Source organism: Gracilinanus agilis, chromosome 4 (assembly GCF_016433145.1).
Source record: "Gracilinanus agilis isolate LMUSP501 chromosome 4, AgileGrace, whole genome shotgun sequence".
Classification (NCBI taxonomy): domain Eukaryota; kingdom Metazoa; phylum Chordata; class Mammalia; order Didelphimorphia; family Didelphidae; genus Gracilinanus; species Gracilinanus agilis.
Genome location: NC_058133.1, coordinates 190,107,101 through 190,161,914, shown reverse-complemented (window position 1 = coordinate 190,161,914; position 54,814 = coordinate 190,107,101). Strand labels below are relative to the sequence as shown.

General features: G+C 41.8%; 1 protein-coding gene across 2 annotated transcripts; it reads right to left on the bottom strand.

The window, feature by feature from the left end:
• Positions 1-5,377: 5,377 nt before the first annotated feature.
• On the bottom strand, positions 5,378-50,153 carry ACLY (ATP citrate lyase). Of its 2 annotated transcripts, XM_044677102.1 has the most exons (28): positions 49,992-50,153; positions 48,980-49,102; positions 47,298-47,360; positions 46,458-46,648; positions 45,672-45,751; positions 43,615-43,745; positions 42,352-42,470; positions 40,426-40,562; positions 39,875-39,936; positions 38,181-38,298; positions 36,923-37,077; positions 36,587-36,677; positions 35,650-35,679; positions 31,416-31,557; positions 29,065-29,233; positions 27,998-28,102; positions 26,051-26,247; positions 24,578-24,659; positions 23,017-23,127; positions 17,890-18,017; positions 16,667-16,760; positions 15,252-15,406; positions 11,008-11,158; positions 10,110-10,253; positions 9,827-9,940; positions 8,103-8,185; positions 7,763-7,839; positions 5,378-6,404 (listed from the first exon to the last, which is right to left on the bottom strand). In XM_044677102.1, exons 1-28 carry the CDS (start codon positions 50,148-50,150, stop codon positions 6,310-6,312), a joined length of 3,306 nt encoding a protein of 1,101 aa, XP_044533037.1. In that variant the 5' UTR covers positions 50,151-50,153; the 3' UTR covers positions 5,378-6,309. The 2 variants fall into 2 exon arrangements, with proteins under 2 accessions (XP_044533037.1, XP_044533038.1); XM_044677103.1 differs by lacking the exon at positions 35,650-35,679.
• Between the last annotated feature and the right edge of the window lie 4,661 nt (positions 50,154-54,814).

Sequence of the window (54,814 nt, the reverse complement as noted above, 5' to 3'; positions counted from 1 at the left end):
CCTGTGTCCACTACATCATATCTGATCCTCCCATTTTGCAGGGGGAGGAAACTGAATCTGGGCGAAAAAGTGGCTTGGCCAAAGTTGTATATCATAGGATGCCCATAATAAACTCAGGAATCCAGAGAAGGGCCCAGGTAGTCTGAGTCCATATATCTAAGCCACTTTCCCTGGAACACATTAACTTCTCATGAGCTGGTACAGCCTTGAGCTCCAATCCTCTCCCCTATTTCAACTGCCTCCCCCCTCCAAAGAAGGGAAGAAAGCTTTGGGAAGGTTGGCCTTGAGGCAAAGTATCTCCTTAAAGAAGTCTTGTCATCCTAGCAGTGGGATAAATTTAGAAGATGAAGTTCCAACTTAAGAAAGAATCCTTTGCTTTCTCCTAATTGTTGCAATTAACAGCCATCTCAGCCTGGATCCCCCATCCTGTCATATGGACACGGATCTACAATGCTAGGTAGGGTCTTGGGGCAGTCATCACTTTTCCACTTGAACAGTTGGAGTTTTGACGAACCCTGGACTTGCAATGCTGAAAGTGCTAGTCTCTTCATTTTTAGTGCCTTCCCTCTGTTGATTGGTTCCAATTTATCCCATACTTAGTTTTGTTTGTACATAGTATATATATATATATTTGTTGTCTCCCCCACTCATCCATTAGAATATGAGCTCCTTGAAGAGCAAAGATTTTGCTTTCCTTGTATGGCCAGATCTTAACACTGTACTTAGAACATAGATTTCACATTTAGAGCTGGAAAGAACCTTAGAGGCCATCTAGTCCCACTCCTTTCATTTTATAGATGAAGAAACCAAGGCTCAGAAAAATTAAGTGTTTTACCCAGGGTTATACAGCTAATAAATGTCACCAGTGGGATTTGAATCCAGGTCCTCCTGACTCCAAATTCAATACAGGTATCCCTTCCACATTGTAGGGATTATGGGTTCAGCATCCTCTCAATCTGGAAAATCCACATGAAATTTCTTTGACCCTCCCTTTGTACCAGAAAAGACATCTGATTTTTTTTTTCTTTTATGGTGTGTTTACACTCAAAGAAATTGTATTTACAGGATTTAAAGTTAAAAGATGTTTATACCATTCGATACTATATGTATATTTTATGCATTTCTGAGTTTCTCATCTTTTTGTCATTTGCTGGCCTTCACATGTCCATAAAACTCCCCCAAAATTCCCATGTAATTTCTGATCTGCAATATATCAAAACCTTGAGGGGGCAAATCATGATGTGGAAGAGGTCTATAATCCAATATGCCACATTGCTTCAATGTACCCTTATAAGTATATGCAAAATGAATTTGAGGTAATTTTTCAGGATAGCAGCTAAAGGAATCAGGAAAGGCCTCAGGTAGGCAGTCAGCTCAGAGCTGAGAAAAGAGATAGAATGTTGTGTTCAGAGAAGTTAAGGAAGCCAATTTAACTGGACATAATATAGATGAAGAATAGATAATAAGGTTGAAGATACATTGGGACTAGTTTGTGAAGGACTTTAAATGTCAAACAGAAGAGACTGAACTTTATTGCCAAATCTTATTTCCTCAGGCTTCATTCTTCTTGATCTCGGAAGTAAATGCTGGCACTCTTAATCACCCTCTCCTCCAGGATACTCTGCTCTCTGGGTTTTCATGACAGTTCTTTCTAATAACCTTCTAATTAGCAACTCTGACTCAAACCTCTCCTAGCTCCAAATTTCCATTCACACAGCTACCAAAGGGATACTACTGAAGTAAAATGTCATTCCTCAAGAATCCCCAGTCGTTTCCTGTTCTAGGATAAAGAGATCATTGTCAACTTTGGAGAAAGCACTTTCAGTCAGGTGACCAAGAAACCAGTGCATCAGAGGATAAAAAGTAAATTGAGAAAAAGAGGAAGTGTACACGATGCCCTTTCCTAATCCATCTCTCCAATGTAATGAACAAAAGATGAAATAACTGAGGAAACAAAAGTTTGATCTTCTGAGCATATGGATTTATTAAGCAATGTATTAATTAATTAATGCAATTGTCTAACAAAACCAGACTCAGTTTAGGGCTAGACTCTGGATGCAGGGGGAAACAAATTTTTATTCCTTAAAAACAATCAAATAAGGCCTATTAATTAAAAGAAAATAATACATTAATCGGATTTCTAATTGGATGAAAGATTAGGGACTTTCCAGATTGGGAGTGGGAAGAGTGAATCAAACTCTCTTTGTCTATCAATCAGCAACTTTTAAGTTAATGATCAAAAACTTAAGTACCTTAGCAGTCACTAAGTATGAGAGTTCACAAGTCACTTGCTAGACTAGGTGACAACTCCAGAGACCACTGCCCCACCCCTGAGCAGTGTTAGGCAAATTGAAAGGCTGCAATTGGTTCTTGTAAAGTGGAGAAGAGATAGAAGTGACATGGAAAAAAGGACTGTAAAAAGTACTTAACTTCCTGTCCAAGGGACTTCTCCTTTGGACTTCTCCTTTGGAGTCTCTGGGTTGGTGAGCCAACCTGGAGGAGGAAACTCTCCTGGAGGAGGATTCTGCTGAGCTGGAGCTTTCTGCCCTGGAGGCCTGCTGGGTGAGTGACTGGAGCCCTAGGAAGATACCACTCTTGGCTTAAGAGATTACCAAGACTCCATGTGGAGATAGGGACTGGAAGGGAGCCCTTGCTGGATGGTTTCACAGCTACTTAGAGCTAGCTTCATTCAATGCAGTAAGGTTTTCTCCTGGCTTCCATAATTGAATTAAGTTTTCTCACAAGATAGAATTTGGACTGGGCCCATAACTAAATAGAAAGGGAACTGAGCTAGCTCCAAAACTGAGTTACAAGATGGAGTCAGTGTGATTTACTCAATTCACTCAATTAACCACTTGCTATCCTAATCCCCTCAATTCTCTCATCCTATTTAGTACATCTTCATTCCCTGTCCCCTATGCCCTAAATCCTTTCCCTCCTCATCCCTCCATCCCACCTTCCCTGGGCCTAGCTAAAATCTCACCTTCTACAAGAAATCTTTCTCAAATCCTCCTTAATGCTAGTGATTTATCTCTAGTGGTTATCTCCGATTTATCCTGATTTTAACTTGTTTGTTCTTAGTTATCTGCATGTTGTCTCCCTTATCAGACTGTGAAGCTTCTTAAAAGTAGGACCTGACATTTGTCTTTGTGTCCTCAGTTTAGAACAGTGCCTGGTACATAGTAGGAGCTTAATAAATGCTAGTTGACTGGCAATGTGAACAAATTTGGTTGTCAAGAGAAGACCTATAGGTTAATAATGCAAAGGAAGGGATAGTAGAGTCAAATGAGGCTTAATGGTGTCCTGATATATTTGGAAGTGGCATACCATGAGCTACTAGAGAGGGGAATATTAAAGATTAGAGAAAGAGGTGATGCTGGGGTAGGGGGGCAATCTGTGGATGAGATCAAGGGTGGATTAGAGAAAGGGGATTAGAGGGGCAATCTGCTGAATGGGAAAAGGGTACCAGCAAAGGATAAGGCTCAAGGAATCCCTCTCCATGATCCAGGAAAAAGGAAGTAATGCTTCAAGAAAAACCAAACGAGATCAAAACAGATAGCCTTAGGTGTGAAAATGGAGAAGAAAAAGGACCTGAAGAGGCAGAGGAGAATCTTAGAGAGTAAGAAGATGCTAACATGAGAAGTGAAGGATCATTCTACTGCACTCTGAAGCTAGGAAACAAATCTGAGAATAAGCATGGCATCACATAACTGTCATCCATGCTGTTAGGGAAGGCTAAGGCTGGCGGATCTCGAGTTCAGTTCTGAGTGGTAGCCCATTCCACTTTCTAATAGTTTTAAAGTTGCTTGTTTTTTCCCCTATTTATATCAAACTTAAATTTATCTCTCTGCAAAGTCTATCCATTTCTCAAAGTTCTTCCTTCTGGAGTTAAGGAGAATAAGTCAAATCTCTCAAGAAAGGTTTGGCCTATCAAAAACAGCTACCATATCCAAAGTCTTTTCTAGACTTAAAAATCCCACATTTTTGGCATAGACCAAGTATTCTTAATCTTTTTCATCATGGATCTCTCTCACAATCTACTGAAGCTATCAGATTCTTTCTCAAAATGTTTTAAAATGCATAATATGAAATACACACCATAATGGAACATAGATTGAGATAGTTATTAAAAGAATTTCAGAAAAAGCTGGAAAGACCTACATGAACTTTTGCAAAGTGAAATAAGCAGAATTGGGAGAAAATTGCACACAGTAACTGCAATACTGTGGGATGATCAATTGAGAAAGACAATTGAGAAAGATAGCTACTATCAGCAACACAATGACCCAGGAAATCCTGAAGGACCTAGGACAAAGAATGCTCTCCACCTCCAGAGAGAGAACTGTTGGGAGTTGGAAGGCATGCAGTTTTTCACCTAAGTTTACTTGAGTTTTTGTTTTTCGATTAGTCTCTTATAAAAAATGAACAATATGGAAATGTTTTGCATGGTAATATATGTAAAACTCAGCTTGCCAACTCCAGCAGGAAGGAGGGAAAGAATTTGGAGCATAACTACGGAAAACTTATGTAAAAATTTATTACATGTAATTGGCAAAAATAAAATATCATTATTAAAAAAATACTTTAAAAAGTTTACCAACCAACTCTAGATAAGGAACCTTTGCCAATGACTCAGGCCCTTCTTCATCCTGGTGCCCTCTTCTGGACACTGAGTGTGTCACATCCTTTCTAAACAGCCACAACTGACAGAGGCCCTTAATTCTGCAACTATGATGGATCCCTTAGACGGGAACTCGGACCAAAGTACATTGAACCCCTCCACACCTAAGTTTCTTTTTTTTTTTTTTTTTTTTAACCCTTGTACTTCGGTGTATTGTCTCATAGGTGGAAGAGTGGTAAGGGTGGGCAATGAGGGTCAAGTGACTTGCCCAGGGTCACACAGCTGGGAAGTGTCTGAGGCCGGGTTTGAACCTAGGACCTCCTGTCTCTCACTCCATTGAGCTACCCAGCTGCCCCCCACACCTAAGTTTCTTGAATCATTCTCTCTAGAGTTCATCATGTCATGGCCAACCTTTTGGTTATCTTCTCCTCATGCAGCGAGGAGAAGCAGCATTGGGGAATGGAAAGAATAGAGTTCAAATCCTGCCCTTGCTACTTATCCGTTTTAGTATGGGCAAGTCTGTGATCCTTAAAAGTCTTCTTCATCTATAAAATAAGGTTCCTAACAGACTGAACATTTGCAGGCCCTGCCAGAGCTTGTATTCGGCTCCATGGCACGTCATCCTCGAATGCCATATACATATGTAGGCATACACACACGCACACAGAACACACAGGGGCACACATGCAATCTTTATGAAGGGAGATGCTGAAGTGAATAACTGATTTAGATAAAATGACGAGCTGAGAAGAGTGCTTTTGTTGTTATTATATTGTTTATTTAAATGGGACTATGATAATACAGAGAAGGGGCGGAGAGGATAGTAGGCTATCCAGAATCTTTTGCATTTTACATATGCAGATGGCGAAGCCAGGAGTTAAACAACCCATGGAACAATAACTCAGTCATAGCTGCATAAATACAAAGCGTGTAAGATACTGGTCATTTCACAGTTTTGTACGTGACAACTTTACATTTTCAACCACTACATGACGTGTTTTGGCATGGCACTGGCTGAGGAGGCCACAGTCCCCGGTCCCTGCGACACGCACGAGCAGACTTGGAAATGCAGTACTGAACACACAGACAGGACATAGCGATAAAACCTTTTACACACAGCGTATCAAAATAAACAGAAGGTCCCCTAAATCAGAGATGAACACAATGCTCTTCATGTTCTAGGAGGAGGAGGACAAGGCATGTGTGGAGAAAAGGAGATTGTAAGTTCTTTTCATGTTAATATAGCCGTCCAGTTTTAAGCAGAATTCCTTTGCCTCCTCCAAGGCAAGGATAAAGCTAAGTTATCTATTTTTTTAATGGACAAAAATAAAAATAAGCCCACACGATCACACATAAACACACACTCTATGTTGAAAAAACAAAACTTACAGACAGTGCTCAGTTGCTTCCATGTAATAAATACAGCAGGTAGCATATGAAACAACACAAGTATTTGCTTTATTTGCTTCCATTTCTATGCTCATAAAAAAAATATTAAGCTTCTCTGTGTGAATTTAACTGGGTTAGCTTATAGAGAATAGATACATGTTGGTCTCTAATTTCTGTACACCAATGGCTCCTTTAAACTCCAGTCCCATCTGGTAGCAGTCTCCAGTGCAAGGCATGTACACTGTGTATCTTGGGGAGAGGTTTTCTTTTCACCTCTTGGAAAGGTGCTCCTTGGCCTGTTACATGCTCATGTGTTCTGGGAGAACATAGGAAATATCATCCCATGGATGCCGATACAGACCCTGTTTCAGCCTCTTCTGATCTAGATAATGACCTAAAAATGGAGCAAAAACATGTCTTCTTTTTAAAAAATTACAGTAAAGTTGGGGACGGGGAAGGAAAAAAATATCAAACATAAGACGGAAATTCAGTTCCATTCAATAAGTCTCCTTAATGGAGCAGACAGCCTAGACAGGTGACAAAATTATAGACTAAATGAATTGGACTTTACATAATCTGGGGCAGTAATATTGGAAATCTAGGTTTTTTTCTAAACCACCAGAGCTGAAGGACCCTGGAGAAAAATCTAGTCTGATCCACCCTTTGTATTCCCCCTACCCCCAACCCCTTACTTTCTGTCTTACTAAGAACTCTAAGACAGAAGTGGGGCAAGGGCTAGGCAAGCATGGATAAGTGACTTGCCCAGGGTCACAGAGCTGGGAAACGTCTGAGGCCAAATTTGAACCTAGATCCTCCCAACTCCAGGCCTGGCACTCTATGCATGATGCTACCAAGCTGCACCCCCAATCACCATTTATTTTTTAATTTTTTTTAGCCTATACCTTCCACCTTGGAGTCAATATTGTGTATTGGCTCCAAGGCAGAAGAGTGGTAAGGGTAGGCAATGGGGGTCAAGTGACTTGCCCAGGGTCACACAGCTGGGAAGTATCTCAGGCCAGATTTGAACCTAGCACCTCTTGTCTCTAGGCCTGGCTCTCAATCCACTGAGTTACCCAGCTGCCCCATACCATTTATTTTATGCCCTTTTATTTTTTTTTTAAACCCTTAACTTCTGTGTATTGGCTCCTTGGTGGAAGAGTGGTAAGGGTGGGCAATGGGGGTTAAGTGACTTGCCCAGGGTCACACAGCTGGGAAGTGTCTTGAGGCCGGATTTGAACCTAGGACCTCCTGTCTCTAGGCCTGATTCTCAATCCACTGAGCTACCCAGCTGCCCCCCTCACCATTTATTTTAAAAAGAAATAAAAAGGGACTTATTCAGAATGACACAGAAGCAACTTAGCCCAAGTTTTTTGAATACCAGGCAGATCCTCTTTCCACTATATTCTAAGTTGTTTTTTGATCCAGATTTTTTAATTTTGTCAGTGTGTAGAACTCCAACTATGTTTTGAAAATTCCCTCCACTTATTCAGACTAGTCAACTCTTCAATCACAAAGTCTTAAAAAGTCCAGATACACATCTGAGTGACTTGCTAGCATGCATCAGTCACGGGCAAGAGCTGAACTTTCTGACCTTGGGGGCTGCCTTTCCATAATGCATGGAGAAAATAAAAGGGGAGGAAGTGTCAAAAATCACTTGGATTGTGATAACTTTTCTGTTACAGAAAAACCAGTCTACAGAATATGTAAGGAGGCATCAGAATGACAAAAACCTTACAAAAAGCAAAAACTCACCAATGAAACCCATACTTCTTCCTAGTACAAAAATACCATTGAGAGCTCCGATATCAATATACTCATCAGCTTCTTCCCTGTAACACAAACACACATAACCAATTTTGATTTTTTTAGAAAAGCTTTCTTATCTCAATAGAGCTCCCAAGCTAAAGCAGCAGTCTCTGGCCCCAACTAAAATACTAAAAGGCCAGTGATCATTTTATTTGTATTAGTCTCAAAGGCAACCATCCTGGATTCTGAGAAGCCTTTTATTCCCTTGAAAAATATAGCAGCCTCTCTCTACCTGTCAAGATGAATAGAACCAGGATGAAAGGCAGAAAAGGTCTACATCACTTACCTGGTAAAAGAGCCACAATTCCTGAGCATATCCACAAATGCAGCTCCAATAAAACCATCTACATTCAGGATAAGATTTGGCTTCTGAGAATGTAAAAAACAAACAACAAAAAGACTTTTCATTAGTCCTTCAGTTATCTAGTGCGAGTTCTTTTTGGTTCTATTTTTTAAAAAAAGAAGTACTTGGTATTGAATATTAAACCTGGGGATGTCTCTGATTATGAGGGCTTATTTGACTGATAAAAATTTCCCTGTTCTCTAAAACAGAAACAAACCTATTTTTTTCATTGATCATCGATCGAGTTTGTTTATTGTGGCATATGGATTCAAACCCACCCCCTCATTTTCCTAGTTATTAAATTGAATCCTATTTACAGAAACATAGATTTAGGGTTAGCAGGGCCCTTTGGGCTCTTCTAGATCAATTCCCTCATTTTACAGAAGAAGAAAGGGAGTAAGTGGTAAAGCAGAAATTTGAACTCATTCTGAAAACTTACTCTTAATTTCACCACTGTTTTTAAAGCACCGTTGCTATCCAGTGTCTAAGTGTGGGTTTGTTACACATTAATCTTTAATATATATTAGATTCTATTTGAGTTTTTATTCTAGGTGGTGCAGTGGACAGTGCTGAACCTAGAGTCAGGAAGACCCAAGTTCAAATCCTGACTCAGATAACTTTACTGGTTCTGGGACCCTAGACAAGTCATTTACCTTCTCTGTGCCTCAGTTTCCTCATCTATAAATAATGATACCTACCTTTCATGGTTACTGTGAGGATGAAACCACGATAATATTTACAAAGTGCTTTATAAACCTAATAAACCTTATAATAAAAGCATTAAGTAAATGCTAGCTATTATTAAACTAACTATTCAATCCTTTTTCTAGTGCCCCTACAATTGTTTATGAATATTGTTTTAAAATACATTTGAGAATTGGTAATGCTAGTCCCCTAAAATGGAGACATATGTTACTATAGGGATTGACCATCTCATAAAATAGTATTATCATTAAAAAAAAAAAAAACACCCTTCTGTTTTAGAATCTATACTATTGATTCCAAGACAGAAGATTGGTAAGGGTTAGTCACCTGGGGTTGGTTAAGTGATTTGCCCAGGGTCACACAGCTAGGAAGTATCTGAGACCAGATTTGAATCCAGATCGTCCTGACTTCAGGTCCAAAGCTTTATGCATTGTGCTACTTAGTTACCTCTAAAATAGTGTTACTATTGCTGCCTTTTGTTTGGACAATATATTCATTTCCACATATATTCCTCTTCCTTTCCTTACCTAACAAGCCCTCTCTTATAACACTGAAATCAAGATAAAAAAAATATGCCACTGGCTCCCCTTGAAGTGAAGGAAGAGACATCATCTCCTCGACTCTTCTCCAACTATCATTTTTTTTTAAACCCTTACCTTCTGTCTTAGAGTCAATACTGTGTATTGGTTCCAAGGCAGAAGAGTGGTTAAGTGACTTGCCCAGGGTCACACAGTTAGGAAATGTCTGAGGCCATATTTGAACCCAGGACCTCCCGTCTCTAGGCCTGGCTCTCCATCCACTGAGCCACCCAGCTGTCACTTAAAAAGCAACCACAATGCATGTGGTCAACAGAACAGCACAATGCAACCAGGTGGCCAATTTTGGCTGTACGTCCTCTCTTCTCAAATTGAGCCCTGGAAGTAGCTGGCCCGAGTCTGATCTTGCCCATACTGTATTTTTACCTTGGAGGTGGTGATCTTCTCAACTTCGAGTGCATAATCCAGAAGCGGAGTGGCAGGGAAGTGTTGTTTGACATAATCTTTAAGGATCTGAACCCTCATGTCTGGGTTGTTTATCTGAAAGGCAACAACACGAGGCCCAGTGAGGCCGACTCAGAAGAGAGCTTCGGAGGGCTCCAGGAACACAGCACAGAGCTACAAGGACCGCCCCGGCGCAGTGGGCCTCGGCTCCAACCCCCACCCCATCCTAGAGACGGCGTGCCAGCAGCAGACCGAGGCCACTTACAGATTTGACTCGGTGACCAATCCCCATAATCAGTCTGCCTTCTTTCTTCATCTTGTTCACAAACTCCATGGGGATGATGCCACTGTCAAAGGCTTTGCTGAACATCTTGGCAGCTGCATCTAAAGCACCCCCAAAGCGGTCTCCCTGCAAGAGGCAAACCCTTATGTCAGCCTTGGGGTGAAGGAATTCCTCCCTGCCCCATCCCAAGTCACAGTTTAAAACAGCACAACACTGAGAGGTGGCAACAGACAGGATTTCCAAGAAGGGAGGGATGTTTCTATCATACCTAGTAAAGGATTTCATACATAGGAAGAGCAAATGTTAGCAGGCCAGAAGCTGCCATTCTCGGAATCTTGTACCTTAGCTGATTAGTGTCATCCATGCCATCCTTTAAGGAATAGCTCAAATGCTCTCTTCCATAAAGTCTTTGCTGATCCTTCAACTAGAAGTGCTCTTTGCTTCCTCATGGCACTTTTCCTCATTTTATATATATATTTTAGGCCCTTACCTTTTGCCTTAGAATCAATTAATCAATATGTATTGGTTCAAAAGCAGAAGTGGTAAGGGCTAGGCAATGGGGTTGAAATGACTTGTCCAGGGTCACACAGCTGGGAAGTGTCTGAAGCCACATTTGAACCTAGGACCTCCCGTCTCTAGGCCTGGCTCTCAATCCACTGAGCTACTCAGCTGCCCCCACTACATATATTTATACTGTAATTTTTATTTTATCTGGGCATATGTCTTATCCCTAAGGCCAAACTAAGTCCCTTTAGGACAGAGAACAGATTTTCTTTCCCTTTGTAAATCCCTTAGAACTTATCAAAGATCCTTGAATATAGCAGGGACTTGGGTCTTTAGATTTTTTAGGTTCATAACTTAATCAGATAACGATACTTACGATTGTGAGCAGCCCTGACGTAAGGCTAGAGACTAAATCTTTCCCAGCCCGGGCGCAGATAATGGTATTGTGGGCCCCTGACACAGCAGGTCCATGATCAGCTGTCACCATCAGGCACATCTCAATGAACTGGCAAGAATATTTAGGTAACCTAGAGAGTATTGAAAACACTGGGGATAAGTGGTCAAAAGACATTACAGTTCTCCAAATTAAATCTATAAACTATATAAATTATATATAAACTATATAAAATTAACAACCATGTGAAAGAATGTGATAATGAAATTAAATATACCCTGCCCATCACCACTTAATTCACAAGTGGAGTAGTCTATAACCTATGTGTGCAAAAGTGGGTGACAAATCAGAATTGACTGATTGCCCCCTGGGCAGTCCTAAGCAAAGTGTCTGTTGTGACTGGACATGTAAACTAAGAGGAAGGCACAGGAAGTGACACAAAAGAAGCGCCTTTTAAAAGGGAGGGACAACTTCCTGTAGCTCTTCTGGTTTGTGACTTGGAACTGAAGGAGTTCTGGCTGGGACTTTAGCCGTGGTGAGACTGCTCTCTCCCTTAGAACTATACGCGTGGTGAGCGAAAAAGGCTGACTACCTTAGCTTCTCTGGAGGTACTAGCCTCCTGGAGGCTCCCTTGATTGGGAAGAGCCCTCGTGGCTAAAACCCTTGTTTAACTGACTTTTAGGCTCTCTGGCTGGGCCTCTGGAACCCTGCTGGAGTAAAGCCCAGACTTGATTATAAATCTAGTTCTTTAAGCTAGATCTCTTACTCTACCCTCTTCTTATCTCTCTACTTCTACTCTCTCCTATATTTTATAAATAAACTACTAAAAATCATTTTAGAAGTGATAATTATTCAATTCTTGGTGACCACTTTAAATATTATATCCAACCCTTCAACCCTCTTTTTCTCTTTTTCCAAGATGGAAATAGTCAATGTCAGAGGGAAATTCCTAGGAAATTCCTAATATGTTATTGGTGGAACTATGACTTGGTCTAGACAGTCTAGAAAGCAATGGATTGTGTAAAAATAGTGACTTAAAATATGTATATATCCTTTGGCTCAGAGAATTCACTGTTAGGCACATACCCTAAAGTAGGGTACCACATGTGTCCCAAAATATTTATAGCAGGACTACTTTGTGGTAGCAAAAAACTAGAAACAAAGTTATCAGAAAGTGGCTGAACAAATTATGGCATAGTAATGTAGTGAAATATTACTATTATTTAAGAAATGATGATGAAGAAGTATGGAAAGATTTATATGAACTCATACAAAGTCAAATAAGCAGAACCAGGAAAACAATATGTAACACAGAAAGGCCCAAACCCAAAACTAAACAGCATGAAAGTTTAAATTTTATATCCATAGAAGAAAAATGAACAGCTGCCTCCCACCTTCTTTGTGGAGGTGAGGGAATATGGGTGTGGAACACTGCATATAACATGACTTTTTCAATGCTGAATAATTTTGCTGAATGATTTTTCCCCCCATATTCTTTTTTTTTTAAAACCCTTACCTTCCACCTTAGAATCAATACTGTGTATTTAATTCCAAGGCAGAAGAGCAGTAAGGGCTAGGCAATGGGGGTTAACTGACTTGCCCAGGGTCACACAGGAAATATCTGAGGCTAGATTTGAACCTAGGACCTCCCCTCTCTAGGCCTGACTCTCAATCCACTGAGTCACCAAGCTGCCCCCTTCTTCTTCTTCTTTTTTTTTTTAAATAAAAGTATGGCTGGAAAAAGTTGGGATGGGATTACAGTGAAAAATGGGATGTGACAAAAAGCCAAAAGGGATTCATAAAATGTATTTAAAAAATAAATATTTTTAAAAGATAACTTTTTTTTAAACATTGGAGACAAGAAAAAAAAGTCAGAGCAAAGGAAAGAAGATAGATAAGTAAATTTTCTATTTTGTCCAGAATGATGATTTCATTAATGTTGGATCTTAACTCTACACCAAGGCATATCATTTGTTAACTGGCCTGGTAAATTTACAGTCTTAGGAGAACACTGAGAAGTCAAGTGATCATGGGACCATTATTACCTAACTAGAATGTTTTAGAGGCAAAGGCCTGGAATCCAGGACCTTTATCATCCACTGTGCCATGCTGTCTTACTGAATCGTTGAAGAATGAAAATATATCATGCACTTCTCTGGCTTTCCTTCACTACTCTGAAAAAGGCATCAAAATTCAAGAAGGCTCTGGGCATCCCAATCTAGGTCCAGTACTGCAACAAAATTCTGAGTCGAGTCAACACCTAATTCTTTTGTAGTATCAGAATTTGTTTGAATTGAATATTGGTCTGTTCAAAAGAGATAGCAATCAGTTGAAGGTTGGGAATCTTTGGGTTATGTAGAAATTTTAATTATGCTACCATTCATTGGGAGCTACATTCAGGTTATTTTCTTTTGTCCTGATGAAAAAGGGCCTTTCCCCAGACAGCTAAGTGGCTTAGTGGATAGAGTGCTAGGACTCATCATCCTGAGTTTGAATCTGACCTCAGACATGTAACAGCCATGTGATCCTGAGCAAGTCACTTAACCTTGTCTGTGGCTCAATTCTTCATTTGTAAAAGGGGGACACAATAGCAAAGGAAATGACAAACCACTTCGGGGTCACAAAGAGTCAGACATGACTGAAACCACTGAAATATAACAAAATCCCTTTCCTCACTTTTCAACATGACTCTTCTGTAAGACTCACTCCCTGATAACACATGTATAACCCAGTAGAATTGCTTGTCAACTTAGGGGTGGGGAGAAGAGGGGAAGGAGACAACACGAATCATAACTTTGGAAAACCTATGTGTAAATTTGTTACTGGAATAAAACAAAGAAAAGAAAAAGAAAATTTAAAAAAGAAGAAAAAAAAGAGACTCCCACTCCAATGATTAAGGGGAAAAAAAACAAAACAACTAATGACCAAAATGGAATATTAAAAGGACACCATTCAAAGCTGTTACGGTGTAACCCTTCACATTCTTTCAGGGGAGGCAATAAAGGAAAACGTGGTGAAGTGACAAAACAATAAGACCTCAAAACGGTACCCAATGCCACTTTGCCCAGTTTCTCTGGGTCACATACTGGACAAGCCAGTCCTGAGCTGTCGATTCCTAGGAAAGGATTCAGCTAGTCTTCTGAGCTGCAGGGAAGAGTCTGATCTAACAGGAGACTGCTATAACACAGTGACACAGATGCTCACAAATACACAATGTGTTTGCAGCCCCATCCCTGACTCTTTAGGCACCTCACTGGGGAGACGATCTTTAAAAAAAACAATTGAGCTACTGTATCACCGGAGTCCTTTCTACTGGCTCTAGGAAGGACTGTGCCCACACATACAGGGACCCAGAGACACCCGCCTTTGGCAAAGTCTCTGAGAGTTCCTGATCTCTAGTTCTAGCTTCAGGATATCAATGGGGAATGTGCTGGTAGAGTGTGAATACTTGGGACCCTACCAAGCAGGCAAGGCAGGGAATATGGTGCCTTTTAGGAATTGGGATCATGAATATACTTTTTAAAGCCTTTCCTTCTGTCTTAGAATTGATACTAAGTGTCAGTAAGGACTAGGCAATTGGGGTTAAATGACTTGCCCAGGGTCATACAGCTAAGAAGTGCCTGAGGATAGATTTGAACCCAGGATTTTCCATCTCCAAGCCTGGCTCTCCATCACCAAGCCACCTAACTGTCCTTGATCATGGATCTTTTGAAAGAATGAATTGAAGTTATTTTTTAAAACCTCTAGACTTGGTAGTCAGGAGGACCTGGGTTCAAATCCAGCCAAAAACACTTCCTAGCTATGTGACCCTGGGCAAGTCACTGAACCCCCCAATTGCCTAGTGCAGTTGCTGGTCTTCTGTCTTAGAGTTGTTACTAAGACAGAAAGTAGGGGTTTAAATAAAAGACCTCTAGAGATCAAGAGATTCCAAGAACACAGTAGGCACTTAATGAGTGCTTGTTAAACTGAGTTAGTTCCCCATCAAGGTTCTTGCTTTAAAATTTTTTTCTCCTATGGTTAGTTCTCCATTATTCTTCTTGTAAGGGGTGAGCCTCTTGGTTCTCAGTTGAGAGAAAATAGCTTGTATCTCTTCCCAGCTGCTCAACTAACATTTTATAGGAATGAAAGCCTATTTCCAAGTTCTATTTAATTCCCTGACCCCCTACCTACCTGCCTTCCAGGCTAAATAACCAACATTTCACTTCCTTTCTTTGGTCATCCCTCACCTTCTCTGGAACCACAGCAGTCCCAGGACCCCTCCAATGCCCATCTCCTCCTTGAAGACCTCAGTGATAGGCATGCCTGCATAGATGAGCTCTTGCCCTCGTTCATCGCAGATGCTGGTCATGAAGGAAGCAGGCTTCCGGATTAAGCCCAGCTCCTAGAGACCAGGAGAGAGAAAAATGGGTAAGCAGAGGCACCCAGGCTGTGTGCCATGCCCCCTGCCCCTTCCCTCCCACTAAGAAAACTGTCCCAAAGGGCAATTGGGCTTAGATCTGAGACCTCCCAGGGTAATCTACACTATTTACCTTTCTTTAAGGGTTAGGAAGCAATGGGACCTGAGTCCCACTGGATTTTCGGAAAGATATCTGACATGTCTTCCCTGTTCTGAGAAGGTTGCCTTCTCTTCCTTCCTATATACTTCTTAGGAAAAAAAATCTTACCTTCTTAGAATCAATATTAAGTATCAGGACTAGGCATTTGGGGCTAAGTGACTTGACCATGGTCACATAGCTAGGATATGTCTACAGTAGGATTTGAATCCAGGACCTCCAGGCCTGGTTCTCTATTCACTAAGCCACCTTGCTTCCCTGTCACATATATTCTTTACTATCTTTCTTTTGTACTTTTAAAACACTTGACAGAGATATATTTGTATTATCTGGGGAAATCCCATAGTTGTTTTTTTTTTTATTTTTTTTATTTCAAACCCTTAACTTCTGTGTATTGACTTATAGGTGGAAGAGTGGCAAGGGTAGGCAATGGGGGTCAAGTGACTTGCCCAGGGTCACACAGCTGGGAAGTGTCTGAGGCCGGATCTGAACCTAGGACCTCCAGTCTCTAGGCCTGGCTCTCAATCCACCGAGCTACCCAGCTGCCCCCTAAATCCCATAGTTTTGAGAACATTATTCCTTAATATCAACCTGCCTCTCCACTTCTAAAGCCCAAATGGCTTGCATGGGGTTGCCCCAATTTCAGAACTACCTTGATGCTCTGTCATCTTTATGTCCATTCTGAATCAGAACCTTCTGGGTCAACCATACACAGATGCCGTTTACACAAGTCATTTAAGTGAAAGCATTCCTGAAATTTATTCTATCCTTTGAATTTTCATCCTAGACTCCAGACCCTATCACAAAGTAAATAAAAGTGGTCCTAGGTCAATAGTCCCAAACCCTAAGTCATTCCTTGGTGAGACCTCTAAATACATTTATCATGACTGAGTAGGAAGACAGCCAAATGACCCTTTGGTTCATGCTACAAATTCTAAAGATACACCTTGTGTGAAAAGAAAGGATGAAAAAGCAACCTGTAACCACTTCTAAGGGTTTAAGCAGAACTGTGCATTCGAACCAAGGGCCCTTGGCTTTTCCCAAACCTTTGGTTTTCTGGTGACCCCAGGGGTACCTCAGTCACCTACCCGGGCCCAGGAGTAATCCATGGGTACGGTGGGTGGGGGAACTTCTTGAGCAGGTACAATGACTCCTTTGGCAACAAGATCTTCATACACATTCCTGAGGGGAAGGGGAGAAGAAGGTTAAGAAACAGAAATGACATGCTTTTCATTAATAGGGAATATTCTAGCAGTTCAAATAATGACCCTCTTTTCCCCAGATCTCATGGCTTATTATTTTACTCTTCCCTGGCCTATTCCTATCAATCATCACTGACCTAAAACCTAAATATAAGCAGATAGAGAGCCTGCTCAAATGTAAACAACAAAAAACCCCAACAACCCTTTGTCTCTAGATTAGGTTTTCCTGGGACCTCAAACCTATTCCCTAAGCCTCAGTGATTTTAAAGAAGAGGCATAAAGATGGGCTGGTTTAAGGGAAGAAAGAAAGAAATAGCATTGAGAACTAAAGTCAGACCTTAGCTGTGAACGAATTACATGCACCAGAGCCCATCCTCCCCTTAGCCAGAGTCCTCATCTGATATATACACTTGGGAAACAGTCATTTTAATATCAACCAGACCACAAGCTGGAAGATAAGTCTTGATGCATGTGCTTTTGGAAAAGCCCCAACAATGAGTTTCAGAAAAACTTGGGAAGACTTAAATGAACTGAAACAAAGTGAAGTAAGGAGAACCAGGAGCACTGCAATAGTGAACAACAAAGAAAAATATAATGATTCAGGACAATTTCATTTTCATGATGAAAAATACTATCTCCTTCCAAAGAGAACTGAAAGACTCTTGAATGCAGTTTGAAACATTCTTTTTCCCCCCCTTTTTTCACCCTTGCAATGTGGCTAATGTGGAAATGTTTTGCATGATTTCATATGTATAATGAGCATTATATTTCCTGCCACCCAGATAGGTGAGGGAAAAGTGAAGGGAGAAAAAAAAATTTAAGTTAAAAATTTTTAACCATGAAAACTCTTCAAGTAACATGGTTAAGTTAAATGAGCATGTAAGATTATGCCTGCCACTATTCTAAACATCAAAAACAGTGTTTGTAGGACATCTAGGTATTTGTAAAATGTGAATATTCATGCCAACCCTCACCCTTAACTGAGAGAGAGGGAGGGAGAGAGAGAGGAGGGAGAGAGAGGGATCGGAGGAGTGGGGGAGGGGAGGGAGAGGGGGGGGAGGGAGAGGGGGAGAGAGAAAGAGAGGGAGAGGGAAAAAGCGCCAGCTTACTGAATGATTTCGCCTAGCTCATCAAAGCTCCAGGGCACAAAGACTCCTGCCTCCTTCAAGGCCTGGTTTTTGGCCACTGCTGTTTCTGAGGCCTGGTTGGCACAAGCGCCTGCGTGGCCAAATTGTACCTGGAAAGTGAAACAAAAAGATCAGCCTTACTTTGCCTCATCAACCCCTTCCCACCCTCACTCCTCAACAAACAAAGGGATAAAAGAAATCATAGGAGCAAAAAGAAATGTGAGTTTGGATCAGATCACTACATCCTGCAGCACAAGAATCTGAATAGACCCAAGTCTGATGTCACTGAGGGACATTCTCTGGGAGGACATGCTAATAGCTGGCTTCTAGGAGAACAAGTCTAATAAAGAACTCTCTGGATAATCCCTGTGGATAGTTTTGCCTTGTACAGTCTTTCAGGGTTGCACGTGGGCTCCTACTGCATGACTAGGGCTCTTTTCTTTGTCTCTTTTCACCCTAACCAAATGAAAAAAAGGAAAAATCAGTCTGGGTGTAGGAAGAGCTCGTTATTAAATCAGGGATGGCAAATTCCTGTAGACACTAAACTGTACATAAGAATCCATTAAGCCATACGGTGACTTAGAAAGCCACCTTTCAATATTATCTATATTCTATTTAATTCTTATTTATGTCATTAAATATTTCTCAATTACATTTTAATCTGGCAGGCTTCATGCATGATACCTCTGAATTAAGTAATCAGTAAGAACTTACTAGGTGCCAGGCACTGTGCTGGATACTGGAGGGGTACAAATGCAAAAGTGAAACAGTGCCTGCCCACAAAGGGTTTCCATTCTATTAGAATGAAACAGTAGTTCTACTTGGAGAGTCCACCTTAAAATGATCTATATTTCCTTCTCTAAAAATTCAGCTCATAACTCTCAGAGGCCCTTCCAAATTAGCTTGACTCCACTCTGATCATTCCTCAATTACATACCCCTTTGGGACTTATATATTCAACTTGTTCTATATTTACATAGACTCAGCAATCCCTTATTTTCAAACAGTGCCATTGTGGGTTGTTTCTTTTATGTAAGACTTGTAGGCCTCATTCGATAGTTCTAGTTTTTGTTTTGTTTTGTTAAACCCTATACTATGTATTGGTTCCAAGGCAGAAGAGTGGTAAGGGTAGACAATGGGGGTCAAGTGACTTGCCCAGGGACACACAACTGGGAAGTATCTGAGGCCAGATTTGAACCTAGGACCTCCCGTCTCTAGGCCTAGCTCTCAATCCACTGAACTACCCAGCTGCCCCCAACAATTCAATTTTTAAAAAAAGTATTATGTGGTGGCATCAAGGTGGGTCAGAACATAGAGAGCCAGACCTGGAGAGAAGATGTCCTAGGTTCAGATCTGACCTCAGACACTTCCTAGGTGTGTGACCCTGGGCAAGTCACTTAACTCCAATTGCCTAGACCTTACAGCTCTTCAATCTAAAAACCAATACGTGGTATCAATTCTAAGACAAAAGATAAGGTTTAAAAAATATATATATATGTATATGTATATACCTATTAAGGGCAAAGGAATATGACTAGGTATTGATGACCCAAATATGAAATAAGGCAGGGTGAAATTTAGCCCCTTTCTTTAAGGAGTTTACAATCTAGTGTGAATCAAATTTTTTTTGTCTATCAATCAGCAAATCTTAATTTAATCAACCAAAAATTGAAAACCCCATACTTAATACTAAGTAAGGGAGTTCACAGACACTTACTTGGAGAGAGTAGGAGTCAAGTAGGGGTGTTTTAAGTTTTTGGTTGATTAAAAGTTGCTGATTGACAGACAAAGAAAGTTTGGTTCACTCTTATCTGTACTTCAATATAATTGGTTTTCCTTGTAATCCTATGTATTTTATTTCACACATTTAAAAATGTTTTTTCTGAGAAGGGCTCACCACCAGAATGTGCCTGAGGGCCAAGGCACAAAAAAGGTGGAAAAAGATTCAAGCACTATGCACCCCCCCACACTTTGAAGTTGAAGATCCCATACCCATGGTGGATATACAATATTGACCAACTAATCTTCTTTAATCCTACAATCACTAATCACTGATATCATAACCCTTGCCATTACAGAGATAGATACATCTGGAATTAATAAGCCCAGAGTTCATCAAATTAGGAAAGAATTTCCATGACAGACTGATTGCCTATGAACTTGATCATAAACTACTCTAACATCACTTCTTGCTTTAAATAAGTTTTGTCAGATGATTAGAAAACAGATGTTGCAAACCCAGATAATATATTATCTACCTTTCACTGGGATTAATCCCCCAAGGTTGTTTTTTTTTGAGGGGGCAGCAGTTTAAGTGCCTCACAGACAAACTGTGTTGTATATACCTTTCCAAGACTGAAGAAGAGGAGAATGGTGGCCTAGGAATGTATTGCATAAATTATAGCTATAAACTTAAGTAGGAGTACTGAACTTTTTGGTGAGCCCTATGAATTCCTCTGAATAACATGTTTAAATGCATTATATAAACATTTTTTATATGCTTTTTTCTTTCTTTTTCAATGTTGGAAGAAGGAAAGGGAGGAAGAGAAGGAAGTTTTTGGTCAATTTTTTAAAATTTAACTTATAAAATAAAATACATAAGATTCTGAATTAAACCAATTATACTGAAATAATTCAAAAATATATATCTTAAATTAATTGAACCTTGGGTTAAGAACCCATAGCCAAGACACTCTCAGAAGTCAAGAAACCCAATGTGAAAAGAATGAGTTGCATCTTAGCTATACTACTCATTTGGAATCAAGCAGTTTCCTGTAAGAGATATTTCTAAGGCTCCACCGCTTACTGTGGAGAGTAGAAATGTCCCCTCCTCTACTTTGGGGACATAAGCAACAGACCAGCCATTTCTTTCTTCCCCAAGGCCCATGATGACAAACCTATGGCATGTGTACCAGAGGGGGCTGCTCCCCTCCCCCTCATCATCCAGCCCTCTGCCCCCACAGCCAATGGGAATGCTTCCTCCCTTCCCTGAATGGGGTAGGGGGGGCTGGGAGGATGGGAGCTCACATGCCAAGTGAGGGTTGCAGTTTGGACATTCAGTCTCTAAAAGGTTCACCATCACTGCCCTAAGCTTATCGTACTCTAAGGAATCTTTCATTATCACCTGAAACTCTCAACCTTTCTGCTTACATAATCCCCCAAACTTCAGGAGTACTTCCTATAGCTTGCCCCAAACTGAAGAGTTTTACATAAATTAAATTTTCAAAACTATGTCATGTCTAGATAGCTTCCGAGAAAGCCTCCAGGAGGTAAATAATCAAAGGAGTCATCTCTAAGTGGGGACCTAGGGAATAACAGCTGGAGGATAATACAAGAGGCTATGTAATCAAGTGCTAAGTGTATCTTCAAGACTTAAAGTAATTATTGAGCCCTTATTACATTGTGCAAAGGGCAAACAGGCATTCAGAGAATAAAAAGGCAGGAAAGGTTTCACAGGCCCCTGAAGCCTCTCCCCCTGCCCTCAAGCAATTGAGACAAAGGCTCTGGGAATTTCTTTGAAGCTAGGAATTTAATCAGTTATTTTTTATTATAATTTCTAAAAGAATCTTTTCTTCATAAAAGAAAATGTCAATGTGACTTAAACCCCGGTATTTTTAGAAAGGAGGGACAGTTCTCTGAGTCCAGAGAAAAGATCAAGTCTGATAAGCAGCCAACTGAAAGAGAGTGCATCTCCTCTGGCAGGAGGTCATTTGTTTATTAGATTATCATAGCCTGAGGAGATTATCTCTTAGAACACCCATCTATTATTATAAGCAACCCTTCCATTTTAATTCTGTTTCATACATAGTTCCATACATTATCCAGATGCCTTGAGGATTCAAGGTTCAGCCTTCCTTCCAATTAAACAGACCTTCTGGTACACTTATCTCTTCTGTGTAAGAGTCGTAGGAGGGAGTCATAGTGCCCAGATTCAAATGATTTCTGGATAAGCAGCAATAGGGAGGCTGTCCCTGGCTGGCCTAGAACAATGCCAACAGCGGTGGTGTGCCCACATCCGGAGGAGCTCATTAAGAACATTCTGACCAGGAGAGGGGAGATACAGTGAACAGTGGGTAGGCCCCAAAGCTCAGTTTTCTCACTTGACCTCATCATCTCTCCTGGTTTAATTATAACCTCTATACAGAGGACTTATAGATCTATATAACCAAGCCTCATCTCTCTCCTGACCCATACCATCAACTACTTATTAGATATTTCAAGCCAGAGGATCTATAAACAGCTCCAACTCATTGTCTTTCCCCCCAAACTTTCCCTATTTCTATTGAGGGTACCACTATTTTTCCAGTCTCTCAGGTTCATATCTTCAGCAACTCTCCCTCTTATCCAAATGATACACAATCAATTGTCCAATTCTTACCATTTCTGCCTCCATAAAGTCTCTGCTACCCAGGCTGCCATCCTAATTCAGGCCCATGGTATCTAGGATTACTGCAATGGATTCCTAAGTAGTCTTCTTGCCTCAAAATCTCTCCTCACTTCAATCCATCTCCATACAGTTTCCAAAGTGCTTTCTTTTATGGGTAGACTAGTCACTCCTCAAACTCAATAAATTCCAGTGGCTTCCTATTGCCTCTAGGTTCAAATACTTTTTTTTTAAATAATTTTTTATTTTTAGAAAAATTTTCCATGGTTACATAAGTCATGTTTTCATTAGGCTTTTAAAGACTTCAACAACCTGGCCCTAATCTCTTTCCAGCCTCATTATACTTTTAACCCACACTCTTCAGGTCCTTGTACTGGCCTTTTCCTAGGTCCAAAAAATGCATTCCACTCTCTTTTTACACAATTTCTCTCTTCTGTCAGGATACAGTTTAAGTACCACTTTCTACTACTACCCATCCCTCACCCAATCTGCTAGGGTCTTCCCTAACTATCTTATCTTTGGTTTCCTATTCATTCTGTATATACTTATATATGTAGACATCTCTCAGGTTGGACTATAAGCTCTATGAGGCTAGAGACTGTCATTTTTTGACTGTCAAATAGCAGGTGCTTAATAAATGCTTGCTGATGGCTTCTAAGGACAGAGTATGAGTTCAAAGAGGACCAAAGAAGTAGGAGGAGGAGAGATGCATTGCTAACACATACCTCAGAAGAGAACATGGTGGCACAGGTACCAATACACCAGCAGACCACAGGCTTTGTGATCCGGCCTTCCTTGACACTCTGACAGATCTTGTACTCCTCAGTGCCCCCGATCTACAAAGAGGGTGGAAAGAAGTAGGACACAAATGTCCATGTGCTACGAAACAATCACACTTACCATTTCTGAAGTAAGAGATAACTTGGCTCCAAAACCCTCTTAGACAATGCAGGACCCTGAAGAGACCACTCTCCCCCAAGCTCCCCTGCCGCTCTCCTCCCCCCCAAACACATGGATCTGAACACCAGGTGGCCAACACAGAATTGGACTATAACTTATTTTAAAGGCCCCTACAGGTCTAATGCTAGTCTCTACTAAATCAGGTAAGAAGAAAGAGACCTTAAGTTGCCTGATGGAGAACACAAATTAGATCTGAAGATGCTACTGAAAGCTGGGGCAATGGAAAAGTAGTTTAAGGGGACAGCTAGGTGACTCAGAGACTGGGTTCAAATCTGGCCTCAGATGCTTCCCAGCTGTGTGACCCTGGGGGCAAGTCCCTTAACCCCCACTGCCTAGCCCTTACTGCTCTTCTGCCTTGGAATACACAATATTGATTCTAAACTGAAAGTACAAGGGTTAAAAATAAAAATTCTAAGGAAGGTACTAAGAGAGGTTTAAAAATAGAAGGAAGATTCTTGGCTCTCCTCTTGAATAGAGGAAACTCTTTAGGCCAATGCAGGAATCTGTTTTGCTCCACTGCATTCCTGTCTCTAAAGTTTTTCCTTTTTTTGCATGATATCACATGTGTAACCTATATCAAACCTATATGTTTACCATCTGGGAAGGAAGAAGAGGAAGAAGAGAATTTGGAATTCAATATTTTATAAAACTAATATTAAAAATTGTCTTCACATTTAACTGGGAAAAAATAAAATACTGAAAAGAAAAAAATAGAGCTTTTTCCTTTTTTTTTAAAGGAGAGAAAAATGGATTTTTTTTCATTAAAAAAAATTTTCTTATATCATGGGATGATTTAGAAATAGATGTACTACTTAAGAGACATGAAGCAGAATGGGATGATGTTTCCAACCCTAGAATAATCAGACTCTAAATCCACTCACTGCTAGGAAGACATCAGACAGCCAGAACTGTTGTCGCCTGCCCAGAGGAAAAGTGGGACTGCCTTCTTTTAACACTGTTGGAATGCTCTCATTTTTTAAAAACTGGATCTATGACTTAAGTCACCCAGTATCAGTTGATAGAAGTAGATCTTATGGGGCAGCTAGGTTCAAATCTGGCCTCAAAAACTTCCTGGCTATGTGATCCTGGGCCAGTCACTTAAGCCCAATTGCTTAACCATTATACTTTTCTGTCCTAGAGTTGATACTAAGACAGAAGGTAAGGGTTAAAAAAAAAAAAAAAAAAGAGGTCCTAAATCCAGGTCATCTTCCTGAATTCAAGGTGGTCACTCTCTCTAGATTACCCCCTGCTGCCTCTCATTCTTCTGAAATTCCTGAATCTCTAAGTCCCCTTGGCTCTGGATCCGGGTCAGAACTAATAACTTACCTCCCCAAGCACCACAATCATCTTCACTCCTGGAGTGTCTTGATAACGCAAGACATGATCCATGAATGTTGAGCCTGGGTATCTGAAAGTAAGAGATAATAAAAGTGGGTCAGGATAAAATATTTGGGTTTTTTTTAAAGCATATACATTGAAACATTGGCTTTTGTTGGCTACCACTGTTTATAATGAATGAAAATGAAATTTTATAAACCATACTAGAGGTACAAGTCTAAATGTAAGTTTCCTGATAGAAATGTATATCTGTCTATGGAAGGTCTGGAAGTGGCTTACAATTAACTCTGATTTTCTCTCTTTTCCCAGTCAGACAATTACAATTTAAGCTATTCTTCTCTTAAGAGAAGATCATATCAATCAATCGATCAAACAAAGAGCTTAATTCAGAAACTCCCCAATTATCCATTTCTCCAGTAAGGTAAGACGGTAAAGCACTTACAATGCCCAGTACATAGGAACTATATAAATGTTAGTTATTATCGTTATTATCTTAAGGCAGCATCAATATGGGCTATCTGGAGGAAGGGACTCCTGGAGGGAGCCTAAAATCAGTATCATTGGGCAAGCCAAGGGGTCTTAGGGATTCAGTAACGTTACCTAACGATACTGATTTTAGGCTCCCTTGTTTTGTTACCTTGGTGGAACATTTATGTTTCACAAAATACTTTCCCTGTCTCATTTTATTTTCAGATGCTTCACTGATATGAGCCTAAGTGCTAGAAAACTATGAAACAGGGAGAACCAAGAGAACGTGATATATAACAACAGAAATATTGTTTGAAGAATGGCTTGTGTAGGTCCACCTCCGGAGAAAGGACAGTCAACAGAAATAAGACATGGTTTCATATATACACAGATCTTTTTGTCAAATGATGCCATCTCTAATGGGGGGAGGGGAAAGGGGAGAAGGAGGGAGGGAGTTAACTGAGTATTTTAATATGACAAACAAATAAAAGTAAATTTAAAAAAATATTTCAGACCAATAAGAGCTCTGATAAATCCTTAGAGGGTGGGAAGACCAGGTCATCATGGACTGTGTGTCAACTGTCCAAGGCTCAGCCTTGCTCAATTTGAAGAGGCCCATCACTAGAAAGTTGGTTACCCCAGGTAATGACCAATGACAATTTTTTTTTTTTTGCCACAACCATTCATTAAGGCCATGTAATAAGCCAGGAATGAGGTTCTGATCATAAGAGTGGTAGAAATACTCACACTGATGACGTCACCCATCTTTTTAAATATCTGATTTTATGTTTATGAAGTAAACATGGAGACTCATGTTCCAGACTGTCAAACTGAGGTCTAGAGAAATTCAGTGACTTGTCATAGGAGTCAGATATAGAATTAAGCCTGCAGGACTCAGGCATCTTGCCCCTAACCTACAATTCATTCCCCCAGTGAATTTAAAACCTAGAGTCGTCAAGGTTATGGAATTTCTCTGGTCCTCCTGATAGTTACCTATCCCCACCAATGGCCACACCCTCGTAGACACCATCTGTGGTCCTGGAGATGATGTTGTTGAGCTCATTGGACATGCCCCCAGAGCGTGAAACGTAGGCCACACTGCCAGGCCGGTACAGTTTAGATGCCAAAATATTGTCCAGCATGCCACCAGTGTTCCCAATTTTAAAGCACCCAGGCTTGATCCCGCCAACCTACAGGGCAGAAGAGACAGATGTCAGAAGAGTAGGAAGAACACCTGGGAAATTCAAACAGTTGCAACACCATCAGTCTTGCTCCAACAGGATCTTGCTCAGAAGTGAATGGATTAGATAGCAAGAATCATCCACCTAAGTTACATGGAATCCTAGATAAGACAACATTTAAGAAGGAGAATAGAGAAATAGAGGAAAATCCTATCATTACACAAATGAATACAAAATACTTTTTGACTTAATTTGGCCATGTATGGTCATACTTAAACAGGACTGTAGATAAGTATATTCTTAGTAAAAACAATATCCACGAATAGACATACCTCCTAGGCAGTTAACTTAACAACCAAATGTTTATTCTGTCTCCCAAAGTTAGCAAAGCTGTCTTTCTGAGATGTTGAGGTCCTTCCCTCAGTTTAAAATCTTGGCTTTAGCCAGAGTTACTTTTAAATTGGTAATCTATAGGGCAAAAATCAAGGCCTCCATTATTTGTAGTTAAGAGACTTTTAAAAACTTGATTAAAAATCTCCTACTTGGCCTTAAATTCCTTCCTTTTCCATAGATAAGACAGATATACTATTCTATGGAAAGACCATTCATTGAAAAGGTCAAAAACTAGGGACAGCTGAGTGGCTCAGTGGATTGAGAGGACAGGAGGTCCTGGGTTCAAATCTGACCTCAAATCTTTCCTAGCTGGGTGACCCTGGGCAAGTCACTTAACCCCCATTGCCTAGTCCTTGCCACTCTTCTGAAAGAAAAGGTCAAATACTTCCTTCTCGGCAAGAAAGGGGAGAGAAGAGAAAGGAAGAGAATTGCCTATAGGTTTTCTTCAAGTCAGGTTAATAAGCTTTTATTAAGCCCTTACTAGTGCCAGACACAACAGTCTCAACCCTCGAGGAGCTTACAACAACCAAACAACTATGTACATATAGTAAACTGGGGGAAATCTTAGAAGGAAGGTTCTAGCATTGAAGGGGAACAGAAAAGATCTCTTTGCAAAAGGTACAATTTGAGAGTAGACTTGAAGGAAGCCATGGAAGCTAGGAGGCAAAGATGAAGAGGGAAGAGAATTCCAATTATGGGGGCCAGCCAGGGAAAATGCCCATAGGGAGTCAAGAGATGGAAAGAAGCCATCAGTGTTACTGACTGGCAGAACACAAAGAGGGGAATAAAAAAAGGAGTTCAGGGACAGTTAGGTAGAGCACCAGGCCTGGAGTCAGGAAGACCTGGGTTGAAATCTGACCTCAGACCTTGGGTGTGACCTTGAGTAAGTCACTTAACCCCATCTGCCCTTTTGTCTTAAGAGTTGTTATTAAGACAAAGTAAAGGTTTAAAAAAAAAAAAAAGGAAGGGGCCAATTTGTAAAGGGCTTTAAAAATCAGAATCTTTTATATTTGATACTGGTAACAGGGAACCACTGCAGATTCTTGAGTCAAGAGTGACATGATCAGGGTTAGACTTGTGCATTACAAAGATAACTTTGGCCGCTGAGGGCAGGATGACCCTCAATAATTTCTAATGTGATTTATAGGGAAATCTATGAGACTGGCTTCCCCAAAATAGGAGGAGAGAGCGAGAAAGAGAATCTATCTACTTTGAAAGAACCAAATCATGCACGCATGTATGCTCACATGTGTGTGTGTATACACACAGGTTTCGGAATCTTTCTACTTTGAAAGAATATCTTTTGATTCAGTGCCTAAAACAGGATTACAAATGTAAATAAAAGCTTTTCAATAAAAAAGCTTACAGTAGCAGGTCCTATGATGGTCACTCCCTTCTCATCTGCCTTTTTAATTAGTTTCCTGGTGAGAGCTTCAGGGATGCCTTCAGCAATGATGGCAATTGTACGAATCTGTAAATGGCAAGAGAGAAACAGAGATTAAGGCCCTATTTCACTATTCTGTTCCAGACCATGGTAATGGAGGCAGGAACAGTTCCCTTCTGCTCCCTCTGAAATATGAAGGATTATATTCCAAATTCTAAGCTCTAACCCTCTCTCTCTGCTTCTCAGTTCTTACAGAATTCTCTACAGCCCTTCCTCCAAGACCAAGACTCTTCCTACATCTGGATCAGACCAGATGTAGACAAGAGTGATCAGATGCCTGAGCAGGTGGCACCCATTTCCCAAGTCAGTAGTATGTACAAATTTGCCCCACTTTCTCCTGCTCAGTCAAAACTAACACCATGAAGACCTTCCTTTCCCAAAACACTGGTCCAATAGTCTGAACAAAATGAAAATGACTATAGTTTATATTCACCCCACAGTCTCCTCCTTCCATCTGGGTCCAGATCACTCCTGCTTGTTTTCAGCTAGTTCAGGGGGCAGTGACTGTACTATCTGCTCTCTGCCACATCCATCCCAGAGAGGGCAAGGGGACTTTAGCATGGTCATCAATCACCTCTGCCAATGAATAGTTAACAGGGATGTGATGATTAAAGAATGTCATCCATTTAACAAATGCAAAACTATTTGCATTTGAATACCAACGTTAGAGTTGGCTAGTCTTTCCTTCTCTTTTGTTGTCCAATATTAAAAATTCCTTGGTCACATATTAAGCCACCAACAAAGGAGGAGTCAGAAGGCTGCCAAGGTGGAACTGAATCCAGGTATAGATGAGCACAGATAAACTCGGGCTGGGTAGAAGCAGGCAGTCAAGGGCAGCAGCAGAAGCTTCTAGCAGGCACTTGCTTTGAATGTAGGACTTAAAGTTTCTCTACTGAGCTGACCCTGGCCTTCCCACCTTCACAGCCCATAAATAAACTTCCCTAGGAAGTACAATTTTATCTACTGCCCAGGCCACTGTTGCTGCCCACCTGTGCATAATTCATGGTCTCGATTGTGCTGTCATAGGCAGAACGGAGGGAGGCAAAGTTGATCAGCACATCAACCTCAGGGTGCTTCTTCATGGCATCTGCCATGTTCTTGAAAACGGGAATCAGGATCTCCTTGTGGCCCCAATAGAACTTCTGTTTGTGGTCCCCACTATGAGAGAAATGGAATGGGGAAGAGAGGGGGATGGAGTGGGGGAAAGGGGGAAAGACCAGACAGGCCCCACAGCCCAGGGGCTTATTCCAGAAGCTGAGGACCAACATAAAACAATTACCTTGACCTCCAAGCAGATGGGGCAAGAAGGAGGGCACTAGATTTATCATCTTGGTCTTGTCACTTAGGACCTAAGGGGCCTTAGACAAGACTCTTCACTTCTTTAAGGCTTTTGCCTCATTTGCAGAGTTAGAAGGTTGGACTAGATGACCTCATAAGTCATCCCCCTTCCAACACCCCATGAACTTGACTAAGGGAGCTCCCTTTCTAATGGAGTAATAGTATTCACAAGAGACTTTAAAAAGGTTTGCCAATACAAAAAATCAAGTCATTCCCCAATTGATAAATGGGCAAGGGACACGAATAGACAATTTTCAGATAAAGAAATCAAAACTATCAATTAAGCACATTAAAAAATGCTCTAAATCTCTTATAATTAGAGAAATGCAAATCAAAACAACTCTGAGGTACCACCTCACACCTAGCAGACTGGCAATATGATGGTAAAGGAAAATAATAAATGTTGGAGGGGGTGTAGCAAAGTTGAGGCACTACTAATGCATTGCTGGTAGTTGTGATTTGGTCCAACCATTTGGGAAGGCAATTTGGAACTATGCCCAAAGGGCTTTAAAAGACTGCCTGCTCTTTGATCCAGCCATACCACTGTGTTTGTACCCCAAAGAGATAATAAGGAAAAAGACTTGTACAAAAATATTTATAGCCATGCTCTTTGTGGTGGCAAAAAAAACTGGAAAATGAGGGGGTGTCCATCAATTGGGGAATGACTGAACAAACTGTAGTATCTGATGGTAATGGAATACTATTGTGCTGAAAGGAATGACCAACTGGAGGAATTCCATGTGAACTGGAACAACCTCCAAGAATTGATGCAGAGCAAAGGGAGCAGAACCAAGAGAACATTGTACAGAGACTGATACACTGTGGTAAAATCGAGTGTAATGGACATCTGTACTAGCAGCAATGCAATGACACAGGACAACTCTGAGGAACTTATGAGAAAGAACTCTATCCACACCCAGAAAAAGAACTGTGGGAGCAGAAACACAGAAGAAAAACTTATAATTGATCACATGGTTCAATGGGGATATGATTGGGGATGTTGACTTTGAATGATCACTCTATTGCAAATATTAATGATATGGAAATAGGTTTTGAACAATTATACATGTAAAACCCAGTGGAATTGCATGTTGGCTCTGAGAGGGGGGGAGGGAAAACATGAATCATATAACCATGGAAAAATATTCTAAATTAATCAATAAAAAGTTTAAAAATTAAAAAAAATAAACAAGGGGGCTGTGGAAATATATATTGTACAATATATGTACAAATTATATTACTTGCCATTTTGGGGAGGGGAGGAATGAGGGAGGTAGAGAACATGTTTCACAAAATGTCAGAAAATGATTATAGAAAATTGTATCAACATGTAATCTAGAAAATTGATTAAAAATCATTTTTATTTGCTAATAAATTAAATAATAAAACAAAGAGAGCTGAACTAGAAAAAAAAAGTTTTGCCAAGTGTTCAACTTATGTTATCTCCTTTGACCCTCACAAATCTTCCAAGAGGAAGGTATCATTGTTATCCCCATTTCAGAGATGAGGAAACCAAGGCTATCTGAGATTTGTCTGAGGGGAGTCACACAAGTATCTGAGGCAGGAAAGCATTTCCCCTGCCTGTGGTTAAGATAGATCCTTTCCCAGGACAGATCCCCACAGAGGTCTCTCCTATGCAAAGATTTCAGTGAGTAATTTTAGTAACTCCTATATACCATGTGCTTTAGTCTAAAGTCTTTCCTTAAAAAAAAAAATAATAATAACAAAACGATTTTTTAAAAAAGCATTTCCTCACAAGAACTCAAAGAGGGAGGTGATGACACATGTATTGTTATCCCTATTTCATGGATGTGGCAATTGAAATTCAGGGAGATTAAGTGCTGGCTCAGCATCATGGACTTTAAACCTTTTATCAGGGTGCAAGATACATGCAGGTGTCTACATACAAGGACAGACACAAACATAAACTATCCCAGAAGCCACCTCTTCCCCATCATCCCACTCTCTGGCTTAGGTCTATTTTATAGATGGTGTGACTCACGTGAAAGGATAGACCATGGCAGCCACTGAGGGCTCATCACGGGAGCAGATATAGTCGAAGTCGAGCATACCCTGCACGGCCCGTGTCTGCATGCCCCACACGATCGCCTTGGTGTGTCGGCTGAAGAGGGTTGTGGCCTTTCCTACATTGGCAGAGAGAACAGGACAACAAACAGAGTACCAGTGCCCAGCTGGGTCAATGGGGCTCCCACCCACCTCCCTGGAATTCAAATCTACATGTGTGTTCTATGGGGGTGGCGGTGGAGAAGAGTTGTCGACGTCCAAAGAGATGCTGAGATTAACAGTCAAACTTAACTCATGTTCCACTAGAACCTCATATACCTGAAACCAGCCTGAATTACTGAATGGTCTGAATATAAATGATCTTCTAAAAACTAAGTGTTATTACTTCAAGCACAACCAGTAACTGGAACAGTGGAGAAGTACTGCTAAACCCGGTAGGACCTGCTTGACTGAAGTGATAAGAATCATTTATATTGTTGAAACGAGTGTATTTGCCAACGGGATGTTGGTTCTTTGGTTAAACAATGCTCCTCCCTACTATATTTATACAACTGGCATGGCAAACTCTGCCTCCCCAAGTAGGGGGAAAAAACCCACCCCAAAATAAAAATGACTTCCACGTAGTTCAAGTTGTTTTCCGCATGAGTCAGAACTTAGGAGAATGAGGCATTACTGTACTAGGCTGTACAGAATCCCTACCATCACTATGGAGTTCCTGAAGATTCTGTCGGGGTGGCTTAGTGGATAGAGGCTGTACCTGCTCCCTCAAACTAGATAGGGCTTTCAAACCCTTTTAGGGTCCTGGGAAGCTGGAAATGAATAACTGGTCTCCCAAGGGGTTAAAGGAAAGCAGATATCCCAGGAAATGCTTCTCATTCCCACCCAGGCCTAGAGAAGGGAGGTCCTGGATTCAAATCTGGCCTCAGACACTTCCTAACTGGGTGTCCCTGAGCAAGTCATTTAACCCCCGATGCCGAGCCTTTACCACTCTTCTGCCTTGGAACCAATACACAGTACGGATTCTAAGACATAAGGTAAGGCTTAAAAAAAAAAAAAAAAAAGGAAGGGAGAGCCGTGTTATGCCTAATAGTCAAAGGCATTCATGCTGCTATCTGCTCCCATCCCCTTCTTTCCTCCACTCTGGGGGTTGCATCGTAACCAGTAAGTTGAAGACCCTTGACCACCACCACATGTTCCCTGAGGGTCCCCAGGAGGTAGACAAGAAAAGGGGTAGAAGGGAGGGAACATGAGCCCTAGAGAACAGAACATTTTTTTTGTTCTAGGTGAGAAGCCCAGAGCAGCAGAACTTCCTCATTCGCCCAGGGGCATGGCAATGGAGTGGGGACATTGTGATGTGTACACAACACCTCCCAAGAGAGTGGCTCTTCATGGGATTGGAGGGACAAGGATTGGATCTTAATCCACTGTAATAAAATAGGTCCAAGCACTGTGGAGCAGTGGTCTGAGTGAAGATCATAGGACCCGAAACATGTCTTGTTGCTGGCTGACCAAGGCCACTTACTTCCTGTGTGGCTTTGTGCAATGTCCTTAACCTCTACGGGGGCTCAGGCTCCTCATCAGAAAAATTATGGCGAGATCTGTGATCTTGATAAATGAGTCTATTTCTTGACATCTCTGCAACCCTGCCTTGCAGAGGTAGCCCATTAACCCATTTTGCTAGAGATTAAGGGATTGGGCAGCCAGCAACGAGACATGTTTCTTTATAATCACTCCTCATACAGGTGTAACTCTCTTGAGAGAAATGTCATGGTTACATTCACCCTGGGCCAGCCTGAGTCACAACACTGTCAAGGTCTGCCTCTGACATGTCCTGGGTTCTGTGATCCTGGACAAGTCACTGCAGCTCTCAGGATCATGGGCAATTCTTTGAGACCAGGCTGAAGGGTAGATAACTGAACTGTACACAAAGAAAGGAGATTCTCTAGACCCCTAAATCCTAGTTCCAGTTTAAAAAAAAAAAATTCTCCAATTCTTTAGGCAACAAATTGATTAATTTTCCCTGGTCACAGCAGGTATCCAGCAGGAGCTGCCCTCTGGGATCACAGCTACATCAGTTTCTTAAGATTTTAGAGAAGGATCACAGGAGACCATCTGGTCTAAACTCTCTGCTCATTTTAGAGAGGAGGAAACTAAAGGCCATAGGGGGAAGTAAGGGAGCACCAAAGTGATCAGTCTAGACTAATAATAACTTACAGAATTTAAGTTATACCAATGAGAAAAAACACCAGTCATCAATAACCCCTGGGCTCTACCTGCTCCCTCAAACTAGATGGGGCTTTCAAACCCTTTTAGGGTCCTGGGAAACTGGAAATTAACAACTGGACTCCCAAGGGATTAAAGAAAAGCAGATATCCCAGGAAATGCTTCTCATTCCCATCCTATTTCTTAATTTCATGGGAAGAATCAATAGGTTGACTAAAAAAGAAAATCCCTGACCCACTGGCCTTGGAAGCTGGTGTGGACAGCACAACTTGAGGTTCAGGTGGATATGTAATGGAAAAACTGGGCAGAGGAAGGTTAAAGGGGTTCATGGAAGGTTCCAGTATCAGCACTGTGATTACAGAGGTCTAATAACTCCAAAAAGTGACCAAGAAGATAAAACCATGACTACACAGCCTGAGCTCCAGCTCTACCTGTATGAAGACAAACTTGGGATAGGACAGTGTACTTGCCACTGTTCCTGTCCAATGATCAACTTCTCCTCTTGTTTTAGCCCTTCCTACCTGCCTGCCATGATCAAAAATTAATGGGAGGCAGTACAGAAATGGGAGTGGTAGGGACAGGATGACAACTTATTTTAATTTTAAAAGATTATATTTTAGAAAAGGTTCAGGGAACCAGTTAGCAACTTTTTTCTTTTTCTGTCTCTAAGATCCCTGAGAGAAGGTCTAGGGCCTCATAAACTTTAGTAGAGATCCAGGCCTGCAGCTTTTTATATATATACACACACATATATATGTATGTATGTATATATAGTTGTGAATTTAACAATCTATCCATTTGGTCTGAAAATGTTTTCCATGATAATATATATATAACCCAGATCAAATCATCTGCCAGCACAGGGAGAGTTAAAGGAAAAGAGACAAGTTCGATCATATAACTTAGGAAAACTTATGTGGAAATTTGTTATTATGTGCAATTGGTAAAAAATTAAATAAAATTTTAAAAATATATATTAATAACCTATCCTTTTGGATTATTTTCTTAGGGGAAACCCCACTGGTCATATTCACTTGGGGTTTTCTCGAAGAAAAAAAAAAACAAAGAACAAAAAACAACCATGGTTCTAATTACTTGTGTTCTACTTTAAACTCAATGTGACCCAATAGTCAAATTTGGTCTCTATTCCACCCCAACTATCCTCTCTAGAGTGATCTTAATATGGTTAATCTTCGATCTATGGTGATCTTGAAGATGTGAACAAAAATAAATTATACATAGTTCTCAATTATCTGATTTATGTATTAACCAGAGTGTTCAAGACTTAACCAGAGTATTCAGGACTTTATTTGCTCCCTGAAGTTTTTCCCTTCTTAGCTCCTACTCTGAAGGATGGGGAAAGGAAGAAAAATCCAAGAATATCTCTGTTTCTACTTGGAAGCACTGAGAAACCAGGCTAGAGAATGAGGAGGGAAGGTAGGGATAAGAAATATAGATTCTGTAATCATTTTAAGATATAAATGGACATTTGAGATCATTATCTTCTATGGTGTTCACTTAACCAGGTTCCCTTCTTCCTCCAAAGAACACAGATTAGGAGACAGTTGGATGAATTTATCAGCTACCATGATGACCTTATTTCTCCTACCTCTCAATTCTTTCCTGTACATGGAGGAAGGAAAAAAACACAAACCACCAGTCTCAGGCTCCTTTCTCCCTTTAGCAAGAACTGCTTTCATGACCCTAATTCTTAGTTTCCAACCTCCAAACCCTCTCCTCTGGTGCTGCTCACCCAACTCCACCCCAACCAGGGCTGGCCCTGGTCAATCACCCAGTTAGAACAGTTATGTTGTTAACATGCTGAGTGAGGAAGAAGAAAAACAAGACTCAAAGAAGAGAGTGAGGGACAGGAAAGATTCCAGACAACACTGCAAACCCACTAGAGAAGGAAAGGAGGAAAAAAAGCACACAGTAAAATGACCAATTGCTAACAAGGCCACACATTGAGCTAGCAAAGGACATCCTACCTTTCGGGGATCGTGGACTTGGGACTGAATCTGTCAAAGAAAATTACCAAGGCAACTGAGTGACCCATTGAAGACTCCAAAGAGTTCAAAGAGAAGAATGTAGTACAGGAGGGTCACAAGGCAAAAGCAGTTTCCAATAATACCACTGCCATCTTGTCCAGTCAGATTACAGACAGATGGTAGGAAAAACTTGGGAAAAGAACTAAGGAGGAGGTAAACACCTCTCCAACATCGACTCAAAGAATAGGATAGAAGAGGACAATGCAAGCTGAGCTTTCAAAAGATCTAAGGCATGAGTAAACATTGGAGTTCCTTCCTTCAACCCTCCCCACCACCTACACCAGGTTGGGCAGAGAACGGATCTTTTCCAGAGAGAGAGCTAGGTTGTCATTTACCTCACTCATCTGAGTCTGCCACCTTATACCCAGACCCATTCTTAGAACCAGTCACACCAGAAATCCAGAACATCCCACTTCCCACCCAACAACAATCTAACAGTCAGGCAAACCTGGGGTATGAAACCCACACAACTGACAGAATCCAAATCAAGTAGCCAGCTTTCTGTTTTCCACTTAGGAAAGCAAATCAAAGAGGAATTCTGATTTCTATTTTCAATTTATTCTGGCATTTCTACAACCTTGTCTCCTCCTCTGTCTTCCCCTTCATCTACTCCTCCCTTCAGCATAGAATAGGAAAAGGGGGGGAGGGGGGAGCAGTAAAGGGTGTGACAGTGAAAAGAACTATCCTAGAGATGGTTCTGGATCTTAAACCTTCAGTAAAACCAGTTTTAAAGACCACAATTCTCTCTTATTGGTAGCAAACTTCATTCTTCTCTTCTAGATCTCTTTGCCCATACCTCTTTTTCTAGCTCTCTCCTTGGCCTAAAAAATGAGAGTAGAGAATAGGAAAGGCTTCAAAGACTCTTCAGATACTTTACCTTGGGTTGTGGCTGGCTTGGCCTTCTTTGCAGGTGCTACCTCATCAGCCTTAGATTCAGAAAAAGATGCTGTCCTGCTGGGGGCTGGAGTCTAGTGAGAGAGGAAATTTGGGTGGGTCACATCAGTGTCACTGCTGTCCCATGAAGTGTCTCCTCCCCCTCCCCCCGCCCCCCAAAATCAGGCACTGAAGATCACCTGGATAAAAAAGTTAGGCCTCAACCCCAAGAAAATCAGAATGCATTCCACACCCTTCTTCTTATTCTTCCTTGCTTGTAAAATAGTTAAGAAGAAAACAAGCCAAAGAGTTAAAGAAGGAAGAGGAAAATGATATCTACCGAGGAGCTCCCACTGGCATTGAGTAGGAAGTTGGCAGTGTGGGCAGCGGTGGGAGGTTGGTTTGGAATGGGCCGGTATCCCAGGGCCATGCCCACAATGGCAGTCATGTGGGTCTCCGTGCCAAAGACATGGATGGGGATTCCAGTGGTTTTCCCTGGAGCGAAGGAAGAGAGATAGAAGGGGGGGGGTGGGAATCAGAACTATGTCTCATTCCATGGGGGTTTTTCTTCCCACACTGACCAGAACCCACCCAGAACAGACTTTATAAGTGACAGTCTTATTAATACTGGCTGACATGCACATAGTCCTGTAAGAGTTACAGGGTGCTCTTTTTACAGATATTATCATTCATTGCACACAGCAACCTTGCAGGGGTTGTTGGTACTCTAGTGTTTTTGTCCCATCTTACAGACAAGGAAACTGAGGCTCATTAGGAAAGTAACAGGATCACACAGCTAATAAGTAAGAATCTTCCTTCTTTCCAGTATACCAAGATACCCTGTACTGGCTTCACTTTTAAGCAAGCCTAAGTGAGACCAACCATGGATGTATTCTTCCTCTCCTTTGTAGAGAGCAGGAAATAGGGCAAATGGGATAGAACAGTATGAAAAGTCAGCATGTATCCATTTTAGTTTTCTCTAATTGTTTTGCTGGCTAATATTTTCTCTCTCCAATCAACAGTAGTCAACATGATGCTGGCAGGGGTCTTATTTATTTCTGTGGCAACCTGCTAAGGTACTTCCTAGAAGCTCCTACTCTCAGTAAGTGCCCAGGTCACACTGGCTGAATAGATTTCTGTTTGTCATCAGGAATTTTATTTTAGTGTGTTGTGTTGTTTTTTTTTTTATGTAGATTTGCTTAGAATTAATGTAGATTTGTCATAAATTATTTCCAATTGGAAAGGTCATTGTTTCAGGCAGGGCCTGTAACAAAGACTTCCACTCTGCTCTCTAAGGGCTCAGTCAGGTGGATCTAATAGAGATCATTTTATACAAGGGAAGCAAATTTAGTCACGAAATGATGGAAATATGTCTGAGGGGAATGGGTACCAAGAGACAAAACATGAGCACAAAATTGGTGAAGAAAAGACAACAACACAGAATTTCACATCTAGGTAGAAGAATACTGAAAAGGGAAGGAGAAACCCAATATGTGAAAGGTAAGATTTCAGAATTCTCAGTAAAAAAGCATAAGGGGTATTAAAAGAAGCAAGAGAAAAAAAAGGGCCTAAATCCTTCCCATATCCCCAAATCTTACCAACTTCTCCCATCACCCGCAAGCCCTCCTGGTAGTTAGGACCACCCCTTCGAACAAAGATTGTGACCTCGTGCTCCTTCAGGGGGCCCTGATAATCTCGAATTGCCCGAACGATGCCCTGGAAACCAACAAGGGACAGCACATGGTCTAACTCTTACATTGGTAAGACCAAGTTTGAAACAATGATATGAAAACTGTTTTTATAGCCTTCAAATAAGTATTCCTTTTTCAAAGCTTATACATTCATTCTAATGATGCTGCCATTGCTTCAAGTAGCATGGGGGTGGGGATGGGGCATGGAGAGATCCTTCCTTTGAAATGATCTTCAGGATCTGTTTACAAACTACAAAGCCAATCTCATTACATTATAGTCTAATCTTGTTTTTTGACCAAAAAGCAAACAAAAATGGAGAGGAAGGAGATATATGGATAACAAAGGAATGATGAATAAGAAAAACTTAGAAAAACCATATTAGATTGTTAAAGAACCTTAGAAAATAATTAAGGGGGCAGCTAGAAAGCTCAGTGGATTGAGATCCAGGCCTAGAGAAGGGAGGTCCTGGGTTCAAATCTGAACCCAAAACTTCCTAGCTATGTGACCCTGGGCAAGTCACTTAACTCCAACTACCTATCCCATATGGATCTTCTACCTTGGAATCCAATACTCAGCATCAATTCTAAGACAGAAAGTAAAGGGTTAAAAAAAAGGCAACCAAATCTAATGCTGGCAGGATGGTGGAAAAGCAATTATACTCATTGATGATGTTGGAACTGCAAACTTCAAGAATCTTTTTGGAGGGCAATTTGGCTTGCAGTAAAATTATTTAAATAATTGTTGAGAAGTTATCAAAAAAAACAAAAGTGGGAGGAGGGGCCATCTGTTCAAAGATTTTCACAGAAGCATTATATGTAATTGCAAAAAACCAACACAATAAAAAGACCTGGAAGCAACCTAAATATCTAAGAGGTGAAATTATGGTGGGTTAATGGGATAAAATATACTGCAATATAGTTAAGATTGCCAAATATGAGAATACAAATAAAATATGAAAGAAGCCATAATGAAATAATAAAAAGTGGGAGGGGAAAAAAGGGCAGAAATTAGAAGAATGGGTTATAAAACCAATGACCATTTATAAGGAAAAAAAAATCAATGAAAATGAATGGGCAAAGAATCCTAATGGGATGAAGAGGGAGTGACTGAAATGTTATGGTATTTTATGGCCTGAAATTAATTTAACTATGCACAGTTACTAAGTAAATTTCATCATCTGAAGTGATTTTAGAATATTAAGTTCTAATAAAGCATCCAGTAAAAAACCAAAGCAAATGATTTAGGATAACTGAAACCAATGAACAACCAGCCATCGAGGACTTTTCACCAATTTCACTAGAAGCCAGACCTGTGGCCCTCTTTATCCCATGGCCTTCTATGTGACTAATGGGAAAACTGAAACCTAGTTATTCAGCAACTTTCTCAGCTGGGTCCCCAGCAGCCCATCTCCCAAAGAAGATTCTCTGACCAAACTCTCTTGCCTTTTGTGGTCCTTGCTTCCTTAGACCATAGGACCACATTTGAACCATCTTCTACCCCTCCAGCCTGCAGACAAGACCCTGAGCCCGGTCCCAATCTCTGATCAGTATACACACCTACCTTTCCTCCCAGTCACCCCTCCTCCCCAGAAACCACTTACCTTGAAGGTGGCAGCAACATTCGTGAAGTTTGCAATGCTGCCTCCAATGATGAGTATTTTGCCTAAATGGGGGTGGGGGTTAAAAAAGAGTTAAGTTTTGGGACACTGATTGGCATGTGCCAGGCCAACCCCAGAAAAAGAAGAAAGCGGACAAAATCCTGGTCTGTCATCTAGGGGTAGGAGGGCCTCCCACACATTCACCACTCTCTGAAGCATGGACTGGGTACACATTTGCTGAATGAAATCAGGCTACTGATTACCATCCTTTTCTCCAATCCCTCAGTCCTAGAGTTATAAATCAATCTCTCTCTCTCTTTCTCATTCCAAACTATGGACAATTCCTAAACTATTATTTTTAGTGTAAAAGACTCCTCTCTTTAACCAAGTCTAGTATAACCAGGTCTACACGCCAAGTGCAGCGGGCAGGAAAGTCAGCTGGTAATTACAAGTGGGCCATGTTTGCAATACGGAAACCAGAGGGTGGGGCTCAGGCCCAGGGGCAGGTGGGGAAGGAGGCTGTCTTTGGAGGAGGGAGGGGAGAAATGTCTCACCTTGAGGGTGCTTCTCCCGAGTCATGAGGGAGAGAATGGTCTTGGCATAGTCATAGGTTTGCTGCTCGCTGGGAGCTCCCGAGTACTCCCCATAATTAGCCAGCTCATCTACACCCCCTAAATCACAGATTGTGTCACTGTGAAAAGGGTGATTGGGGGAGGAGGAGAAGAGAGGTTAGAGTTCACTCTTAGTTATCCATCCACCAATGGACCAACTAGCATTTACCAAATGACCACTTCGTTCCAGTTGCAAGATGGTTCTTGCCCTGGAGCAGTGATTCCCAAAGTGGACGCCACCACCCCCTGGTGGGTGCTGCAGTGATCCAGGGAAGGCGGTGATGGCCACAGGCGCATTTATCTTTCCTATTAATTGCTATTAAAATTTTTAAAAAATTAATTTCCAGGGGGCTAAGTAACATTTTTTTCTGGAAAGGGGGTGGTAGGCCAAAAAAGTTTGGGAACCACTGGCCTAGAGGAACATACATTCTACTGAAGGGAGCCAGCAGATATAGGAGAGCAGTTAGCCCAGCAACCTGGGGCCAAACGTTAATCATGGGTTATCTCACCTATAGATAAGATGCCCCACAGGCAGAGGGCCAAAGAGTCAGAAAGACCAGAGCTCAAATTCCACCAGAAATATACACTACCTAAGTGACCTTAGGGCAAATCACCACAAAATGAGAGGGTTGGTCTCAGGCTGATATCTAAGACTCCTTTCAGGTGGAAGGCTGGTGGTAGGCTCTTATGAACCAACAGTTGATGCTATTTAAACCAAGTGAAGTAACAAGCATGGATATTTGCACAGTGCCTTAAAGTCACTTTAAAGACAATAGGTGGGGGCAGCTAGGTGGCTTAGTGGACTGAGAGACAGATCCAGAGCCAGAAAATCCTGGGTTCAAATCTGATTTCAGACACCTCCTAGCTATGTGACCCTGGGCAAGTCACTTCACCCCCATTTCCTAATTCTTACTCCTCTTCTGCCTTGGAACTAATACAAGGTATTAATTTCAAGACAGAATGGTAAGGGTTTAAAAAAAAAAAAAAGATAGGTGGTACAACAGACAGAAACCAAGGCCTGGAGCCCAGAGGTCTTCAACACTTCCTAGTTGTGTGGCCCTGGGCCAGGCACTTAACCCACAACTGCCTAGCTCTTGGCCTTCTCAAGAGTTGCCACAAAAACAAAAAGGGCTTAAAAAAAGCTTCTCATCTGAGCCTCAAAACAACTTGTTGTGGTAGCTGCTACAAGTATGATTCCCCATTTTACAGCTAAAAAAACTGAGGCTTAGAGTAGTGAAGTATGGTCACATAGATAATGACCATCAAAAGCAAGATCTGAACTCTTGAGCCTTCCTGACTCATGGCCAGTAAAGTACCACAATTCTTAACATAGTAGCTCCCTAGACTAGCTCCTTAGTCCTCCCAGAATACTGGCAGGAAGGGAAGGGAATACTGGCAGGAAGGGAAGGGAAGGGAAGGGGGTGTGGAAGCAGCTCCCATAGAGATGAATGGTTGTTTCAGACTTTTACAGATTGACATTCTCTTTCTGAGCCAATCCCCTGCCTGCGGCATATTTCACTCCATGTCCAAGAAGATAGTTTGGTGCCTTTTCCTAGCTTCTGGCTTTAAAAATAAATAATGCATAAATTCTATGAGTCATGGGCCCTTTCCCATGAGAACTCAAGAGAACTCAAAAGTACTTCTGGAGAGTACTGTTGTTCCCCTTCTCCCCCCCCAAGTGCAACTAGACCAACACAGGCACTCTAAGATATCTGTCATGGGTCATAAGGAGACAGAACAGAACTCAGAATTTAGAGCAAGTGTTCTCATTTGCTGCTTCTAGCCCCTTCCCTTTTGAGAGCACTGGGTGGGAGCAGAGATTGGTCACAAAGAAAAACACCCTCCTTCCTACCATACCCCACCATTCACCTGTATACAACAGAGGCACCACCTCCAGCCACCATCGTCCAAATCCTTCCCTTGGGATTAAGCAAAGTCAGCTTCAAGCTTGCCCCACTTTTGGCATCTAAGTCAGCAATGTAGGCTTCCTGGGGATATCACAAAATGAATGAATGAATGGTCTCCTGGCCTGGGCAATCTGACCACAGATGACTTACTCCCCTCCTCCCAGGCAATCTTTCTCCCCAGATTGGAAGAAAATCCAAACACCTCCCTCTCTCAAGAGACACTTGGTACAAGGTCACTAAGTTGACTTTGGCAGGAGGAGATGGGGTGGGGCCCCCTATTTCTGAGACAAGCTTTCTAGAAGAGAACATTATGCCCTCAAAATCACCATCCTCAGCATATCGTCACCCCTCCTTAGGGATCTCTTGGCCAAATCTACCAGCTCTCCTTCCTGCTGCCTTGATTTCTCCTCCTGACCATATGTCTAGGACAGAACTCTCCTCTTAATTCTTGGTCCTTTCCCTGTTTTGGGGGGTTTTTTTTTTTTTGCTTTTTTTTTTCTACCTTCTACTAACACCGCCCATCCATTGTTCTCCCCAATGCCCCAACCTCCAGAAAGCTCTATTCTCAACACCGGACTCTTCCCTCAACCTAGATGACCTTAAAATAATGCCTGATCTCAGGGTAAAGATTTTTCAAAGGACAGGGGTGGCAAGGGGCCAATTTACATTCAGAAGGAGCAGCCAGACAAAGCTGCCTTCTGATTCAGCTCAGGGGAAAATGGTTGGAGGCAGCAATGAGTAGAAGCCAACTAATCAAGTTAAGAGCCTGAACCTAGGGAGGTAGATTGAGGGAAATATCTAAATGGATTTTTGGCTAGGAAACAGAGGATGCAGACATCCATCTCCTACCCCCACCTCTGTCTGAGGGGGTTTTAAGAAAATTAAATCAAACTTGTCATTCCTTTCTTGGCAGAGACCAGAGACTTCCAGGGGAGTCTGAGCTCCAGCTATCTATCTCCCTTGATGAAGGGCAGGGAATGACAGACTCCCCTAGGTTCTACTCCCAGCTCTGTTCCCCTTACTCTCACCCCCTCCATTCTCCTTTCCAAGTCTCCATCATCTAGAAGATTCCCTTAATAACCAAGTCCCTTCCCTGAGTCCAGCCTGGTCTTGAGCAACAGAACTGTAGGGGATAAGTGGGAAGGATGGGAGGGAGATAAGAGAGGGAGACAGAGGGTATGTACACAAGTATAGGAGAGGAAGGGAGGGGTTGGAGAGTTTCTACCTCTGGATAAGCTTCCCGCCCAAAGGGGGGAGGAAATTCCAGGTCTCCCCATTTCACTTTGCAGATGTAGTCAGCTGTGGCATCAATCTTGGCAGCAAGGTCAAGGATATAGACACCATCCTTTGTCACAACTGGGGAAAGAAAAGTAAGAGTTGGGTAGAAGTCCACCTCAGAGCCCTTGGGAGACCAGTGCGCCCTCCCCCCTTCTCTTGTGCCCCCTGTGGTTCCCCCTCATAGTCACCCCCCATTTTCAGAGGACTTAATCTGATGGACCCCCAAAAGCACACAGGCTGGATTCCAAGGAAAGCAGGCTTCTGGATAATAAGATCTGTTGTTTCATTTTTAATCAGTCTGGAAGGCTGGTTTATTATTCCCTTAAGAGTTCAGTCTTCCTACTGATATAGCATGGGCTTTCAAAGCAAGGTTCTTTTTCCTGCTTTAACATAAATACCAAACTTATCCCTTGTTCTCTGTTCCCCTCCCCCCACCCAAAGGTGCAATTGTGTTATGGCAGAACACTTCTTCAGGTACACTCATTAGCATCTCTGAACATAGCAAGCATTCTTAACCTGGAGTCAGAGAACTTGTTTCCTTTTTAAAAATATTATGATTGCTGCATTTCAATATAATTGGTTTCCTTTGCAATTGTTTGTATTTTGTTGGATGGATTTAAAAATATTGTTCTGAGAAAGGGTCCAAAGACTTCATCGGACCACCAGAAGAATTCAGGCCAACAACAACAAAAAGCTTTAACTGTTAACTATGAGTTTTTAAACCCATAACTTGAAGCTAGAAGGAACCACTAATACAACCTCTACATTTCCCATGAGACAACTGAGGCACAGAGGCAAAAGTAATTTATCCAAGACTTCAAAGTCAAGTAACTGGGAGAGATAGGATTTGAATGCAACTTCTGAGATTCTAAATCAGGCTTACTTTCCACAGTACACCCAGCCTTGGGTCTCCTGACAGGGAAAAACCAGTTCTAAGTGAGGGAATTGCCCGGTTTTCCTTTTTTAGAGGACAGAACCAAGCTAAGCCCCTTCCCCCCTTCTCCCAACTGTCAAGGTCAATTTAATTCTGGCTCAGTAAAAATCCACATCTTCCTCCCCCTTCCCAAGGTCCATTTAGATAATTAAGTTGGCTTTAGATTTCCCCTTCCACCCATTAAGAGGAATGCCAGATCAGCCATGCTAAGAACAAATGATTTTATTTCCTGGCTTTCTGGACTTTGTACCAAGAAGCTGCAGACAAAAGCACCTCAATCTCACTCCTTCCCCATTCCAGGCTGCCAAACCAATGGCCTTTTCACAGCCTGACTCACTTGCTCATCTTGAAGTGTGTCAATGATTTACTAACTCACTGAGAAAAGTGTTAGTGTCTGTTCTGGGACAGGAAGGGAAGGGAAAGAAGGTATCTGGGGACACAGAACTAAGAGAAGGAAGTCAGTTCTGAAGGCACAAAGGTTAAGTAACTTATTCAAGGCCATACAATCAAGAAAGTGGTCAGCTATCTTGGCAGGAAGACACTGACCTGAAGGCAACAAGAGGGACTCATTAGATGTCAACAATTTCCCCCAAAGCTAGGCATTCAAAGTGTGGAAAGGGTTAGAAAAATCAGCATCCTTAGAGCAACAGTGTCAACTTGAGAGGGATAGGACCAAAGGTTCTCAATATATATAAAAAAATTTGGGGGGGGAGGTAGAATCACAGACCCCTTCAGCCAGCTGGTAAAGCTTATGGATCCCCTTCTCAGAACAATGTTTTTAAATGCATGACATAAAATCCAGGAGTACAAAGAAAACTAGTTACACTAAAATAAAATGAACATATTTGAAAAGCAAATTCATTAGACACATGATTAAGAACCCCACAATGGAATAGACTCTGACTAGCCAACCTGGAGACTGAAGAATCCCTTTCCTTCCTCCCTAACTCCTCTCAATAAACACCTGTCACCAAGAGCAGCTACTATGGCAAAATCTAACAGGAAGGTGAGGATACCCCATCCACTTCCTCCTCTCTCCCCATCCCTCCCACGTGGGAGATTCAAGTTACCCAGGGGGTTGATCTCAAGGTAGGTGAAGTAGAGGTCTTCATAGAGGTGGAAAAGGCCTGAAATAAAGCTGGCCAAGATCCTGAGTAGAAAGAAGCAATCATTCATTAGAGTAGCTGTCTCAGCTTGGAGGGAGGGGAGGAGAGTGGGGCAAAAGAGACAGACACACTCTCAAACACTGTCAGTTTTAATGCCCCAAAGCTTAGACCCAGCTCAATGCTGTCTGATCCCTGCAGAATCATTCATCTTGGAGGCTATGTCTGTCTTAACACCTGTCCTTGGGGCACTGAGGCAGAAAGATGCTGTCAGGGAAGGAGGGGGCATAACTGGCAGAGGGGAACAGATGAGATGAATATTTTTCTCTTTGACTCAGTCCTCTCCAGGCAGGAAGACAGCTTCTGTCTGCATTGGATTTTAGCTGTTTGTCACCTCTCACTGCCCCATAAAGGGCCCACAGAGAGAGCTTGGAGAGGGAAATGCATAGAAAGTCTTGTTTTTTGTCTGCTTCCCAAGAGCATTTAGCATCCTAGGTAAAAAATGTACTGACTACATCATCACCACCACCATATTCTTTGTCCTATGTTCCCCAGCCCTCCTCTCTCAAGCCCCATAGTAAATCTAGGCACTGGGGTCACACTAATGTCACTGGAGATTGGGGATATCTCTGATTAAAAATAGGGCCTCCTTCCCATATCACCCAAGCTGGATGCCCTACTTCTCCCTAGGATTATTATCCCGCCTCTCCCCTCACTACCCTAGACAAATTCATTCCTTTGCCCACACTCAACTCTTTCTTGCTCTCAGGGGCATGAACCAGCAGATGTTGCTTGATGTTATCAGGATGTAGTTTCTCATTTATTCCAACCAGCAGCTTCTGGGCTTTGGTGTCAACATCCCCAACGTCCATACCACCCTCATGATGAAATAGGATATAGTCCCCTTCTCGTGTGGCATAGATGCATATGTAGAATTCTTCAGCCTGGAAGAATGGGCAGATAATTAGGCAGGAAAAACCCTGGAGAACCAGGGAAGGCAAGAACTGCAGGGGCTGGGCCTATTCTCTGTATGACACCAAAACTGCCACTAGTCTCATTTTTAGAGGGGGGAGGGGTGAATGTGAATATATATAGAAGGTTGGCTTAACATCTTTGCCTCCAAGACTGCAATTACCTTGAGTCACACCGGGATCTATTGTGGTCCTAATTCTTCATGCTAGACAATGGGAAGTCCACTTTGTCATCTAGCCTTAGTTCCTCCCATCTGGTAAGTTTTACCCATTTCCTCCTCCCCCTTGCAACCCCTTAACCCACTTCTCCAGGCTTAGATTCCCACTCCAACAGCTTCTATCAATTTGATTTTTCCTTTAGACATCTTGCAAATCAACAAAAACAAGGGAACAATAGGATTGGGGGAGAGAAGAACACCAGGGGATGTTCAATACAAGCAGGTATTTTGTAGGTATATTGTAGGTGCTTCTATCTGTAGAAATTGTCACCCTTTTTAGAGGGGCCCCCTCGTGGGTTTTTTACTTTTTGTGTCTGTATCCTTGGTTCTTAGCCATACGTTCAGTAAATGCTTATTGAATGATTGATGAATAAATGTTAGTGGATGGACAGGTTGATACACACCTGAGTGTGGGCAACAAAGGGTTCGATGAGGAAGTTCTTAAGGATTCCCTTGGCCTTGGCAATCTATGGAAAAAAAAAAGACAAAAAGGCAGAAGCTAAATATGTAGCCAACCGTATCTTGGAAGGTAAGAATAGTATCTCTCTTGGCTCCTTCCTATTTAGGAGGTCAGAACCATAAGATAGAACCCACCCCTGGGATTCCAACCCACAAGAGGGACAAGTGTATCTGAGCTAAGGAGTCCTTCCTAGATTATCACACTTCCCTTATCTCCACACAGACCAGATCTTACATCAGGCAAACATCGAGGGAGGTTCCCCCCCCACACCCCCAAGCAGTGAAGTTCCCAAGGAGGGAGGCTATGTGAGCCTTTCATGACTTTTCTACAATGCCTCTGAAGAATAGCCTATAAAGACTGGCTCCTCCTCTATCCAGTCCCTAAAACAGGGGAGTAGGGAGAAGGAAGAAGAGAGTCTATTAGGGTAAATAAGGAGCCAACTTGCTGCCCAAGGGTAGGAAGGGGACAAGATGAGGACATAGAAGTCATGTGAGGTAATACACAAGGGAGGGAGGAAGATGAGATAAATCAGGACACTTGAAAAGCTTTTTGACACAGAACCTCCTGAGGAGTTAAGGGGAACTACACAAAACTAATCAGTCTGATTGAGGCATTGGCAGAGACTGTTCCCTCCATCAGACACAGCTTATCCCCTTGTCCCTGACTTAATTTCATGCGTCATTGCTGAGTCAGGGACCCAGACGGTGATCTATCACAACTCCCGCCTAGCCAGACAGCCCAGATGCACCCCCCCCCCCCCCCGACCCCATGGAAGTGGGGGGAGTGAGGGAAGATGACAGCATCCCCAAGGATGTGCTATTTCCCCTCTACCAAAACACGAACACACCCAGGCTTCACTCCTCAAAGGCAAGGACAAGAGGCCGGGGAAGAAAAAGCCACAACTTTCTCTATTAGTTTCCCATCTGAAACTCTGGGAAATACAATGCTTATCTCTACCTGTATTCTTCCCTCCCCAAACCCTATCTCTGAGACACCTCCCTCCTTCCTTAACGGACATCAGATACAAAAAAATATATAATCACTGCACATTAGGGCTTCATGTAGTCCTGCCACAGCAAAATCAGTTTTATGGGGAAAATACCACTAGGGAAGTTATTCCAAATGCTAGGAAAGAGAATGAGAAACTTAAGTTTTTTAACATAAATCTCTGATTTGTTAATTATCCCTTTCTTCCCTAGGGGAAAGGTGATAGGGGAGAGGTAGTTCTAGGCATCTCACATAGGTTTGTAATCTACAGTCAAAATGAGCTCTTCATAAAGCCTATCTCCACAGGTAGCTTTATCTACCCTGCTTATCAGGACACTGTTCTGCCTAATATTCATATCAATGGAGGATATCTGTGGCAGGAATTTCACAAATGATCACTACTAGCTGAAACCTGGATGTATTCGAGAATTACATCCAGGTGCTATGCTTAACTATACCATAATGGAAAGGCTGATATTAGATGGCCAGGAAAAACTCAAGGACCCCTCTACATATATTGCAATCACTTCCCAAGTAGTTGGGTAATCCAGGCCTAAGTAAATACGGCCCAAGTGCTAACTTGTGTGTCCCAATCTTGGGTTCCCCTAAAGAGTTCATTCTCTCTCCTTCAAGACTCACCGTAATCTCTTTTCCAAGCCTGGTCTTAAGCCAGGATTTGACACCATCTAAATTGAGGTTGACACCAACCAGGCCTAGCTTCCCTCGACGTTTGATCAGCTGATCTGGCTTGACCACCAATTGCTAGAAGAAGGAAATGGAGAAAGGGGGGGAAAAAAGGTATTTATTAAGCACCTACTCTATGCCAGGCCCTGTGCTAAACATTTTACAAATATTATCTCATTTGATGCTCATAATCACTCTAGGAAGGTAAGTGCTACCATAATCCCCACTTTTACAAAGTGAGGAAATTGAGGGAAGTAGAAGCTAAGTGATTTGTCCAGAGTTACACAGCTAATATCTAAGACTGGATTTGGACTCAGGTCTTCCTGAATCCAGGTCCAGCATTCTATCCCCTGTACCATCTAGATGTCTCATTATGAGAAAATAGAGATATTGGGCCCAAAAGATCTTAGATTCTCCCCTCTACTTATCCCAATCTTGTATATCTCAAGACCCAGCTTGAATTCCCAGTCCTACCAGGTATCTTCTCAACTGCTCCATTCTAACATTATACTTGGCTTGTTAGTCATCTTGATTCTCTTTGTTCTCTTCAAGGCTCAGCTCAAATGATATCTCCTTCAAAAGGGCCTTCCATATCCCCTCAGCTATTTATTCCTCCTCTGTCTTGCCCACCCTCACCAACATCACTATGTCTGTATTTTGTACATATATATTCTACACCTATATATTTATTGAAATATTGTATCCCCCCAGAATCTAGGATCCCTGAGGATGAAGACTATCATTTTTGGTTTTGTATCTGCAACCCAAAATAAACAGCCAGCTTATTAGATTTGTTAGTCCAGACTGGCCTTGCCCTTTCTGACCACAGTACCCATGGATGGAGCTAAGCATAAACCATTATTTAATCATTCCATGTGTCAGTCAAGTTTCCATAACAAGATTGCTTTCCTATCCCACAGGCCACTGGCCTCCCATCCCCAATATGGAGATCCAGTAGGCAGCTGACCTGGCTAATGAGCCAGGGGTGGTCCTGCAGGAGATGGGACCAGTCGGTGTCAGGGGTGACACGGGCATACTTGAATCGGTTCTGGATTGCCGACGTGGTACAGATGTATTTGTAGAGAAGTTCCTTTCCCGTCTGTTCCGAGATCGCCTTGGCTGACATGGCTGCAGAGGGACAGACACTGCCTGCCCAAGAGAAGACCAAAGGTCAGGGAAGAAGCAGTAGAAGAGACAACTCTCCTTCATCACATCAGCAAACCTCCCTCCTCCTCTCATGGATTGTGGCTCCAAAATAAAGACCCTAAGTTAGTTCCAGCAGGTAGAGCTATTCCCCATTCTGGCTCCAAATCACCCCTACCCCCTCTAGATACACCAAAACAGCTGAGCTTTTGAAGGAAGAACAGAAAATGGTTACCACTCTAGGGAGGATAAAGTGGAATTTGCCTTAATAATAGAGAAAGATAAGGAGATGAAATAAGAACAAAACCATGGAGGAGTCAGGGATAACTCTTCTTTTTTGGAACTAATTTCAGTTCTGCTTTCACTCCAAGCTGGCAATGTATTTAGGGCAAGGAAACCCCACCTGCCCACCATATTCTGTGGATGATAGGGAGGAGGTGTGAGAAGCACAGCTAGACCCCTTAGTCAGTCCAGTCTGGTATAGCCTAAAGATCCCTTTCCATTCTTAAATGCATAACCTAAAATATAAAAAATTACAAAGGAATCCATTTATGATGAAATACAATTATCATAATATTAAAAAACAAAGTTCACTGATCCCAGTTTAAGAACTCTTAGCTAGGAGATCCAGATATAACACAGGGGAAACTCCTGTGACCCCAAGTCAGCACTGCAGATGTTATGTGTGGGTACACTCATGCACCCACACAGAACTCTCCCCAACCTTTAGTGCACCCAACCAGAATTGCATAATCCTCTTCCAGATTTCTCTCTGAAACACTTGTCTTAATTTTGACCTCCACTACCCAATAAGTTACATATTACTCCAGGGCTCTGGACAAGCCAAGGTCTTTGCTCACTGTCAGACATAGCCAAATACTTCTGGGCTGGCAATGAGAAGGTCTAAGAGAGAAAAGTATCTTCCAAAGCACATTCCAAAATCAGACCCTCCCTCCAGAGTATAATATTCCTATTATACAGAGTGGGAAAACAGTGGATCAGGTTGAACAATGAGCCTACTTGCCCTTCAGCCAGGTCATTTAGCTGCAACAATTGTGAACTCCAGAATCCCTACATCCACCAGTCACTCCTAGAACAATGGACTAACTGGCTCTACCAGCAACTATGTGACCCATCTCCATGAGCCTTGTTTTCTTTCAGATGTCAAATGAGCAGGTTGGGCCAGATGATCTCTAAGGCTCACTTCAGGTTCTAAATAAGCTATGATTTCAGCTAAGGTCCTGGAGACCCTATAAAGGAGCTCCCTGACACTGGAAGAGACAAGTTTTTTTATTTTTAGGAGCCCCATATCATAGCATCCTCCTGCCATTCCAGGAAATAAAATATTCTGATAAGGATTTCTCCATCCACCTGCCTGCCTTCTTTCCTTTGTCCAATCTTGTCTGATCCTCCCACAAGACAGCAGGAGTAACAACAGGTTGGGGAAAGGGAGGGAGGGGCCAATAAAGAAAGAAAAAAAATTAGAAATGAGAAAATATATTGTCAGGATCTCTTCCAATGCCTGGTCAGGGAGGTTATAGAGAAAACAAGGCTTTCTTCCCTTCAGTACATAAAAATCAAGAAATTAAATATTATGTTTGTTAGGGAAAAAAACTTTTTTTTTTTTTTAAATAAATGAACAGGGGCAGCTAGGTGGCTCAGGGGATTGAGAGCCAGGCCTAGAGATGGAAGGTCCTGGGTTCAAATCTGATCTCAGACACTTCCTCATTAGGTGAACTCTAGGCCAGTGGTTCCCAAACTTTTTTGGCCTACCGCCCCCTTTCCAGAAAAAATATTACTTAGCGCCCCATGTCACATACCATCACTGTCACATTCACCGCCCCCAAATGCACCATCATGGCACCCCTGGATCACTGCAGCACACACCAGTGGGTGGTAGCACTCACTTTGGGAATCACTGCTCTAGACAAATCACTTAATCTCCATTGTCCAGCCCTTACCACTCTTCTGCCTTAGAAACAATACTTTGGGGGGCAGCTGGGTAGCTCAGTGGATTGAGAGCTAGGCCTAGAGACGGAAGGTCTTAGGCTCAAATCTGGCCTCAGATACTTCCCAGCTGTGTGACCCTGGACAAGTCACTTGACTCCCATTCCGGCCTTGGAGCCAGTACATAGTATTGTATTGGTAAGGTAAGGGTTTAAAAAAAAAAAGAAAGAAAGAAAAAAGAAACAATACTTTGTATTGATTATGACAGAAGGTAAGGGTTTAAAAAAATTATGGACAAATGATCCTTGAAAATGTCAAGATTAGTGGCTTTTGGACAGTGTTGGCCTGGGCTTTTGCAGGATTTGCCAGGGCTATAAGTTTGTCCCTAACTAAGGATCAGAAGAGAAACATGCTAATGAAAGACATTCTTGTTTGAAAGTCAGCTAACCCTTGGCTTTTCTCTTCCTCACTTACTGAAAATATATAGCTTTCCTCCCCACATTCTTTTTAATTTTATCTTATTTGCACGGAAATCTTTTGCTTTTACCTTACATCTCTGAATATATTATATACCTCACTGACCCAGAAAAACATTCTTCAATGGAACACCCAGAGACAACCCACTAAAGAAAAGCATACCTCTGCAATGGAAGGAGGGAGGTATATTCTCTCAACCTGGGGAGCTTGGTCCCTCTTTAAATTTTAATCTAACCCTGCTTTGTGGCCTAAAATGGCTCATTAATCTTTTTGAGTCTCAGTTATCCAGTATATAAAATGGGTATTATGAGAGCTATAGAATGAACCAGTAGGAATGGCATTTGAGAATGACTGGAGGCCTCATTTTTCCAAGTACCTTGGTATCCTAGCCTGCTTCTTCCTAATTTAGGACTGATTTTTCTGACTTCCTAGACCAGGAACCCCTTCTCCAGTCCCCCAATCTCATCCTTACCTCCACCTACTCCAATTCTTAAAGACAATTTCCCAACCTTCTTGACTCTGGGACCAGAAAAACTGGTCTTCAAGTAGAATGTAACACACCTCCCCCCACTTCTCAAATGAAGTCAGTGGCAGACAAATGTCTTCTGAGAGGATGGAGGTGGAAAGTTCAATCTACAGCCCCTTCTCACTCCCTATTCCCAAGATCATTTTGGATAATATACCCTTGTAACAGTATCTCAGACCTACCAAGTGAGGATAGAGAATAACAGACAGAATGGAATTATTTGGAAATATTCTTGAAGATTGGCATTCTAACCTCCTCCTTCAAATAATTTCCATTAACAAAACCACACTGGAGGAGGGGACACAGAGGATCTATTTGCTACGAACTAAAGGGTTTTGATATCTGGGACCCGCAGGGGGGGAAAAACACCACACTGAACAAATAACAGATGGTAAGAGTTTGTAGAAATCACCAGTCACCAAGGACATCCTTCAGACAACAAGGAAAGGTGTTCTTGAAACTAGGCAAGGAGAGGCAGCAGTGAGCAGATTAGGGTTCTCCTAGGAATCACAACCCTTTCTTTTCCCCCAACCCAATTGAGATTATGTATCTTTGTTTCTCAAACAATGTCCTCAGGGGAGATCTGTGGGTCAGAGGTTGCCCTGGTTCCAAGCCAAATCCCAGATGCGGGATCAGACATCTAAAGGGACATCTCAGTAGGAGAAAATGGGAAGGGGATGGGAATGTGGGGAGCTGTATTCATACATAAGGCATTTTTCTAAAGGCTAGATCCTTCCAGCCTGAGACAGGGAATCTATCTGTTAGAGTAGTACAAGAGTTCACTCATTCATTGACCATAGGAAAGTCACACCCAGCCAAGTGGTAACTGAGGCCAAATTGCTTTAAACTCAGAATCTTAGAAAGAGAAGGGATTATCTGACTCTGTATCTTGCCAGGGCTAAAGGCCTAGGTTAAATAAGTTCACCAACAACCACAGTTGAAGCCACCAGAGAGCCTCAGCCAACTATTCCAGAAACTGAATTTTCAATTTCAATTGAATTTCAATTTCAGGTTGGGGGGTGGGGGTGGAGTTAGTGGTTCAGAGGATTTATCCCTAAAGCCTTAGTAGCTCTTTGCTATAAACAGAAGAGTGAATTTATAGTCAAGGGGAAGGGCTATACTAATTTCTACATAAAAGGACTAATAAACAGAAGAATGAACATCTACTCCTAACCAAGAGTTCTCTCAAATTAAAGTCCAGGGGCATCTCATTTTAAGACAGAAGGAGGTACCTCAAAGACTAGTTTCTCGGTAGACAAATATCAGTTCTCCAGAACATAGTAGTCACAGAGAAAAATGAGATAGCCAACAGAAAGGACAGGATAAGAGATGAGGAGGAAACCTTAACAAGGTCTTTTCTTTGAGTGTGACTGTGCAGAAGGGATTTTACCCTCCATGAAATCTTAGTAGGGTTTTTGACAACAAGCCCAAGACAGAACTAGCGGCAGTCACTTCAAGTTTCCCTATGAGGACCCAATAAACAGGGAGTATATATACATACATATATATGAGTATGCATGTGTGCATAATTGTGTGTGAGAGAGAGACAGACAGATGTAGTTGGAAAGCTCCTATTGCCCTACTTCCTCTTCCCTACACTAGTATCACCTCCAAATCCCTGAAGTCTTTTCTTAAAGCCTATCCCACTGTTACTGGAGATCTCCCATGACCGAGGCCTTCTAAGAGAGATGGCAGTC

Coding starts and splice junctions, on each gene's coding strand:
- ACLY (XM_044677102.1), bottom strand. CDS start 50,150: ATGTCAGCCAAGGCGATCTCGGAACAGACGGGAAAGGAACTTCTCTAC. Junction 42,471..43,614: donor GGCGGGAAGCTTATCCAGAG/GTAGAAACTCTC, acceptor TGATATCCCCAG/GAAGCCTACATTGCTGACTT. Junction 28,103..29,064: donor AGACCATGAATTATGCACAG/GTGGGCAGCAAC, acceptor TGCCATTTACAG/ATTCGTACAATTGCCATCAT.